This window comes from Lates calcarifer, linkage group LG15, assembly GCF_001640805.2.
Source record: "Lates calcarifer isolate ASB-BC8 linkage group LG15, TLL_Latcal_v3, whole genome shotgun sequence".
NCBI classification, from domain to species: domain Eukaryota; kingdom Metazoa; phylum Chordata; class Actinopteri; family Centropomidae; genus Lates; species Lates calcarifer.
Genome location: NC_066847.1, coordinates 13,186,622 through 13,257,559, shown reverse-complemented (window position 1 = coordinate 13,257,559; position 70,938 = coordinate 13,186,622). Strand labels below are relative to the sequence as shown.

General features: G+C 41.7%; 4 protein-coding genes across 29 annotated transcripts in view; 3 read left to right on the top strand and 1 right to left on the bottom strand.

Moving 5' to 3' along the window:
• gpd1l (glycerol-3-phosphate dehydrogenase 1 like) overlaps nt 1–9,539 on the top strand; it is a 17,536-nt gene extending 7,997 nt beyond the window's left edge. Inside the window, exons 5-8 of the mRNA XM_018680769.2 lie at nt 1,212–1,324; nt 2,777–3,013; nt 3,173–3,279; nt 5,098–9,539. Of these exons, the coding sequence (XP_018536285.1) occupies nt 1,212–1,324; nt 2,777–3,013; nt 3,173–3,279; nt 5,098–5,194 (554 nt within the window). The 3' untranslated portion in view covers nt 5,195–9,539. The remainder of the gene's footprint in view (nt 1–1,211; nt 1,325–2,776; nt 3,014–3,172; nt 3,280–5,097) is intronic.
• A 1,091-nt stretch (nt 9,540–10,630) lies between these two features.
• On the top strand, nt 10,631–18,595 carry tcaim (T cell activation inhibitor, mitochondrial). 3 transcript variants are annotated; one of them, XM_018680774.2, is made up of 11 exons: nt 10,631–10,719; nt 11,249–11,348; nt 12,755–12,887; nt 13,150–13,300; nt 13,379–13,634; nt 13,810–13,932; nt 14,108–14,205; nt 14,603–14,694; nt 14,781–15,013; nt 15,104–15,235; nt 16,411–18,595. In XM_018680774.2, the coding sequence occupies exons 2-11, from the start codon at nt 11,314–11,316 to the stop codon at nt 16,634–16,636; spliced, it is 1,479 nt and encodes a 492-aa protein (XP_018536290.1). In that variant the 5' UTR covers nt 10,631–10,719; nt 11,249–11,313; the 3' UTR covers nt 16,637–18,595. The 3 variants fall into 3 exon arrangements, with proteins under 3 accessions (XP_018536290.1, XP_018536286.1, XP_018536291.1); XM_018680770.2 differs by having other exon boundaries at nt 10,646–10,948; XM_018680775.2 differs by lacking the exons at nt 10,631–10,719; nt 13,150–13,300 and having other exon boundaries at nt 11,253–11,348; nt 13,350–13,634.
• Nucleotides 18,596–21,169: 2,574 nt separating this feature from the next.
• cnot10 (CCR4-NOT transcription complex, subunit 10) lies at nt 21,170–35,123 on the bottom strand. 3 transcript variants are annotated; one of them, XM_018680777.2, is made up of 19 exons: nt 34,910–35,123; nt 33,105–33,196; nt 32,426–32,587; nt 32,131–32,281; nt 31,082–31,221; nt 30,453–30,536; nt 30,284–30,367; nt 30,066–30,183; nt 29,285–29,434; nt 28,198–28,400; nt 27,753–27,874; nt 26,749–26,928; nt 24,911–24,991; nt 24,667–24,780; nt 24,387–24,517; nt 24,274–24,306; nt 22,522–22,649; nt 22,142–22,217; nt 21,170–21,572 (listed from the first exon to the last, which is right to left on the bottom strand). In XM_018680777.2, the coding sequence occupies exons 1-19, from the start codon at nt 34,923–34,925 to the stop codon at nt 21,430–21,432; spliced, it is 2,208 nt and encodes a 735-aa protein (XP_018536293.1). In that variant the 5' UTR covers nt 34,926–35,123; the 3' UTR covers nt 21,170–21,429. The 3 variants fall into 3 exon arrangements, with proteins under 3 accessions (XP_018536293.1, XP_018536294.1, XP_050932245.1); XM_018680778.2 differs by having other exon boundaries at nt 31,082–31,218; nt 34,910–35,122; XM_051076288.1 differs by lacking the exons at nt 33,105–33,196; nt 34,910–35,123 and having other exon boundaries at nt 32,412–32,550.
• Nucleotides 35,124–35,916: 793 nt separating this feature from the next.
• LOC108886116 (uncharacterized) lies at nt 35,917–45,162 on the top strand. 22 transcript variants are annotated; one of them, XM_051076291.1, is made up of 7 exons: nt 35,934–36,151; nt 37,045–37,100; nt 37,271–37,292; nt 37,916–37,968; nt 38,696–38,799; nt 40,082–41,634; nt 41,838–41,979. In XM_051076291.1, the coding sequence occupies exons 1-6, from the start codon at nt 36,109–36,111 to the stop codon at nt 40,176–40,178; spliced, it is 375 nt and encodes a 124-aa protein (XP_050932248.1). In that variant the 5' UTR covers nt 35,934–36,108; the 3' UTR covers nt 40,179–41,634; nt 41,838–41,979. The 22 variants fall into 22 exon arrangements, 1 of the variants encoding a protein (XP_050932248.1); XR_001961374.2 differs by adding an exon at nt 44,250–45,145 and having other exon boundaries at nt 35,945–36,151; nt 37,045–37,094; nt 38,696–41,634; nt 41,838–43,987; XR_001961375.2 differs by adding an exon at nt 44,250–45,145 and having other exon boundaries at nt 35,945–36,151; nt 37,045–37,097; nt 38,696–41,634; nt 41,838–43,987.
• Nucleotides 45,163–70,938: the final 25,776 nt, after the last annotated feature.

Here is a 70,938-nt window from a genome sequence, read left to right as displayed (position 1 = left end):
TAAGAAAGATATATGAATGTGTACAGTTAAAATGAAATGGTTGAATATTAGGTTTAAATAATAAAATAGCCTATAATGTAAATTTGATCCTTGCTGAGGCTGATAGAAATTTTTGAGTTCTCAAACAAATCTGATAATTTTCTATATAGAATATTAATGTTAATACATAATAGAAACAAACATTTTTAATAAAAAGCCAGTAAATATGGTCATTATATAATTCTGACTGACACCTAACACTACGGTCCCTTAATACCAATCAGTCATGGTCTGAATGCCACAGCCTATCTGAGTATTGTGGCTGACCATGTTCATCCCTTTATGGCCACAGTTCACCATCTTCTAATGGATACTTCCAGCAGGATAAGGCTCCATGTCACAAAGCAAAAATTTCATGACCATGAGTGAGTTCAGTGAACTTCAGTGACCTCCCCAGTCACCAGATCCGAATCCAGTAGAACTCCTTTGGGATGTAGTAGAACAGGAGATTGGCAAAATGAATGTGCAGCTGACACATCTGCAGAAGTGATGCGATACAGACACGTCAACATGGAGCAGAATCTCAGAGGAAAGAGGAACTACCCAGTGTTAGTGTGGGGTTCCTAATAAAGTGCTCAGTGAGTTTATGTTGTTAATATTATTGCAACAAGATGGAATCAGCTGATATCAGTCTGACTCTAAAGTACATAAAATAGAATATGTAATAACAGCAAACATTAAAATAACCAACCATAATGATTTTAAATTGTAACTTTACCTTCTTAAGTAAAGCAAGTTAAGTAAAACACATGCAAATCATATTTTGCCTGTAGTAGAGTAGTTTCACATTGAGGTTTCTGTATTTGTTCTTCAGTAAAAGATCTCAGAGCTTCTTTCACCACATCTTTCAGAGGTATTCTAATAGTAGATGTGTTGAAGTTGTGTCTGGATATTAGTTTTCAACCTGAACTGCAAGAAGCCGAGTTTCTATTTGAGGACAAGAGATTAAAAATAAAAAGCAGCTGTGTAATATTTTGTCTTTGTTGTTTATTTTTAAATAAGCAGTGTCTGTTTGAAGCAGCGTTTCCAACTATTTCTATGTTTATCAGCTGCCAAGATCTCAAGACTCTGGACACGACCTTATGTGTGTTTTATGAAATCAGAGTGAGATAATCAAAGGTCAATGTGATGATGGTCTGGTGCCTTGATATATCTGGTGTGTGTGTGTTCAGGCAGTAGGATTTTGGAGAACGGCCTGCTGTTCAAAGAGCTGCTGCAGACTCCAAACTTCAGGATCACAGTTGTGGATGATGCTGATACAGTGGAGCTGTGTGGAGCTCTGAAGGTACACACACTCACATACATCCTGCCTACTGCGTATTTTACTCTTTAATACACTCATGACCCAGAGGAAAATCCTAGTGTTTTTGGACAAAAGTGAATAATGTGCCATGAAATTCACTGAGCTCTCACTCACTCTGTCAGTAACACAAATCTAATGTGAGCACATTCATGCTTCACAGAGCTGCGTAGTGTCTAGTGCTGGCTTTACACAGTATGACAAACTTTTTTGTCCAACTGAAGGTTTTAAGACTAGTAACATCATCAGCATGATTTTTCTGCTGTATGTGTGCTGTTTCTCAATGCTGTACTATATACTATTTTTTAAACAGAATCTTTTTTGTATTTAGTGATGAAATTGCAGATGTGTGTTTTTGAGTGTGCTCCAGATTAACATTATTGTCCCACAATGCAATGCAGCACAGAAATAGAGGAGCTTCTCACCATTGCAAAAAAAACTAAATCAGAAAAAAACACATGCTTGTTGAATCAGCGGTTTTGTTTATGAGTTGAGGTTTCATCAACATCCATGTAGAGCATCATGTATCTTTCCCTGCCCCTGCTACTGTCCTGTTTACTAACTGCAGAGACAATATGCCATGGAGACCAGTAAATATTTTATACAACCATTTGTGTTTCTGAACTGGTCCTGCTGTCATGTTTGTCAGTAACACACTGTAAAATCAAGTGAGTCAGTGTGTGTCTGAGACCATAATTCCAAACTGAAAATGACAGTTGCATCTGGGATTATAATCATCATGCAGCCCACTTTGATGGACATCCACCAGACATGTGCATTCCTAAACAAATACTGTGACGTGTATTGATTTTGTAACATCAGAATACAAAAGTCTTATCGCTCATATGAAATGTATTATTTAAATTAGTGTTCAGTTGTTTCAGTTTATTTAAATAATGGAATTAATGATGAGATTAATTTTCTCATTTAGTTTATTTATCTCTGGTTAGCATGAAGTACATTTTTCATATCGCCCCTACCCTCAGTTTACTGCAAAGATTCAGTAAAGCATTTCATTCACCTTCATGTGAGTGCTTATAAAATGTTGTTTCTGTACACTTGCCTCAATAAATAATCTTACAGTTTTGCTACCAATCGTATTTGTGCATGTGTATCAGCAGAACACACAGTGTTATCATGTGTGTGTTAGATGTTGAGAAACATACAGTAAATATCTGATACAGTGAAGGCAGTGGTGTGAATATCATGTGTCAAGTTTTCAAATCATTTTTTATATTACTGAAGCTTGTTGTTTTGCTCTCTGACCTACACACACACTAAACTATGTGACCTTAAACTGGGTTTATAGTCAGCACAGGATTAACAGTCCTGACCCATGGTATAGATCTGATTACAGCTATGCATCAGATTTTCTGCCTCGTAGCGAGGTGAGTGTAATTAATGTGAATGTGTTCTTTGTCTTAACGTTGGGAGCAGAACATTGTGGCGGTGGGTGCAGGCTTCTGCGATGGGCTACGATGCGGTGACAACACCAAGGCAGCTGTGATCCGACTGGGGCTGATGGAGATGATAGCCTTCGCTAAACTCTTCTCTAAGAATGACTCTGTTTCCACGGCAACCTTTCTAGAGAGCTGCGGTGTGGCCGACCTCATAACTACGTGCTATGGCGGCCGCAACCGACGGGTGGCAGAGGCCTTCGCTAAAACAGGAAAGGTAGGAGCACCATCACAGATAACATACCAGTGGATCTACTGGACCTCCTCTCTGCTGTGACTGTCAGACAATGTCTACAATGACACTACTTTGTTATAAATAGCACAGAAACATGTGTTTGATGAATTTGTATTATGTGCTTGTTCCACCCACTGTCAGAGCATTGAGGAACTGGAGAAGGAAATGTTGAATGGTCAGAAGCTCCAGGGTCCTGCCACCTCAGCTGAGGTTTACCACATCCTCAAACAGAAGAGCCTGGTGGACAAGTCCGTATTCAACAGTCTCTGCCTTTGTCTGTCTGCTTGTCTTTTTTGGTTCTGGTGCTGTGTGTGCACTGTTGCTGCAGCAATGTTTACCCGTGTGTAGACTTAAAGGAATAGTTTGACACTTTGGGAAACACATTTGTTTGCTTTCTTGCTGAGAATGAGATGGATATCAGTCTCATGTCTATGTGTTCAGTACAAAGCTGGCGTCAGGATGTGGTTAGCCTAGCTTGGCATGAAGACTGGGAGCAGGACGTTAACAACTAAAAAGCAGGGTTTTAGGGGAATTATGCCAGAATTATTTCTTAACAGCAACAGTTTAACCATCCACTGTCCACTGGTTTCCAGGCTGCTTCACAAGGACGACAAATCTCTGAGACATTACTAAGAAATAGTTCCAGCACATTTTTAGGGGAGCTGAAAATGCATTCAGTTTCTGTTTGTGTCCAGATTAAACAAACCAGGTGTAGCATTTTAATCAGTGAGCTTTAGTTGTATTAATGATCTCTGGACAGTCCAAGGCTAGCTGTTTATGCTAAGCTAATAACCTCCTGGCCCTAGCTTCAGAGATAACACAGAGACATAAGATTAATGTCAATCTTCTCATTTTAGCAGGAAAGTAGATAAGCATATTTCCCAAAACATCAAAATGTCCTTCAAGTTCACTGATCAGCCACAACATTAAAACCACTTACATAATATTGTGTAGGTCCCCCTTGTGCTGCTAAAACAGCTCTGGAAACGGGACCTCTGACAGTGTCCTCTGGTGTCTGGCACTGGGATATTGGCAGCAGATCCTTTTGGTCTTGTGAGTTGCAGGGTTGGGCCTCCAACATCTGGTTCTGATGCATCCCACAGATGTTCAATCAGATTTGGATCTGGGGGATTTGGAGGCCATGGGGTGGCTGTTGCTCAGGAGGTGGAGCAGTCACCCACCAATTGCAAGGTCAGTGGTTCGATCCCCAGCCCCTCCAGTCCGCATGCCGAAGTTTGTATGGACAGAACAAGTGCTGTATGAATGTGTGTGTGAATGGGTTTATGTGACCTGTAGTGTGAAGCGCTTTGAGTTGTCGATATGACTAGAAAAGTGCTATAGAAGCAGTCCATTTACCTTTGTCGTGTTCCTTGAGCCATTTCTGAGCAGTTTCTGTGGTGTGGTGGGAGCACCGTTCTGCTGAGGGAGGCCCCCGCTGTCGGGGAGTGCATTTGTCATGGGGCGGGGGGTGTGTGTGCTTGGTCTACAACAGTGGTAAATTGGGTGGCATGTATCAAAGTAACATCCAGATGAATATCAGGCCCCAAGGTTTCCCAGCAGAACATTGTATTGTAAAGAGATGATTAATGTCAGTGGTTTGATGTTGTGGCTGATCTGTGTTTATCACTGGAAATACAGAGGAGTATCACCAACAGGGCTGTAGGCTGGGATCTATGTCTGTACATTTCTATATAAGAAAAACTAACCCTAAACCTTACCTTACCTTAAACATTAACTTGATTATGATAATGATAAATGAATTAGTCAACAATTTTGATTATTGACAAATCGTTAAAGACATTTATTAATCAAAAATGCCAAACACTTGTTTGTTCGTTTGTGTAAGGTTCTTCTTTCTGTCATTATTAACTGAACTGGAAAAAAACCCGACAGATTAATCAATAATCAAAGTATTGATTAGTTGCAGCCCTAGTGTGGATGACTTGTAGTATGACGAGTTGATAATGATGGTGGTGAGGTGCTCTGCCATGCCTCATCCTGCTTCTGATGTCTGCTGCCCCCCTGCCCTTCAGTGTCTAGTCTGACTCAATACATCCTCTCTCCAGGTTCCCTCTCTTCACAGCCGTCTATCAGATTTGTTTTGAGGGGAAGCCAGTCCAAGAGATGATCTCCTGCTTGCAGAGCCACCCAGAGCACATGTGATCAGCTGGTGGGTCCCACAGCAGGCTACTGAGAGGATTCAGTCTGCATGTCCGCACCAAGATCAGTTTGTCCTTTATCAATTCAAACTAGTATGGATAAAAAGAAACCAAAAACCTCAGTTGCCAGATTTCCAACAGTATGTTATGTTCTCACAGTAAAGGGAAACTGATCTCAGGCTGACTTTTCACTCAGATGAGGACAAATCTAGAGCATTCACAGACTGAGGTGTAGTGTAACAAAGCAGATATGACGTTTTGTGCTGCAGAGCCAATATTTGACAGATCCACTAATTAGCTCGATCTGTCAAAGCCAGTCTCTGGATGGAAGTAAGTCTGCTCAGCAGCTCAGAAAAATCCTTAAGCTCCATCTGTTTTGATAACAAAGCATAATCCCAACACTGAGAACTGATACTATGATTTACACCTGATTTTCATCCAGTACTAGAGCCAGATAACTCGAGGTGTTTATATCATTTTGAATTTGAATTCCACAGGTGAACAGGGCTGTTTTTAAGACATCTCTGGGATCAGACCTGTGTTGTTGTGTGTTCCTCTATCTGATGTGCTGTAGTGTTACAACTGTTTTGACCAATACACCTGATGCTGCCTTTTTCTGGCCAACATTGTCACAGAGTTGCCACAGTTTTAACATGGTGCCCCTCAGACATAAAACCATACCACACAGGACGCTCTGTCCTCTTCCTCTGTATTTAAACCAACCAGCACCATCTTGTGGTTAACTGACACAAATCAGGCTGTCATCATACAATGCATGCAGAAAGTATTCAGACCCCTTCACTTTTTTCACATTTTGTGATGTTGCAACCTTTTGCTAAAATTGTTTAAAATAATTTTACCCTCTTCAGTCTATACTCAGTACCCCATAATGATGAAGTGAAAAGAGAATTTTAGACATTTTTGCAAATTTATTAAAAAGGAGAAACTGAAATATCACAGTGACATAAGTATTCAGACCCTTTGCTATGACACTTGATATTTAGCTCAGGTTCCTCCCATTTCTCTGAATCATCTTTGAGGTGATTCTACACCTTGGCTGAAGTCCACCTGTGGTAAACTCAACTGATTGGACATGATTGATTGACTGCAACATTACAAAATGTGAACTAAGTGAGGGGGTCTGAATAAATGCACTGAATCCATTTAAAGGATTTCCTCTGGTTTATTGCAACTATTTCTTGTAGTCTTGATTTTAGTAGTATTACTGCACTCACCATGTTAAAGAAATGTTAAAGAAATGTTTTGTGTTTTTCAACTTGGACTCACAATTGTGACTAGTCTGACTATTTGTCATGTCAACATTCAATTCAATTCAATTCAGTTTTACTTACATAGCGCCGAATCACAACAAAAGTCATCTCAAGGCACTTTCCATATAGAGCAGGTCTAGACCGTACTCTTTAGATTAGTATAATTACAGAATGAGACCCAACAGTTCTCACCATGAGCAACAGTGGAAAGAAAAAACTTCCTTTTAAGAGGCAGAAACCTCGAGCAGAACCAGACTCAGAGTGGGCGGCCATTTGCCTCGACCGGTTGGGTTAAGAAAGCGAGAGAGAAAGGGGAAGGGGGAGAGAGAGGGGTAGAAAATAGCAACAGGAGAACATAGCACATTGATTCACCTCCACCACCTATATTGGGGTAAGTAGTGCAAGCTTCTGTTTATATCCACATCAGGTTTGTGCAGTTTTCTGCAGGTCAGCTTCAGCTCAGATCCATGTTTTTGGCTTGGTTGCTGAACAGATGTGTGGAGAAACAACAGCAGTCAGATGATCAGATGGGTTGGAAGCAAACCAGACTTAACTGAAAGAGAAACATAAGGCGAAATGATTACTCAAACTGTTGTAAACCTCCATGACAACTTACAGGCTCACTTCCTGCTCCTGCTGTACTCTCTGTGTAGTGGTGCGAGTACAATATTATTATGACTGATAGAGACTGTGGCCCCAACTACAACATTTAGACCCATTCAATAATAAACCAGAGCCATCCTTTACATGTTACATCAACTGGTCAGTTTTATTTAAAAGCACCGTTTTGCTCACGTCTTTCCTCTCAGACTCAGAACTGAGTCTATTGATGTTCTAAGATGCACTGTGATGACAGTGCTGGTGTTACACATACTTTGGACATTTTTACTGCTCCACTGTAAATCTAGTTGTTTTCTCTATGTTTTCTTATTTTTAAAAGATGGCACACTTCCCCTGACCCTTTGCAGATAATGTATATTTCCAGGTTTGTGACCAAATGTTTGAGACAGAACCCATGTGTTCTTAGTGTGACAGTACAGTGGTAATCTGCAGTGAGTGCCCCGTCAGTTTCTCACATATCAGCAGCCAAGAGCTGTTGATTACTTGAGATGACTAAGAATACCAGCCATTACAAGCCTGCCCATGGACACCAGCGTAATACTGCAGCTGCACTTTAGTCATGTCCTGCTCAAGACCAACACCAGTGGACAATGCATTGTGACTTAAGAGAAGATAAAGATCTTTATAACTTCACAGGGTTTGTACTCATGTTTTCACTGCCACTCAGGTAAACATGCAGTAGTATTTTTATTTTTATTTTTGTTGAAGAAGTATCCTGTAAAAATCCCCTTACAATATTCTGCTCCAGACATGTAGTTTTAGAAGGAATTAACCTCTTGAATGGATGACTCAAGAAACCAACAGTATGTTAATACCTTTGGGAAAACCAGCATGAGCTCCACATAAAATATATCAGACATATGTCTGTATCGTTTCTCTTTAAGCTGCCTGAGTGTTGCCAAGTAAAGCTGTCTAATTCTGTCTAGTTGTATACAGCTCATTTGTATGTAAATCTTTTTTTGGAAGGAGGTTGGCTGGCTCCAGTAAAAAAGTTGACCCAGGCTCAGTTTTAGCTGCAACGCAATACATCTTCTGGCAATGTGCTGCCTTGACCAATCAAATACATGCAAGCACACAATTCGTGATGATTACTTTGTAACGTGAATGCAGGATTACTACTGTTTGCCACTCTGTAGTGACAGAAGATAAAATAATTGCCTCTGATAACTGTTCACAGTTGTGGAATCCAGTCTGTGAGTATTACAAATCGTTTAGCAGAGTTTGGTGACTGATTGCCTCTAAACATATTAATTGTTGTTGTTTCTAACACTGGACTTCCTGGATCATATTCAGCATCACACTATTACCTTAACAACACGCCCCCACCAACAGTCCCCTGCACTGTTAACGTAGGCCTGCTTTTGGTCAGAGGCCCCACGTAGTTCTCATGCTTGAAGCCTTTTATCCTGTAAAAGTGTTAAATAGTTTCAGTTAAAGCATAAATCTTGCTTTTGCTTCAGTTCACAACAGGCCTGTCCTAGACATTTTAACATAACAGCTTTTTAAGCCTTTGGAAAAAATGTGCAAATGTTAGACCTTCATGGTTTACCAGTCTTCAGTATAAAAAATAATATCTGATGTTGTTGCCAGTTGGACACGTCTTTTATAAGAGCACAGTTAAAGTACAGTTGAAATGCTGTGGGTGCTTTCAAAACCGTGGGAAACAATAAGCCTGTTCTGACTGGTGATGACACACTCCAAAAACACTCAAGAACTAACAAACTAAGGTGAAATGAATGCTTTCATGGACATGTGTTCAAACAGCATCTTTCTCTTGTATAAGAGAAAAGGCTTTAGGGATGAGTGCTACATTGGTGGTTGTATGTCTGGTTAACTAACCCCACCAACAATAAATGGCTGTTTATTTTCTAAACTTTTCAGTAGGATTGCTCATTGCACAGTGGAGTGTCTCAGATAGGACTAACTTCCAGTAACTGAATAAGTTACCCAAGAAGCTCACCAACACCATCTCAAGTGGATGGATCTTCTTCAGACTGGCAGCTTTCCATTCTCTTACAAGTGTTTTGTGTATTATTGTTTCATATAGGTAAAAGTCCATCCTCACAAAAGAAACTATCAGGTTCTGTCCTGGTTTTAAAGACACTAAGTGTAGGGATTTTAAATGAGAACATTTATGGGAACTCCTAGTGGTAGTATCACACATGACATGTTGGTAGACAGCATGTCAATACCTGCCCCCATCCCCACATTAAACACAAACACACAGATCTGACCTGGTAAAACTGAATTATACATTACATGTACGTTACATTACATAAAAACTCTGCACATTGTGACTTTAAAAGTCAAAGGACTTCACTATTTGACAGAGAACTAATGTTACCAGAGTCTGATTTTGCCTTTTATTTTTGGGATGTAACATTAGTCAATTGGATCATTGTGTTTTATTTATGTGAATCTGCTTTTCTGTTGAAATAAACTGTATATTTCCCTGCATATTGAGTTGTGGTCATGTGTGAAAATATCTAAATATCTACAGAATAAATGGCTATCCACACAGTAATCATAATCTCTGTAGACTACTTCAGCACAGTGGATTTAAACATCATAATGAGTATGAAGTGAACGTGGTTAAGTAGCAAGAAAAGTACGTCATAGTAATATGAAAAATGTTCAAACATGGCAAAGATATCATTAACAGAAGAAAAGTCTTGTTATAACAAGAAACTGATGTCCACTGCTTTGTATGAGGCCTCAGCCATCATCCAAGTCACTGCACATACCTCTCCTTGACTATTTTCCAAATGATCACAGTTCACTGAGCTAAAGCAAAGATGACAAAAACACAGAAGTAAACCAAATTTGGTTGATACATTATTGCAATGCATCCTTATCAGTAAAGGAAAAATCTAATAACAACAGAAAATGAGATTATACTTACATTCAGTTAGTACCATTTAAAAACTAAAGCAGACATATCAAATCAATCATAGTAACATCAATCATGTCCATGCTGCCTGGTGTATATGAACCTGGTTCTCACAATAATGTGACTGAATGAATGATATGTACACATTCAAGTGATCAAATTAACCATGTCAGAGAGACTGTGCAGGGCAAATAAACTCTGAGTGAGTTAAAGGATGGAAAATTAAGATGGAATCACTATAGTATCAAAACAGAGATATAGCTGAAGATGAGTTCTTATTTCTGCATTGTTGTCACATATTTAAATCATTGTGCATCTTATAAGATGTTTAAAAAAAAAATCTTGAAAACATGTTTTGTCTGTGATTAGCACTGGCTCCAGTTAGGTTTTTCCTTTACAGATTCAGTTCAATTACCTGTAAGATCATTTGTTTTCTGTAACATTTATTTTCTCAAGTTTTGCTTTTAACTGTTTTTCGTTCCACGGGTTGAAGCAATATGTGGTAAGGTTACATTACACCATGTTCCATGAAATTTCGTGAAATTTAAGTGGTGCTTTGAAATATCAAAATCACATCCTCAAAAGATCCAACCCTCCAACTTCCTTGAATCTCCATGAGTGTACCAATGACTGTATGTAGAGGTCTTGTCCAGCAGGTGGCGGTGTCTGCGGCTGGTTCGTCGGAAAGAGGAACAGAGGAAGAGGGAGGGAGGTTAACGGTGAACCGGCTAGCCTAGCGGTTCCACGGTGAGGCAGAGAGTAACCCCAACAAACACCTGTAACACCTGAGGCGGGGCTACTGGGTGAACAGCTGTAGACAGTATAGCGGACAGCTAAAGTAACCACATCGCTGCTATATGTTAAGCTAACTACAGGAGCCGAGTGGAGCCATGCTTCTGTGAGAGGAGGTCACGTAGAAAACAATGCTGAAGCACTAACTGACCTCTGTAGGCAGGTTACGTCTCATCTTTGAATGGTTAGTCAATGGCTGTGGTTACTGTGTTTAGATTAGCTGATGGTGTGTTATCCAAAGGGCTAAATGCTACACGTTTGCTAGCTAACGTAGCAGCTAAAAACACAGTAGCCTAAGCCGCTTAATCAGTGGATATTTAGTTTTCACGGTGTATCAACAGACTTTGCTAACATTCAAGACCAGAGATGTATTTGTCTTTGTGAGAAAACTTTCTTTCTGGTTGGCTGACATCGGTCTGAATTAATGGTTGAGATTAAAGGTGTACAGACTTTGCTGAACTCTTGTAACTCACTTTGACACCAGGACTCTGACGGCCTGTCTGCTGAGGCCATGATTTAAAGCTCATCTGTTGACAAGCAGCACCAGCAATGTCTGTCCACTCCCTCCTGCGGTACACGATCAGGTAACACTGCTCTAACATGTTGTGTGTGTGTACGTGGTGGTATCTGTAGCTGTGTCGGGGCGATCCATCCAGTACTTGGTACAGTGCTGGACAGACACACTTACTGATCCCCACTGTCCATTCTTATAACCAGTCAGATGACTCAAGAAGCTCCTTTCACACATGCACTGCAAACCTGCCATTTTCCAGACATTATGCAGCAGAGCTGCATGTGTAGGTGTGACTCAATCTGACCTGACATTAAGTGGACTTTACCCTGTCAGCTCCCCTGTACAAACTCAGTGTCACCATGTGTGTAACAGATGCACAATAAAGATGATTAATTCTAAAAGCTAGAAAACTACTGTCCATCACTGGACTCCAACAGACCTCATAGTTACAATTAGTAACTATGAGTACATTCACACCTGGTGCATCCATAATCTTTTTTTTTTAAATTAAAATCTTCAGGGAATTTAGTAGCAGCAAACCAGATTCCACAGGACAGATCTGGAAAGATGACATCTGGAGCACGTGGTAATAGTAAGAAGTTTTGCTGATGCCCCCGATCTCATGTCTCTCCATATCCTGTCGCAGTTGTCCTGTCTGTAGAGGCACTGGTTTGAGCTTTAGCTGATCCACAGAGACTCTCTCATCTGGACTCCAACAGACCTCAGTGTCCTCAGCCAGAGTTAACATCAGTCCGGTCCTGTTTGTTGCTGAGGGGAACACACTGGTCTTTGTATGACTGAACAAGCTCTTTGTCCTCTCCCTGGATGTTCGCTGGTGTGATCGAGTATATTTTGTCCTAAGGAAATTCAGAAATTCCTCTGTCTTGTTTGCAGTGAGCTAGCACCACTGAACAAAGCCTCTATCTGACTCTTGTATCCACCTGCATCACTAATAATAAAATACAGTTGATGGATTTTACATTAAATGTAAGTGCTGAAATGATTAGTTTACCAGAAGCAAAGTAACTTACAACAATTTTGGTAGCACATTCTGTATTTGTAGTATTTTACCAAATAAAAATGACAAACATTTTTAGTTTACAGCCTCTCCACCGGGAAGATTTCCTGCTCTCTGATCTCTAACTATTATAAACTGAAACCCTTCAGGTTTTAACCTGGTAGACAATCACATGTTGGGCTCACAGTTTGTAATAAACATTTTCAGGTTTCGTAGAGTAAACACTCAGCAGTAGATTGATTAGCAATCAACATAATCATTAAGTGTGACAATCCCCCCAAACCCCCTGACTGTAGCTCAAGTAGAAGAGAAAAATTTACCAAGGTGGTAAAAGAGAGATTCATTTATTTATTTATGACGATTGATGTGAGGAATCTTTGTGAGTGGAGGGTTATGATGGAGGGAAAACAGAAGTGATGGAGAGAACTAGATCAACCTCCATATGTTTTTCTGTGCAGGCTGGAGAGGAAACATGTGGCCACACATCTAGTCCAGTGGAGAACTCTGTCAGGGGCAGATGCTGTCAATGCACTCAGACCTTTTTATTTTGCAGTCCATCCTGATTTCTTTGGTCAATATCCCAGAGAACGGGTAGGTCTCTGATCTATTATGATTGTTTAGAAATTCATAAATGCAAAAATGTATTATGTTGTAAATCAGACATCTGCAGTGATTGAACTGTTGCTATGAATGTCTCAGTAGACTGACATGAGGCGTTCTGAGGTGGTGTGTATGTAGCAGGCCCACACCTACACAGACACAGGCAGTGTTTTGCTGGAGGACTACTGCAGAGTGTAATTATCATTAGGAGAGAGTTACCCCACTGTGTGACATTTAATGCTGTGTGTTACAGGAAGTGAATGAGAATTCATTAAAGAGACTAAATGGCTATCTGGAAAACCTGCAGAAGCCTGGCTCACGTTTACTCCAGCCAATGAAACTCACCTTTTATGTCAGGGACACAAAAGACAGCAGTGATACGCAGCCCGAACTCCTCACCTCAGGTACAGTGTACTTTGATCTGGCTCATAATATTTTTTGTTCTGTTTTTAGAAATCTAAAATCTCCTGCCTGGTTCTCAGGGTTCCGGTCAGTGAGTTTCACCCTGCACACAAACGATGTCTTGAGCACAGTGATGAATGTCTTAAAGTCCTGCAGCCTGCCTGTGGAGCACATGAAGGGACTGGAAGCAAGAGCAGAGACACCTAAAGGTCCAGCTGAGGCAGGTGTGCCTTTCTACAGACCTATAAAATGGGACAAGAGCTACTACACCTTCACTGGCTTCAGAGACCCTGAGCAGGAGCTGCAGCAGGCTAGGAGAGTGGAGCCTACACTCAGGTTAGAAAGACTGGACCGCAGCTCTCTGCTTCCACTCACACTTAGAGCTGACGTATGTACAGGACCTAATGTAGAGCTTTGTACCAAACAATATCATGAATTAGTTATTATGAAATTAATTTGTGTGTGTATTCATTATGTCAGAGTGGTTTTAATATTTCCTTTTCTTTGTCAGCTTGTGGCTGAGAAACAATGAGCCTGAGGCGACAAAGAAGCACAATGCTAGTCTTCCTCGCAGAGAAGAGCTGAGCAGACTGAAGAAAGAACTGTGCCAACAGTTTGATCTGGCTGATATCAGGTACTCTACTGTTGAGATATGGTGAACCTTATTCTTGGCAAAATAATCAGCAGCTTACCAGGTCCAATGTCCTGGCTCTTTGGTTTTCAGTGGAGAGAACAACTGCTTTAATTCAAGGCTGTGCATGAACTACTAAGAAGCTGTGTACATATTACCATGATGATGTGTGGTGCAGGTGGCAGCGCAGCTGGGGAGTGGCCCACAGGTGTTGTCAGCTCCAGAGTCTGAGTCGACTGTCTCAGCAGAACCCCGAGGCCCTGATCAACCTGCAAGGTACAGAGTCTGTACTAGGTTGGCCTGTCTGTGTAACCATAGCATAATTCTCTTACTCCTACTACTTGTAATCGCTCTGTTTCATATTTAGTAATTAGGCATGTTGGACCTGTGACATAACACATCTTGTCATTGCTGAGTGTTGATCACTTTGTTTGACTGGGCTCATGTGACTGTACCTTTAGACAGACTTTCTGATTTGAACTTGTGTTCTCCAGCACCAACAAAATGAGTAACCAGTCCCAGATTTTGTGCAGCTTCCCTCTAAACCATGGTCCACTTTCTACAAATGTTTTCTATTAGTGAGCTCTACTGCCTTAGACCAGCAAAACAGACTTTGGTAGATGAGTAAAACTGGTGAACCTCCCTTTTAATCTGCTCCTCCACCTCCCTGCAGGACACACTGTTGTGTTTGCTGACCAGTCTGGGATGAACGCCTCTGGCCACGTAATACTGGGAACCATGGATGTTCATCATCAGTGGACTAAAGTAATGCAGATACAGATTTCCTGCTGTCACATGTTCCCTCTGTGTTCCTTGTTGTTTTCTGACCCCTCCTCTGCTTGTGTGTCCAGCTGTTTCAGCAGCTGCCCAGCTACCGCAGCCTGCAGCAGCAGACTGAGTGGCTGAAGGAGAGGATCAGTCTCCTCCTGGGTGGCACTCAGGTGGTCCACATGGAGAGGCTGGGACCAGTTCAGCCCATTGCTGAGCACTACAGCACCCTCAGCACCTTCCATAAGAACCTCATGTCCCGACGTCTCCGCTTGCACCCCAGGAGCCTGCAGGGCCTCACCATGTTGCTGGAGAAGTAAGCTGTCACATTAACAATGCCTCAAACACATGACTCATTGCTGTGTACTTTGTGTAAGACCTAACTTGTCATTTGTATCAATTGCAGTGACCGCTCTAACCCCTGTCTTCATGAGATGGGCCACTTCATTATCCCCACCAACTGTAACCCCCCCAAGCTTCAGGTCTTCCTCCAGAGCCACGCACACGAGGCCAGACAGCGCACCAAACGCAAAAACCAGTGAGTCCAACATTAGAAATATCCTGTGACCCTGTCTGCATGTCAGGTCTAATTCCTGTTCTCAGTGGATGTGTGTTAGCCACAGGGATAAAATAATACATTATTGCAGGAAATATTCTGTTATTTTGTTCAGTACTCACACTGTACAAAGTTACCCTGCCCTGCGAGCTGCCATCATCATTACCTGCTGACTCCTCCTCACTGTATCATAAACATGGGCCTACTTCTTTCTCCCTGCTTGAACCTGCTCTGAGCTGAAGGTTCTGTTGGCATTTAGGACAAGTTCAGCTCAGTTCAATTTTATTTATATAGCGTGGAATCACAACAGAAATTATATCAAGGCACTTTCGTATAGAGCAGGTCTAGATTGTACTCTTTAGGTTATTGTATTTACAGAGAGAGACCCAACAAATCCCACCATGAGCAAGTGGATATGTATCAGGGATGAGAGGCCTGGCAGGGGGGACCTGTACTTGATTTTTAGCATAATAAGATGTGAACATCCTCTTTCACATGCAGCATTGCTCAGGGGCAGTTTAAGGAGCAACATGAGAAGCTTGTGAATGTTGGAGTAAATATCTGTATTGTCCTACACAGAAATGAGGTCTCATATTTCTGAAGGATGCTTCTGAGGCTATGTTGACACACCTGTTGAGGATCTGCATTTCCTCAGACCAAGTTAATGGATCAGTCCAGTTAATTAGTGTGTAAATTCTTAAGTTATGGTGTGTTTTGTGAGGTCACAGCAACTCTGACCTTTGACCACCAAAATCCAATCAGTTCATCCTTAAGTCAAAGTGGTTTGTGCCAAATTTGATGAAATTCCCTCAAGACCTTACTGAGATACCTTGTTCATGAGAATGAGACAGACAACCTGGAAATATAATGTACACAACACTAAAGTTCACTCAGCTATCAACACATCACTGATTAACACGTTTACATGGAGAAAGTCCTTGTTTCAGCAGATAACTGTTCCAAAAATGCAAAAAAAAGTTTTAAAGCTCGACACAGCTGTGACTATACAAGTGTTTCATGATAGAATAAAAAATGAACATGTGTCCCCACTAAGATACAGTCTGGATCACCTCAAGTTTGTTCTGTAACACACCACATCTCATACTGGTACATCAGCTTTGTTACTGACTCCAACCTCTGTATGTGTGTGTGTCCAGGCTGCAGGTGGAGGAGGAGGCTGTGATGAAGCAGTGTCTCCAGAGTCTGTCTCTGAGGAGTCTGTCCAAGGAGCCCAGTGTGAGCTCCAGTCAAATGATCCTGTGCTGTAAAAGGCTGGTGGAGCAGCGCTCCCCTCTCATGCAGGGCCTCCACATCTGTGTCTCTCACTTCTACTCAGTCATGCAGGATGGGGACCTGTGTCTCCCCTGGGACTGGAAGAGCTGAGCTAGACACACAGTAGAGATGCAGTCTCCGGATTTCACTCAGTCCAGTCTTGGAAAGAAGTATTTTAGCAGTTTAATGTTGTTCAGACGGCCAATAGACATCTTTAACAGAATGGTTTGTTAGAGGTCAGGAGGTCACAACAGATGTCATATCTGTTAGTTCTCAAGGGAAATCTTTACCTGGTTCATTACAGCTGAGCAGTGTTGGCTCATCCAATAAGAAGCACTTTATCCCTGTGATGGAAAAGCCAAATAGAGGAAGAATTGGATGGTCAGCAGAGGTCAGTGGTTCAGCCTCTTGTCACAGAATCATTCAAAAGAAAGGGAGGAAGACAAAAGAATTTCTGCTACATAGAATCCTTGTCTCCGTTTTTCTGACTTTTCTCATGTTTACTTTTCTTCTGAAACACTAGAGAGTTTGAACTTTCCAGGAATTAAAAACAGAATCTGAGAACCAGATGATCTTTGGTTGAACTGTGATAAGGGATATGTGTAGGCAGTGCAGGCCAAAAAGGTAGGGAACCAGAGGCAGAGGTGCAATATGACTAAAGCTTTCTTCAGACAAGGGTTGGAACCTTGTTATATGCATGGTTTGACAAGGTAAGTATTTATTGTTACTGTGTGAAGTGCACTGAATTAAATAATGGTTCTGCTGAAGGTACAATCTGAGTCAAATAGTTACTAACCAATAGATTGAAAAGCCCAGGTTAAACCTGTTATCACTCTGAGGGAAACAGGTTCAGTTAGTTTGAAATGAACTCATTTGTAAGAAGAGAAATCTGTCACATCTGAAGGTGCCTGTGATACAAAGGGTGACAGACACCATTGTCTGAAGAATGAAAGACAAGGACACCCCCCACACACCTTATAAAGTGGGCATGATTGTTTCACAGCCCCCAGGTCTGACACTGGAATGGTGTAGAGGGAGGGAGGCGGTCTCGCACCCTGTCCAAGCAACACTTATGTGAAGTATACCCATGCCCCTACATTGTAAGTATTACTACTGTAGTTGTACCAAATGCTGATTTTTCAGCTAGAAGTCAGACTATTACATGCACATGTGAATACGACTATAATTTATCAGAAACTCATCACTTCACCAGACAATCCAATAACAAAGACTTTCTACAGTGTCACTGAAAGCTCTGTGTGGCTCGTATTAATACTGGAGAGAAGATGAACCAGGACTGTGTGACCCAGTATGTGGACTAAGATGTGCCATGATGGGTTGCTTCACTGGGTGGAGCTGTTTTGGACATATTGGGACATTTCAGAGTTGACAGGGCTTTGATTATGGATCCATTCTTCTGAAACACTGTTACTCACATGGGGAGGCTGAGTACTCTTGTGATCCCAGCTGTGTCCAAAATCACTCCATCATTCACTCTCTCTCTCTCCCTGTGTAACAGATGCTCAGCAGTGAGCAGTAAATTCAACTTTCAGACCCACATCATCATCAGTTTGCACAGCTGTAATTTTTGCATTTTAAAAATATGGTGTATTGCATTGAGTACATGACATGGACTCTTTTTCATGTCAAGCCCATAATGGAATTTTTGAGGACTCTGTATAGTGGATACATTTACACACAAAAGATGGTGGCGGGTAGAGTGCAGTGTGTAGTAAATAGAGTGACGTTAGACACAGTACCATAGCTGTGAAACATGATTCCTCCCAAACACAAATGGTCACTTCACTGATTAATGTGAGAACACACTGGACAGTGAATTGATAGTTAATCAAATACACACCCTGATTCTGACACAACTCTGAGTAACACCTTGTAGGAGAGTAATAATCTGTTCATAATGTAATAACATAGACCAAATAATGTAATTACTTTTTTAATGCAAAGGAGCGATTACATTTCATGCAAGATGTTACATTATGACTGAAGTACAACCTTCAAAATGTAATAACTTGACATATGTTGTAATAAATATAACTCTTAGAGGTTCAATTTGTTTTTTGGTTTCCATTCTAACCTTCGTCTCATGGTCTGAGCCACATTCCAACTGTGCCCCATGTAAACCATATACAATGACTGCAATGAATGTTCCTCAGCCTCCCACAAAACCTGCCCAAAATTCTGTTCAAAAAGTTTTCACACCCCTTTACCTTTACTCACTTTTATTCGCATTTGTTATGTTAGTAAGTCTAATGATAAAGTAGTTTGAATTCATTTTTCCCCTCCCCATCAGTATGCACTCAATATTCCATAATGACAAAGCCAAAACTTTTAAAGTAGGCTAATCTACCCATACTGAGCAACAAATCCATTTATTTTTGGAATATTCAGAGCTCTATGCACGCCTCCCCTCTGAGCTCACACACCTCAAGCTGCTGCGGGACATCACTGGCCGCAAGATCGTGAATTTGATAAACAACTCTGCGCTGCACGGGGCTCTAGATACTAAACATGTGAGACACAGAGAAGCCTGTGCATAAACCAGTGTCTGCAAACTATATGACATCACCACTAGCAGCTGCAGACACAAGTAAATTAGAGGATTAAAGCATCTAGCTCTGCTCATTTCGAACATTCTAGTCTCATTTGGCCTCACCACTTTATAGCTATTAGGGGTGTAAATCACAGGTTTCACAACGATACAATGTTATATCGATTCAATGGACAACGACTCGATGTTTGCGATATCACAAAGTCTGCTACGATACGATTTTGATTTGATTTGATTCAGGAGCCAGCGATCAAAATGAGACGATATCAACCTACAATTACAATAGGGCCTTCGCATGCTAGTGCTCAGGCCCTAATTATTCAACCCCACTGCAAAGGTTTATTGGCAAAATGTACAAACTAGCATCTGTTTGCAATAAACAAATCAAACAATAATTTAAAAAGCTCATCACAACTAATAGAAATGGTTTCTCCAAATTCAACACAAAATGCCACTTGTAATGACCACTGCAGTCTCAAAATGATTCAGCCCCTTTATGACAAGCATCTTAGTACTTAGTAGAGCACCCTTTTGCTGTTATAACCTGCTGCAAACATGATGCATAGCCAGACACCAGCTTCTGGCAGCGTTCCTGGGGAATCTTAGCCCATTCCTCATGGGCAAAGGCCTCCATTGTTCCTTTAACTTTAAACTTGTGAACTATGCTTCCAACTGTATCTCTAGGAACATTCAGTGCCTTTGCTATCTTTTTGTATCCTTTTCCATGTTTGTGCAAGGCAATGATCTCTTCGCTGAACGTTTTGGACAATTCTCTTGACTTAGCCATATTTCTAACATGCAATCAAATGTCACTGTCAACAGTCAGGTGTTGTGCTTGTGCCACACCTGATTTGCAAATGTGTGCTCTTATGAATAATTCTATTCTGGGGGTTGAATAATTTTGAGACTGCAGGTCATTGAAAGTAGGATTATTGAATTTGGAAAAAATCCTTGTAATCTTAGTTTTATTTAACAATTTAAGCTGTTCTTGTGTAATTTGTTTATTGCCAACACCTGAAATTTCTTTAAAATTTTGCCAATGGAACTAAAATGCAATGGGGGTTGAATAATTTTGATTGCACCTGTAGGTGTGTTTAGGGTCACTGTCCTGTGGGAAGGCGAACTTTCAGCCCCATCTGAGGTCCTGAGCCCTCTGGACAGATATACCATAATTTCCGGACTATAAGCCGCTACTTTTTTCACATGCTTTGAAACTTAAACAATGATGCGGCTAATTTATAGATTTTTACAGGCTAATGAGCTTCATGCCGCAAAAACATTTAGACACCTGCGGCTTATAGACAAGTGCGGCCTGTAATATGTACTTTTTTTTTCTTTTTAAATTTAGTGGGTGTGGCTTATAGTCAGGTGCGCTCAATAGTCTGGAAATTATAGTACAGATATATGACCCACACCCCACCCCCAGTTCTTTTATATAGGATCAAGTCCCCCAACCTGACTGAAACACAAACTAAACAACTACAAGGGATGTGGCTGCTGCTCATGTTTTTATTTCAAAAGGGCCCCATTATTAAAGATAACTTTGTCCAGCATGAATAAATAAATCATCTAACTGCATCAGGATCATTTGAACAGCATCTTTGCTACTTTAGTGTGTATTAAGCCACACTTAAAGAGCAGGACTGTGGTCACTGTGAATAGGTTTCCTGGATATTCACACTCATACACCCTCTGATAAAATAATTACAAATGGGAAAGAGCAAAAATAGACTATAAACTATTTCTTTAAGAAAAGCAGCAACAGTAAAAGTTACAATTATATTTTTAGAGTCATGTATCCTTCCTGACTGCACTGTTGCTTTGTCTTTGTAAGGTTTTTCAAACTTTCCAACTGTTGGATCATCCAGATAGAAATCAATTGTTAACCCCTGATTACAGATGATCTGCAGCCAGCTCATGATATAAACACAGCTGAGGTTTGTCAGAGGAGAGACAGTCAGTGCTCACTTGCTTTAAGATCATCTGTCAAAATGTCCTTATTACATCAACTCTGACTGCGTCCTCTGTGGTCTCCTCCACCTGCCTGGCAAAAATATAGGTAATCACACATGACATACAGTAAATAAAATTTATTTTCATTGTTCAGACAACACACAGATTCCTCAGTCAAATGGAAATAAAAAGTCAGCTGGTTTCAGTCCATGGACACAGCTGAAACTGAAGTTCTTCACTCATCATCAGAGAGCAGCCACATCAGCATTTCATACAGCTCCTGATGCTGATGGGAGGCTGCTTTATAAATATCAAGGCTCCTCAAGGGTGGGTGGTGTGTTTATATGTGTATGTGTGTGGAGTGCCGGGTGCCTCTGGAGGCTCATTTGCGCTGAACTTGTGTGAAGGATGAGGGCAGCTGGAAGGGCTGGACGGGTTTCTTCCGGGAGTCTGGCGAGACCCTCTGGACTGCTGTGGGCAGTAACTGGTTCCTTTTGATGATCTGCAGGGCCAGCTGGGTGTTTCCTGAGGACAAATGACACACATCGGGATTATCTCCTGATTTTAACCCCAAAGTGACATACTAAACTAAGGAAAAGGTTAAAACTACAACCACCATTCAGATCAGTTAGAGGATGAGGCTAAATAACCAGACAAAGATGAGACCACTGTCAGTCCCAAAAAGAGAAAAAAACACTGACTGGTTTTAATGTGGCTTATCAGTGTATACTGTGTTAACCAACAAGGTGATTTTCCACTAAAACTTCCACTGTCTCAAGTGTCATTAAGAAATGCCAGTGAAGGGGAACTGTGAAAGATAAAACTGGTCTGCTGGGCAGAAAGGCAAAGTCAAATAGCTTCCTGTTCAAAGAGCATTTAGACAGCGTACACACAGACAACAGTGCTCCAGCAGCAGCAGCATTCATCCATGCTGTTAACATGACAGAGGGACAGCTCGTCTGACGATTACTGTGGTTGAACAAAGTGTTTTTTTCCTTGTTTTTATATCTTCTGTGCCACTACTGAGGGGAACTTGGCTCACAGGGGTTACACAGACAGAGTGTGTGTCAGTGAGCGTCTGATGGAGCGGTTACCGTTCTGTAGCTCTAAGTAGACTCCCAGCAGGATAGCTTCAGGTGGAATCTCCTTGGTGTTCACCATAGATGCAGCCTGATGAAGACAACACAAATCACAAGTGGATGAGCTCTGAATGATTACTTCACTGTAAAATGATGCTGATCATGCTGCTGCAGCTGCTGTGTTGATGAGCAGCCAAACTGCAATAATGAACTCTCTTTCAGCTCAGATTTTCTGTCTTTTGTCTGCCGATCCCCCCCCTCCCCATTCTCTCAGTTTGATAAACCTGTAAGGTATTCTACCTGCATGTTCAATGTGAGATTGAACACATGCTTTAAAATACTTCATCTAAGGAAAACTTTTCCAGGACCTGCTGAAGTCTCGTTCCTGTGGTTACCTGATGCAGGCACTTGCGGGCTTTGTCATACTCGCTCCTCAAGCAGTAGGCGCTGCCCAGGTTGAAGAGCATCATGGCCCGAGCTGATGTCACACTGCTGGGGTAACACAGGGGAGTCTGCTTCCCTGCTGCATACACAGAGCACACATGAGAACTATCAGTCATATCTGGTATACTTTTACTACTTCTTTAGCCTTGGTTTTCTACTCTGATATCATTTATGAAACAACTGTACAGCAGAATTTGATTCTTACTATTACAGTCATGTGAACAAGAAATGGTTTTACGTATCAGGACATCATAAAAAATGATCTGGTCCTTAGCAGGTTCTGAAATTATTTAAATCTAACCTAACCTAAATCTAACAACACACAAGATTCCACTGTGTCATTTATTTATTTAACAAAAATGAAGCCAAAATGCAGCAGCAGTGTGTGAAAAACTAAGTACATGCCATGATCCAGTAGCTTGTAGAAGCACCTTTAGCAGCAATAACTTGAAGTCATGGTTTTCTGTATAACTTTATCAGTCTCCCACATTGTTGTAGAAGAACTTTGGCCCAGTCTTCTTTACAAAGTTGGTTCAGTTCATTGAGGTTTGTGGTCATTGGTTTATGCACAGCTCTCTCAAGGTCCCGCCATAGCATATTAATCGGGTCTGGACTCTGACTGGTCCACTGATTGATTCTTTTCTGTTGTAGATTTGCTGATGTGCTCAGGATCATTGTCCTGTTGCATGACCCAGTTTCAGCCAACCTTTAGCTGTCGAACAGCTTACCTCACACTTGACTTTAGAATACTGTGGTATACATAAGAGTTCATGGTCGACTCAATGACTGCAAGGTACCCAGGTCCCGTGGCTGCAAAAAAAGCCCAAATCATCAGCCCTCCTCCACCGTGCTCGACAGTTAGTATGAGGTGTGGATATGCTGTGTTTGGTTTTCGCCAAACGTTTGCTGTGTATTATGGCCTGTGTAACATCTCCACTTTGGTCTCATCTGTCTAAAGGACCTGTGGTCTGTTCAGATGTAACTTTGCAAACCTAAGCTGTGCTGCCAACTGTACTGTGATGAACTTTAACATTTAACATGCTAACTGAGGCCTGTAGAATCTGAGATGTAGCTCTTGGGTTTTGAATGGTCTGACCTTGGGGTGAATTTGCTGGGCTGTCCACTGCTGGGAAGTCCTGTCTTGAATGCTTTCCATAATCTTTCTCACTGGAGAATGATGGACTTCACATTGTTTGGCAATGGCCATATAACCCTTCCCAGATTGATGGGTAGCAACAGTCGCTTCTCTGAGATCATTGCTGATGTCTTTCCTCCTTAACATTGTGTTAACACACACCTGAATGCTCTGGACCAGCAAACTGCCAAAACTTTTTTTATAGAGGTGATCACACTGATGATGATCAATTAATTAAGGGCATTAGATCAGCAGCAGCTGGCTGCTACATACGCTCTTAATTCCTATGGAAGCAGTAAGGGTGTACTTAATTTTTCAAACACTGCTCCTGCATTTTGGCCTAGCTTTTGTTAAATAAATAATGACACAGTGTAAAATGTGTTGTTGTTCATCTGAGGTTGTATTTACCTCATTTTTTACTTTCTTTTTCACATGACTGTATGTTCTGTTTAGACTCAGACTGAATATTTACTTTTAATGCCCATTATTCCTGCTCAAACATTCTATAGAAAAGACTTTGGATTGTTTCAAGTACAAATCATGTATGATTTAAACAAAGAGGACTCACAGGTCTCGACAGGCTCATCTCCTTTGTCAGACCCTGTTGAGAAAAATAAACTAAGTATTAAGGAAACAAGACTACATCATCTGTTTGTGGAGTAAAGTGTAAAACCCACAGACCTTGGTCTTGTTCACTGCTCAGCACCCCCATTGACACATCACTGACATTCTCTGGGTTGAGATGAGTGATAGCATCAGAGATCCTGTCCAATGAGATGAGAGCTTCAGCAGCATAGAGATGACCGAGGAACCTGAACACAACACAGCCGCAGGAGAACAAACCAGACCACTTAGTAATTCAGAGCAGATGAAGACGCTGCTGCTGATGACAACTGATCAGTGTGGACACTGGTGGCTGCAGTAGAGTCAGACCAGGTGAATCAAGAGGCCCAGCACTTACTTGAGGGATCCAGACACCTTGGTTTGATGGAGTAGTTTCTCAGCATGATTTAGAGCCATCAGATTGTCACCCAGTGCTAATGCCACATAAGCACTACAGGCCAGGATGGAGCACCTACACATTAAATAGTTGACATTTATAATTACTGAGTAGCCCTTTGGGATCAACAGATTATATCATGTCCCTGAATAATCAATTGTGTGTCAGTTGATCTGTGGTCAAAAGAGATGAGAAACCTCATTACCTGAGATTTTCTACCTCCTGTTTTCTGAGAGGAGATGATGGCGCTGCAGACAAGAACTTATCAGCCTCCTGACCTTTCCCACTGCAAAACACATCAACAGCATTAATCAGAACACAACTTGGCCACAGTCAGAAACAGACAGGAATGCCTGCCAGTTTATGAGTCAACATGGAAGTAATGAGCGGAACATGTTCATTATCCCAAAAAGAAAAACCTGTTATGTCAGACTGCAGAGGTAAATATTGCCAGGTCCAGTGATCTGCTCAGAGCTCTGTGTTTTATGACGGTAGTGGATGGTTTAAGGCAGGGGTGTCAAACTCAAACTTTCATTCCTGGCCAAGTCAGCATTGTGGTAGACCTCAAAGGGCCAGTTGTAACTGTAAGACTACATAAATGCATCTTCTCTCTCATATTACTTAACTGCCTCGGCATTAATTTTATTATTAGTTTTAATAATAACTTAATTAATAACTAGCTTTGAAAGGTAAGTTATCAGGGGTGTGTGGTAGTTGTTTTTTTTTTTCTTTCACCATCTTCTTCCAGGGTCATTTCATTTTACTTACAGACTATTCCACCTCACTGAAGATGTCCCTTTCCCTTGTCATCCCGTGCATGGTGGCCACATCCAAGAGCTCCTCACTGAGGAGTCTGCCTTCAGGCCTCTTAAAAATGGCTAGAAGTGCTCTATTAGTATTGTCACTGCTTTTGTCAACAGCCAATTAAAAACCAGAGAACTGCGTGCTTCTTCAGCCGCCTGTGTTGTCAGATTTTCCGCTAGTTCCCAGACTCTGTCTGCGATAGTGATTCTTGACAAGCTAACATTGTGAAAAACCTTTCACTGGTCAAGGCACACCAGCTCACATACCCTCAGCATACACTGCTTCAAAAATGCACCTTCTGAAAACCATGTTAAAGCTCAGATGATTTCTTTAGCCACAATAAAGTTGGCTTTCACCACTGCATCACACACTTAACTATTTTCCCCCAACACCATCACTGACTTAAAAAAAAAACGCTGTAGGAAATGGTTAATATCACCATCCAGTGGATAGAAGCTTTCACTGCACAGATAGCAAAATCAGATTGTAGGAAGGAAGGACTGTATTTTATGATATTGTCTGAAAGCTCTTGAGGACCACATAAAATGAAGTGGCGGGCCGAATTTGGCCCACGGGCCTTGACTTTGACACCCCTGGTTTAAGACTAAGGTCAGACAGCTCACACTGTTACTGTGTGTTTAACTGTTTCATGAAGACTATCAACATTTTTTAAGGTCTGTGATCAATTCCTTACTGATCAGTCTGACGTGTTTAGAATTTCAGTGTGGGACTCATGGCTTTGGAAAATGTATGCTATGCTTATATACAGGGCTTAACAAATTTATTAGACCACCACCCAATGTAAGGTTTATGCCCTAAATTAACAGCATTGGTAATTACCAAAATCATTTTTTATGTTTCTGTAATGGTTAATACACCAGGAAGTAGAAGCTCTTAAACCAAAATGATAATTTTTAATGCTAAAATAGAACTATTATTGTTATCCATGAAGTTTCAAATTTACTGTTTTACAAAAAACTGAAATAAGTAAAGCACATTATTATTTCTTGATTAAGATGTCAAATTATAGTTATTTACTTGCATTCCTGAACAGAAACATTTGTTTTAGTGGTTGAATGTTCATTTCTGACTTCTCAGAGAAGCCCACTTGATAGTGAAGAGCTGTTGAGTTCTGAGCTGTTCTGATAAAATGTATGTGAGATGTTCAGCCAGATGGGCATACAAACATGAAGCATCTATAACTTGCGTTCACTTAAATGTACAGTCAGGGCATCTGACCTGCAGGCGTCACTGTTCTCGCTGCCACTCTCTGTGCTTCCTGACTGACTGAAGCTCTTAGAGCCGTTCTCCGTCTTGGTGTCCTGCTGCTGGTGTTCAGGTAGCAGCAGCAGAGCGTTCCTCAGGCAGATGGCTGCAAACTCCATACTGGCTACTGGGATAGCTGCTGACTGGCCCTCACTGTGCAAATACACACACACATACACAGAGGCTTTTAGGCTGATTCTAATAAAAAAAAGCACATCAGGCAGATATAAGCAAAATGATGTTACTCAATGTGTTCTGATACAGTTAGACAGGGGAAATGTATAGAAAATGATGTACAAAACATGTCAAATATTTGAATGATAAAATGGTGCAAACATTAAAAAAAGTGTTGGGTTTGAATATTTTCCTCAGTGGGAACATCATGTAACATCAATGGAGAGATAACATGCTGACACAAAATATATCATACAGTATATGAGATACTGACATTCAATATGAAAATTTCCTAATTTTAAACAAACAAACAAAAAAGCTGTACCAACAGGACCATACCAGTGATTTTAGCACTGCAACTACAAACTGTCTTTTTATGTCTGTCAGTCATTTTTAAATACATTCTGTGCAGTTTTAGAATTTTAGTTTGTTATCATTTCAGACAGCCATTGGTTTACACTGAGTGAGTGAATGTCATACACTCACAAGCACTTCAGTAGGAACACCATACTGAGTAGATCCTCCCTTTGCTCACAAACACCAGGTGTTGTACAGGTGTTCCTAATAAAGTGATTGGTGACTGTGAGTGTATAGTTAAAGTGTCAGGTTAGCTGTTTGCCCCAACTACCAGTCTTTATGCTCAGATTGGCTAACTGGCCCAACCATGCACAGATAGGACACTGATATTATTCTTCTCACTCTTGGCAAGAAGAAGGTCTGCTGTCACCTGCTGAAAAGTAAAGGCAAAAATCTAAATCAGCAGTTTGACATGTGGGGTTCAGGGCTGGAGGGCTGACACTGACCTGTAGATGGTGTTCTGTGTGGACTGGGAGGCCAGAACAATCTTGCGATGGTAGCCCTGCCCAACAATAGATTGAACTATACCTTTTTTACAAGGTAAACCTTTGCTCTCCTGCTCTGAGCCCTGGAAACACATAGAGACATGAAATAACTTTTTGTGATTTTCTGTTCACCTTTAAACAATCTGTAACTGTACTGGACTGTATCATGAATTAAAAGTAATTTGCAAGTTGTTACCGAAGCAAAACCATTTATCATTATCAGAAAATATTCCACTATAAATGGTGAAAGGACATATGTTTAAGTGTCCCTTGATCGGTAACGTAACCAGATTTTTGTCTCCTAACACTAAACAAAATATAATATATAAACTGACACGTTATCTTTAAAAATAAGCCATAAAATAACCAACTATGAAACAAAGCTAGGGTTTTAATTAAGTCGTACCCCTTTGTTGGCAGAGATACAGCACTCTGCGAGCCGTAGCCACAGTCGAGGGTTGGAGTGGTAAACCTGCACTGCCTCCATCAGACACTCAAACGCTGCCAGAGGTCTGCCGATGTGCAGCAGCTGAATACCACAGTTATACAGCAGCTCATAGCGCTTGTTGGCTAGTAGAGCACACATAGGGATACCTGTGAACTTCTTAGCTGGAGAACAAAGTAACAACAGAAGAAATTTATTATTGGAAACCCACGTTAACAATACATTTTCCTGATGGGCTTAGTCCAAACTGAGCCATACATTTTACACAAAAAGACAGCATGGGTGTGAACCTGTTTGAATTATTCAAATTTTTGTGTAAAAACATGTAAAAATATCCAAGAAAATGATAATTAATAACATAAAAGTACACCAAGAATGCATACATACATTTATATTTCTTGTATTTATGAAGATATTTAGAAGAAAATCAACAGTAACATGCTTTCCCTGTCCCTGCTAATCTGGATAATCCAGACCTCACTGTCAACATTTCATTTGGTGACTATTTACTAGAAAGAAGCTCCAGTAAAAATGCTGACAGTGAGTAACAGACACATTGGGTCTGTTGAATCTTGAAAATGTCACAAACTAAATTCTTTGGAGACAGTATCTGAACGTCTAAAAACCTGGACAAATAAAACCAAAACAGAAATCAGCCTGGAGAGAGAAATGAGAGGGAAATTAAATAACTTATGTGTTTTTTTGTGTGTGTGTAGAATCATGGTTGCCGTATAAAGCAGCTTATTTTGGATTCAGTGATTTCAGTGAATCACAGTTTTTTAACCATATTTTGAAGAACATTTCCATGGCAAATCAATTACTGTTTACAAGATAGCAAAGAGTTATGAGGACTATTGCGCAGTGATACTTTGATGTGAAACTGGGTCCAGCTGGGGTCCACTGTAATGACAGTTAATTCAACACAAACAGAGCTGCTGTCCTCTGTAAAGGAGCAAGCTTTTAAGTTTTTACATCCACTTTTCAAACCTACAGGAGATGAGTGCTTGATAACATGAATTAGATGAAGACATTGCTTGCTGTGACCCACATTGCCCGTTGTTGCCGTCTCCCAGCTGTGCACAGGTGTGGTCGTTCTCTTGCAGTGCCTTCTTGAAGTAGAAAATGCCTAGGTTATGTTTGCCCATTGCAAAGTGAATGCAGCCCAGATTGTTCCAGAACATACATCGAACACATTCACCTGCAAGAGACAAGTCAGGACATGTGCACAATCCATCAACTAGCACACAGAAAGAGGGCTGAACGATTTATCCAAACTGAACCGAAAACGGGATTTGAGCTAATGAGATTTGAAAACCACAAAGACTGCCATTATTATTACAGCAGAGAGTCAGTGGACGAGTCGTTACACTTTTTTAGCTGCCTCACAGCGCTGCAGGAGCAACAGAGCAACATGCTGTAAACCCTACAACCAGATCTGGTCTTAAAATGACCAAACCACAAAACTAAACTACACAAGAGTTTGTGTTAGTGAGTTAATGCTCCATCACATGTTTTACATGTATATAGTGAATCCTGGAGAGAAGCTTGACTTTCAAAATTATATCATAAAGCAAATCACAATGTCTGTCGGAAAAAAACGCAATTAGATTTTTTCCCCCCAAAATCGTTAAGCCCTACATAGAAACATATCAAATGTCACTGTTAAAGCTAGTTACACCTCCAGTGAAGACAAGGTTTGGCAGCAGCATTTAGCCAATAATGATGCATGCATTCAGAACTGGGGTAAAGTCAAAACACCACGAGCTGTAAAGCTTTTTGACAACAGGCTTATCAGAGGAAAACATCAATCCTAAGAGTGTAGCTGTCACCTGTCTTGATGGGCCCAGGATGCTCTGCGATGTTGGAGCTGTTCAACAGCTTCACTGCTTTCCTGTAGTTTCCTCTCAGGTACTCAAAATTACTCTTGAGGAAGAGTGACGGTGCAGACTGATGGAGGAGACAGTAAACAGGAGTCAGATGGAGAACCAGGAGAGAATATGTCCCTTATATCACCAAGATGATTACCACACACAATGTGATGACTCACGTTCCCTGCTGTGTTCATCACTGATTTGATCTCCCTTTTACAGGCCTTGGAGGATTTCATCTGAATGTAGGCTCTCACTTTGTACTGTTAAGGAAACAACAGTCACAGTCAACAGGATGGAGACTGAAACACTGACAGTGGATGGTAAAACCTATGAGACAGCTCTTGCCTGGTGCATCTTTGATTTGGCTGCCTCAATCATGGCTGTGAACTCTGCTCTCTGGTTTGCTCCATCTTTGTTTGAACTGTTGTTCTGCAATCAAACACAGCACTCAATAAACAGTAAACTGTATGCTTTCAAATCCTGATACAAAACATCTTCAATCAGCTACCTGTAATCAATAAAATCCAATGCAGATATTAATTTAATCAATTAGAAAATTGAATAAAACTGCTTACCCTTGATAATTAATAATTCTGTGTGTGGTCTGAAGACTTCACTGAGAACAATTTCATATAACAAATTTCTGTAGATTATTCAGTGTAACAGGGACGCTGAATTTTTTAACTGTAATCTTTCAGTGCTGAAATTCCATTCACCTCTATTACATTGGGTGGGGGCAGAAACCTTAAACAAATAGGTTAGATAATTGTTAAACTGAAGGTGTGTGTCCTCATCCTGTGTTATCCACTGATCACTTCTGTTTCGCTTTCTTTTGGAGTTCATTAGTGATTTACTGTAACCACACATCTCAGCAACAAGGCTGGGAATTAAAATGTACCATAGACCATTTGAAAATAAGAGCAGGTTGTCTAAAACTGTAAGTCTTTAAATAATAGTGTAGTGCTGTGGAGTACCTCTCCTTTGCCGTTCTTGTTGTTTCCTTGTACAGAGAGTTTATCTAGCACAGCCAGCAGGTGGAGGGCCTTCTCTGGCTGGAAGGTGAGCAGGTACAGATCCACCAGCAGGAAGCACACCGCCTGAGCAAACTTCTCTTCTAGGACAAATAACAGAATGACTGCATGCCAAATTCAAGGCTCAAACATGGACCCTTATCATGTCTCAATATTAACTACAATACTGCATCTAACCTCTGAACAAAAGGGATTGTAGTCAAGATAAGTGGCAGGCTTGATCTCTCACAGTGGTAATGTTAATGCTTAATCTTTCTCAAAATCATGACCACAGTTCCCACAAACCCTGTTACTTTAAACACTTTAAATTCAGCTTAAATTTAAACTGGATTCTTTAGGTTATGAAAACTTTGCCTAGCACATCCATGTTCCCATATCCATTATAGCAAAACTACACAGCACAGCATTTTCCAATATTTATGGCTCAACAAGTCAAGTCTCCTCAGCATCCTGCCTCCAAATTCTAGTCTCTAGACTACAGTGCCAGTATTCAGACACCTTTACTTTTTTACATTTTGTTATGTTGCAGTCTTATGCTAAAATCATTTAAATAAATTTATCCCCTTAGTAATCCACAATCAATACCTCATAATGACAAAGCAAAGACAGAATTTTAGAATTTTTTGCAAATGTTCTGATAACTCAGGAAATGAGATATGAAAAGAGCTTAAAACATGTTGCCAGTAACAACAGAAGTCCATTAAATGCTCTGAGGGCCCAAAGTCATGTCTTCAAAACACTAAATCTGTCTGAGCTACAGGTGTTTACTTACAACAGTAAGTTGCTTTTTAAAAGCAACAAATTACATTTAAGAGTGTGTGATCACTAAATATCTGGTTATGTTGTGTTTGTCCTTGATAAATGTTTTAAAATGAAAATCAAAATTGCCATAAATGAAGCAGCTGTTGATTAATTAGTTGATCAACTAAATGATTATCTAATCAATCAAACCAACAGTGGACTTAAGTTAATCCATGTAAAGTACAACATACCAAATGGTTCCAGGAACTGGTAGAGCTTCTCTCCTATGGAGATGGCTTCAGAGTACTGTCGCATATGATAGTGGATGATGGCTTGATTATAGTACAGCAAACTGTTTTCAACATCGTCCAACCCATCAACATCCTCTGCTGATGTGTGAACCTGAAAGATAAAGACAGGATGTTTAATGAAATCCAAGATATTAAGAGGATGCAAAGTCCTGTGTTTGCCTTGAGCTTTCACTGAAAACAAGGTCAACATGAACTGAATGCATGAGAAAAACATGACCCACATTTCAGCAGTTACCTGGTTCTTCATTGCCATCAGGGTCTGCTTCAGAGTCCCTGTGGTAGTCTGACCACTTTTATAAAACTCTACGACAGCTTTATTCATGGAGATCTTGTAGTCTTCTTTGTTGAGCTCCTGCAGGGCTTCAAGGTGTTTGAGAGACTCGTCGTACTTCCCAGCCTGTGAGGAATACACCACATTTACAAACTTCAGGCTGTCATTTGCAACATTTTTCCTTACGCTAATATTGACACGTTTCACAAAAATCAACAAGATCTACACTTGTGACCCATGCATCAGCATGTGAGAGCCCTGTCGTATAAGCAATGTATCCACCATTTGAAAATTGAACAATATCTTAAGAGCAATTAACAAATAGTAATAGTAAACAAACTTGCAGGAGAGGTGCTAGTGCTCTGGTCAGGACTACCTTCCCTGACATCAGCGGGGCTGCTAGCATCCTCACCACTGTCACCAGATTTCAAAAAACTGGAGGTTGTGTAGAGGTTTTCCATCCATTTAACATAACAAATTTTCATTCTGTCTCCTCTGGTCCTCTACTACTTTATCTTTAAGATAAATCTACTCTTATTGTTCAGTTCTTGCTTTTACAGCAGCTGAGCCAAGCTAAAGCTTAGACACAGGGCCTAGCAGTTGATGGGTGTCAAGGTGTCAGGAAGTAAAGGAGATTATTTACCGAAAATGCTTCATATGCACTGGCTGCCATTTCTTTCTCTTGGTCTGTCATTCCAGGGGATGAGGGGTTGTCATGTTTTGCCTCATTTTGTTCTGATCAAAATGAGAAAGAGAGAAAAGGTCAAACTTACATATTACTGCTCTCCAACCAAGGTTAAACATGCATTGAGGAGGAGCACTGTTAACTGATGGTGGTGAGCATTTAATTAGGAACCCCACACTAACACTGGGTAGTTCCTCTTTCCTCTGAGATTCTGCTCCATGTTGACGTGTCTGTATCGCATCACTTCTGCAGATGTGTCAGCTGCACATTCATTTTGCCAATCTCCTGTTCTACTACATCCCAAAGGAGTTCTACTGGATTCGGATCTGGTGACTGGGGAGGTCACTGAAGTTCACTGAACTTACTCATGGTCATGAAATTTTTGCTTTGTGACATGGAGCCTTATCCTGCTGGAAGTATCCATTCGAAGATGGTGAACTGTGGCCATAAAGGGATGAACATGGTCAGCCACAATACTCAGATAGGCTGTGGCATTCAGACCATGACTGATTATTAAGGGACCTAATGAGTCAAGAAAACATTCCCCACACCATTACACTACTCCCCCCAGTCTGCAGTGTTAACACAAGATTGGGTCCATGGATTCAGATTCTGACCATCTGCTGCCTCAGCATAAATCCAGATCCATCAGACCAGGCTATGTGTTTACAGTCTTCAACAGTCCAAAGCTGAAAGGAGTGGAACATGACATGGTCTTCTTTGAGGTTTTACATGCTGTGTGTTCAGAGATGCCTCTCTGCTCACTCCTGATGTTACATGGTAATGTGTGTTACTGCCTCCTTCCTGTCAGCTTAAACCAATCTGGGCATTCTCCTCGGAACTTGCTCAATAACAAGGTGCCACTCACTTGATGTGTTTTGTTTTTCACACCATTCTCTGTAAATTCAGAAAACGTTGTGGTGAAAATCCCAGATACTGTCAACATCCTTCTGGGACAAACATCTTGCCACACTTACTGAGATCACACTTTATCCCCATTCTGATGTTTGGTCTCAACGACTGAACCTCTTTACTATGTCTGCAAGCTTTAATACCTTGCCTTGCTACCACGCGATTGGCTAATGGGATATTTACATTAACGGGCAGCTATACAGGTGACCTGAGGTTAAGTGGCCACTGAGTGAACATGATGTGACAGTTGGGTGATAGTCTAAGGGCCTCATTGAAAAACGTGACATTATGTGGCCCCATCATAAAATGTTCATTGAGTTGTAACATCAATTTTGCAAAATCTTTGAGATTCATCTTCAATTGCGGTTGCATGTATTCAGCTTGAAGCTGTTTATTGTCAGCGGCAAAGCGGGTTCACTCTGCTAACGCTACCTGTCGGAAAATGCCTGAGGGATTACCGGTAAATATCCTTACTGCTCGGTGATTTGTTCAAAGGGCTGTGTTAAGGCTGGGGTGCATGTTTGGGTCGTTTATATTCTGCGGACAGGGAAGACACTGCGACGTTTCTTACGTTTCGTCTGAACGTGTTTTCAGGCAACACGCATCTCGGCTAAGCTAACGTTAACAGGGACAGGCGTTGTGAGGGAGCGGAGCGGGGTCACGCGGGTGGTTTGGCTACACAGCATAGCATAACCCAGTGACCCACTGAGCGTTGCGTGACTAATGCTCTGTAAAGTACATTGCCACTTATTAATCTGACAAACTGCATTAAACAGCGCGTCTGTTCACGGAGGTATAACTAGCTCCAACTGACCACAGCTAGCTACCAGCTAGCATTAGCTGACACTCACCTGCATTTTCGGCCATTTCCGGAGCCTTTTGATGAACAGTTAGAAACCCTGTATCTTTTGTTAGGATTAAATTAGAGTAAATTCCGTTAGCCAGTAGAGGAAACGTTAAAATGATAGACGAATACTTAATTTCCAGTGTTTCACACAGGTCATCTAGCAGAAATCCGTCTGGTCCGCTCTATACGGATTCTTCTTCGCTGGTTGGTGTTAGTTTCCAGCCAACGCGTTACAATGCAACACCGCCCCCACCAGCGGTGCGGCCATGAACAGAACAGCAAAATACAAGGTTTGATATGAATGTGAATGTCGCTTTATGAGTCCCGCGTCTGAAAGTCCTCCTGTTTCGGTTTCTGCTCACTCATTAAGCTCAGAATTAAGAATTAAGCAGTCTCCAGTGAACGAGGAGGAAATTACATTTCAGCCACTTTAACATGAATGTTTGTATAGTGTTCATTAACAATCGGAGGTATGGAAACAGTCAGCGGCTGAGGAGGAACTTGTCGCCTTCTGTGTGCACTCGAACTAAGGCCAGTCAGTCGAAATCTGCGCGTCGCTGATTTTTAGCGCTGAGAAAGCTCAGAATGAAAAACGGCTGTCTAGTAAAAGGAGAGAATAAAATAAAATCTCAGCCACTTCAGTATGAATGTTGGTCAAATTCTAATGTTCATGAACTGTCAGGATGTATGGAAACAGTCCATGGCCGAGGGGAAACATTTTCCCTTCTGTGGGATCACAGTGAGTCCCGCGTCTGAAAGTCCTCCTACCTCGGCTTCTGCCCGCTCATTAAGCTCAGAATTAACAAATGCTGTCTCCAGTGAAAGGAGAGGAGACATTGAAATCTCAGCCATTAAAAAAAATTTTTTTTAAATTGTTTGTCAAATTCTAATGTTCAATAACAGTCGGGATGTATGGAAACGGTCAGCGGCCGAAGGGGACCTTTTTTCCGTCTGTGGACTCACACTCTGACAAATGAAACACTGATGTTGTTTGTATTACATACTTTTTATGGTGAAATTACTATTAGTTTTGAGTTTTCACAGTCAAAATAAGCAGGTTTTATTGCATCAAAATAATAATATGAGATATCAGGGCTACAAAATACCACAGATTCAAACCAACATAACCATCTCACCTCCAACATACAGTCTCGCACATGCGCAGTACTTGCGAGCCCAGGGAACACGGACGCCATTTTCCACATGCTCTGTGCCCTCATGAAAAATCAACGTCGTCAAAGATTTGGTAAGTATATTGTTTTATTCATTAATATGGAATGAAACTGTACATTTCTGACAAACAACCGTAAGTATTTATCAGTCTATGCAGTCGGTAGTGTATTTTGATTTTTTATTTAAAAACTGTTTATTGCTAGCTTAATTTGCAAACTGTTTCGTGATATTTTTCCACTCGCGTTTGTGTTGAAAGTTGCAGTAACGACATGTTGAGCCTTCTGTGTGAGTTTTGTTAAGTTTGTGTTTTAACATGTTTGTCGTGTTGGGGATTTGATTTTTATGGCTAACATTAGCCTGATATATCACGCATAGCCACAGGTAAGCGCGACCATTAAACATCAACAAAATACGCCAGGCTGCAGTATTATAAGCCAAGTCTTGAAATAATATAATTACGCGCGGGACACACGCCTGTGTTGCGTGTGCAACACTGGCAGCCGATGTTGTTTTCATATAGATGCCAGTGTGAACAGGGAAGAGCCGCTGCAGAGCTTCCCGGCTGGTGCGAGCCATGTAGAGATATTTCACGGGTGGTGCGCGCTTTTCCCAAGGATAGTCATAATGATAGCATAATAAAATAATATTACATAACCAGACACCAGCCACTTGTTTCCGGTTCGCGCGCTCTCTGTCGAGTCTCCTAAAGAAGCACTCGCAAAGCAGGCAGCATGTCCCGGGTGTAATTTGACAAAAAATATTTTTTTGTTCAAGTAACTAACAGAAAATGTGATTTAAAAACGATCAAATGATATTCATAGAATTGTGACTACATTTATGTACTTGCATAATACCAGACAGCCGGAGGAGCCCCTGTGGGCTTCAGCCCCTTTGAATTTGTATTGTAAATAAATATCCTTAAATACTTTTCTTATAAAGGCTAAAAATAAATTTTCTGTATTTCAGATTTGTCAGCAAGTGTCTCACCTGATGGATGCAAAGCCAGAGGCTCAGATGTAGTCGTAAAAATTCTTTACTCATTAAATCTATTACTTAATGATGATTATTTAATGATACAGATTTGTAAGGGACTCACATTGTGTAACAATATCTACTGTTTAGAAATAATATATTTTTAGAGTTTATGTAATTGCTGATCATTGACACTACCATCTCTCTTGCCCTTTTTTAGGCTCTGAAAGTGTGTCTACAAGGTACCAATTATTAAAACACTATAGGTTGAAGCATGGCCATTATGGTCAGAGACACTCATATCCATGCACATACTATGAATGCCCATGCTCATTCAAAACATGGAATGCTCTTAAAACTCATTTGAGTAGATGTCATGTTGATGTTTTACATAAAAGAAGTGTAGAACTAGTAATATTTACATGCCTTTTGTGTCCTGGAAGTGAAATATCATCTAGTAAAGAATACTGTTCTCATATCAACAACCATTTGAGACGTTATGAAACAGTAACTTGTATATATCAGAACTATTCATTTCAAACTATATGCTACTCAAATCCCATAAAAGTAGGAAGCATGCAAATTGCACCATAAAAGACTTTAAGTTAAAGTTGAAGTAGTGAAAAGTGGTGATGTAAATAGTGAGCATCAGCTATCTGAAGAACATTCAACTGATTTTGGAGAAATTACTTCTGACTTAGATTGTCATAATTTGATTGAAGCTGATGCACCAAATGAGAACCTGCAAGACACAATAACTCAAAAATTGGCATCTGTCATTTTGAAACTAGAGATCTTGTCACATGTACCAAGCCATTGATGAGTTACTTGAGGAGTTACATTTCCTTTTTTACCTCTGCTGCAGTGCCTGTATTACACAGTACAGCCTTTGACATTCTAAAAAAGCATAAACCTCAGGTAAATCAGTCCATAATTAATTAACTCACCCTTGGCATTTCTACTAATAATCCTTTGGTAAAAGTTATAGCTAAGGGAGGTCCTCTAGCATCGGTCTTCAAACGTAAACAGTTCTACAAGGAAAATTTTAAGGTTGTGAAACCTGTTGAGTATGTACTAGAGGCAAGGTCCAACAAAACCTTTCAGTATGTTCCCATACTGAAGTCTCTACAGCAATTACTTGAACGTAAAGATATTGTTGATAAGCTTGTTGATAATCATACAGCCTGTTCTGCAAATCCTCACCAATATGCATGTTTTCAGGATGGAAAGTATCACAAAGACAATCCTTTCTTTTCATGTGAGGATTTAAGGATTTCCCTATGTTTGTACATCAATGACTGTGAGGTTTGCAATCCAATGGGAACGTCATGCAAGAAACACAAACTTTGTGCAGTTTATTGGATTTTAGGTCACTTGCCTCCTGGTTGCAGCTTGGCCTTGTCCTCAATCTACTTAGCACTGTTGTGTAAAAGTGATCATGTCAAAGCTTATGGCTATAAGAAAATATTTGAGCCTCTGTTGCTTGATATTGTAACTTTAGAGCAGCAAGGGCTGTTTATTCCACAGCTTGGGTCATTCATCAAGGACACAGTACAGTGTGTCGTGGCTGATAATCTGGGGGCTCATGGGCTAGCTGGATTTGTCGAGAGTTTCTCAGGAAAATATTTCTGTCGATTTTGTACAGCACAGCTTTGTGACATTCAGGAGCAAGAAGTTAAATCAGGAGTATTTCAGAGCAGAAGCAAGGAAGTTCATCAGCTTCACATCAGAACAGCTCAAGAAAAAGGGGTAAGCTGCTTTGGTGTAACAAAAGCTTGCATTTTAACAGACAGCCTCTCTCACTTTAATGTGATAAGTGGTTACACTCCAGATATTGTCCACGATCTCTTTGAGGGCATAGTTCCTGTAGAACTAGCACGGTGTATTGAAGTACTTCTATCTAAAAAGTTCTTTACTCTTGAACTTCTTAATAATTTTATCTATTCTTTTCCATATAGAGGGGAATAAAACTAACCGTCCTCATTTGTTACCCAAAACTTTACAAAGGAAACATACAATAGGTGGCAATGCCCACGAAAACTGGTGTCTTCTTTGATTACTTCCTTTAATTGTTGGAAACCTTGTTCCCAATGATGAACCTGCCTGGCAGGTGATTTTGGTATTAAAGGATATTACAGAATTGGTTGTTGCCCTTGTTCTGAACTGAATTGAAATGCTGGTTATTGGCCCGGAGTGATATAGACACCAGTTCGATCAAGTAACTATATCCCTTGACAACTGTGTTATCTCTCAAAGTACAACAGTCAAAAATCTTGGCGTCACATTTGATCCTGCTCTTTCCTTCGATCAGCACATTAAAGACATTACAAGGACCGCCTTTTTTCACCTACGTAATATAGCTAGGATTTGGTCTTTTCCTTCCATGGCAGACGCTGAAATTCTAGTCCATGCCTTTGTTTCTTCTAGACTGGATTATTGTAATGTTTTGCTTTCAGGACTACCGCGTGCTAGCACTAAAAGTCTGCAAATGGTTCAGAACGCTGCAGCTAGAATGCTAACCAAATCGCGAAGGTTTGACCATATCACCCCAGTTTTAGCCTCCCTTCATTGGCTCCCTATATATATGTTAGATCAGACTTTAAAGTTCTCTTAATGACTTATAAAATTCTAAATGGGTTAGCCCCCTCATACCTGTCCAAGCTTCTTAACCCTTATATTCCCTTTCGTGCTCTGCATTCTCAGAGTGCAGGGCTGCTATCTGTCCCCAGAGTTAAAAAGAAGTCAGCAGGCTGCAGGGCCTTCTCCTATCAGGCCCCCTTCCTCTGGAACAACCTCCCTATTAATATTAGACAGGCTGACTCAGTTGAGGCCTTTAAATCCAAACTAAAAACTCATCTTTATGCCTTAACTTTCGACTAGCATATTATCCTGGTTCCTATTTCAGGTTACCATTTTCCCTCGGTGGGTTGGGTCAGTCTCAATGCATCAGTTAAGCTTAATAGTTAGTAAATGTTGTCTATGATGTCTTAATATCACTGCATCACATTAACTGTGTGTTTCTTCCCTCAAGCACATTACTGCCCAGGCTGTGCTTCTCTCTCTCTTCTCTAGTCTCTCACTGCAGGGTTCTGCCTCCGGAGCTGGAGAGTTTCCTGCTGCTCCCATGATCCAGCTCAACCAATAATACGACAATAATTAAACATTTATTAGTGTTAATGATAGTGTTAGTGCTATTAATGTTTCACTGTTTGTCATTATTATTCCTTTAGCTGTAATAATAATTATTACTATTATTATTATTATTATTATTATTACTACTACTATTTACATTTTGACTTAGTCTGTGTATCTGCAATGTTGTCTTTCTCTTAGCCCCCCCCCTCTCTGTCTAAACCCAATCGGTCGAGGCAGATGGCCGCCCACCTTGAGTCCGGTTCTGCTTGAGGTTTCTGCCTCTTAAAAGGAAGTTTTTCCTTGCCACAGTCGCCTAGTGCTTGCTCATGGTGGGATCTGTTGGGTTTTTCTCTGTAAATTTTATAAGATAAAGAGTTCGGTCTAGACCGGCTCTATATGTACAGTGCCTCGAGATAACTTCTGTTGTGAATTGGCGCTATATAAATAAAATTTGACTTGACTTGTTGATAGTCTAGAATCAATTGCATACTTGGAGTGCAAAATCTCAGAGCATCGAAAATGTTATCAGGAACTCTTTCCTGGTCAAAAGTTGTTGCCCAAACATAATTTTCTGGAACACTATCCAGAAATGATTAAATGTTTTGGTCCCCTTGTATCATTATGGACTATGCGATTTGAGGCCAAACACAGCTTTTTTAAGCAGGTGGTTATGCATATAAATAACTTCAAGAATGTAACTTTGTCATTAGCAACAAAGCATCAGTTAATGGTTGTCTATAATATGCTTTGTCCTGAAAATGAAAAGTCTTCCTTGGATGTTGTCCAAGTCTCAAAAGTCCCCATTGATGTCCTTAATGGGGATGTTGTGAACACAATTACCCAGACGTACCCTGACATCACTACTGTAAACCTTGCCCAAAGTATCACAGTTAATGGCATAAAATACAAAAAAGGTATGATAGTTGTGCATGGATCATGTGGGAGTCTGCCAGAATTCTCAGTGTTATGATGGCCCTTTAGCGGCTGGATTTGCAGTAGTGGATGATGAACAAGCCAAGGATTCAAAGGACTTCGACGTGCAGTTTATTTACAACCACCACAGTGACACAACTAGAACAATTGAAATAGTCAGCCACCAGCAACACAGTTAGATGGAAAATGGCTCCTTTTATACTGTGTCCCTGGTGGACTACATTGCATCATACCATTGACAGGTATGCTCCATTTCTGCTTCCCAGTGAAATTATTCCATTAGGACGTAATTTCTAATTTTAGCAAAATATTTACAATGGTGTTTTCCTGTCATTCACCTCCCAACAAACATAAACCCCAAAAACACAATTACACCCAATATATTTAACATACAAATTCACCCAGATCCCCTCTACCTAATCAGCCACTTGGTCCCTCCCGGAACGTTCTTTTACCCTGTTCGTACCCCGGGGACTTCTTTCGGCCGAACACGGGAGCAGACACAAGATCGGACCGGTAAGTGTTTCCCTAACAATTTCCTTGTATTGACCACCTTTTCTCACTATAATAGACATTTAATTCATATTTAGGACACTTTTACTCTCAGCAGCTTCATGTACAAAATACCACAAAGAACTTAATTGAATGTTCGTTCGTCAATTATGAACAACGCATCTTATCGTGCCATCGGACCCTAACCGAACTCCCCTCTCTTCCAGGTAGAGCCCAGCGCCGGTCACCCAATACCTGTATTGTGACATGTTCAATACATATGCCATGTAACCAATCTACACTTACTACTCAAGATGCAAATATCCTGTACAACGCTCTGTGAATAATAAAGTGCAAAATGTCGCTGTTCATGTTTGTAGTCATTTGGTACAAGTAAAATCGTCATACTCTTCCCCCCACTATACAATATTTACAAGCCAAGGCTGACAGTCACTGGTAACGAAGCGCCCTTCGTTACACTCAGAAATAATTCAGCTGTGCATTATAAAAAACTATTTAAGTCTCATTAAAAACTGAGCTCATGGTACAGAGAGCACTATCGAGCATTTGAGCTGCATCCAACAAGAGAGCTTGCAGTGGTTGATCTGAAGGACCTTACTGACCAGTATACAGTATATACTTTGGCTGACTACAGAGTCAGATCCCTATGAATGGTGACTTTAAAAAGATTTGTACATGTGACAAGTAAAAAGTGTGTAAATTAAAAACTTGAATTTTCAGATTTCAGTCACTAATAGTTACTAGTGGGTACCTTATGAAGGTGTAGCAATGCAGAAATTCATAATATAAAAGCTGATGAAATTGAAATTTAAAAAGATTTCTTTAATTACTGCTGAAACAATTTCATAGGGATATTATACAAATTTGGTTTTAAAACTTCTAGAGAAAAAAGCAGCTGTGAAAAATGAGGCAGAAAGGAAAAAGTGAAAAGAGGTGTAAAATAGGCAGAGGATACGAAGAGAAAAAAAAGGCAGAAAATAAAAGGCGTAAAAGAATGCGATAAAAGAGGAAAAAATCAAAGACTCCAATCTTCTTGACATATTAAAATGTAGATTTTATGAATTGTAGAATGTAATGCGTTTCTCATTTCTGAATTTGACAATGAGTTTGTAAACTTGACAGTTACTTCAGAAATCAAAGACAAGAGCACAGTTAAAGTTATTTACTTAACAAATGAGTCAGATACAACCACTAACCACCTGCTCTGCAGGGGTTAGATGACAGCTCATTGTCCACCGCATCAGACACGGACATACATCTTCAGGTTCTTCCCTTAGATCACAGCCATGGCCCTCAAACTTCGAGATACCTCAGTTCAGTTATGAGGTACAGATTCAGTTGGAAAGGGCCAACCAAGCCTTCTGTAACAGTGGCACTCTTCTCAGTCCAAGTACCAAACTCAAGTCAGATATACTAGATGGTTTGGCAAAAGAAATTGTCAAGTACAAAGTTTACCCCTCAAGTGCAGAGTCTGCATGTGGCTCAGGCTCTGATAACAAAGTATCCCTGTTTATAGGAGCAAGGATCAATCACTGGCTTCTATGGATGGAAAATAAGTCTTAAGTACAAAATGGCAAACTACCGCACTAGACTAAGGAACACTGGCTGCCCAGAGTTGAGCATCAATGCTGTAAAAGAAAAGCGAGGTGCCATGAGTCAAAGCCCTAATCAAGTGAAGAAACCAAGGAAAACCGAGGTCAACATCTGTCCTGATTACCCGGCAGGTGAAATTAAGGAAACCCTCAAGGAGGAAAGGCAAGTACTTACATTAGAGGAAAAGAAGAAGAACAATCAACAGCTCATCAGTAAAATCGAAAGAACCTTTGCATACAGAAGACAGGAAGTAATCGAGGATATGCCCTTCATAGCAGAGTTCAAAAACAGATGGCCAGCTCTGTTTCTGGAGAGTCAGGTAATGTATTACTCAGGCTGTGTATTTTATTGTCCATTTGTCCATGTATCTTAAATTTAAAAAAAGACTTGACTGTGTAAGTGTAGATCCAAATCTTGTGATTAAGGTGAATGGACAAAGTCAGCTAATTTGAAATTGACAAAAGTTTAGAGGAAAAGTGAAAATATTCCATGCATGTGGCTTGACAGCACCTAAAGACATTCAGCCAAAAGCAAGCTGATTATGTGGTAATGTGAGGTCATTTTTTGTTAAATGTGATATTCACAGCAGATTATGTTTCAATATGTTTCAGGTAAATGCTGAGTTCACCCGCATCACTACAGTCCCCCTGCTCTCAACCTTTATGGCCCAACTGGATCATTACTCCGGCCAGTTCAAAAAAAAGGGGGGAAGTGGGGGACAGCAGGACACACTATCAGCCTGATCATGGCAGTCATGGACAAGGTATGAGTTTTTTATGAGTTTGTATAATTTGGGCTCTGACTCGCAGGGATTTAAGATTTTATTTTATTTTTTAAAATATTACTCTTTCACAACTTTGCTTCTTTCCTATAAGGTCTTTCATTAACAAAGTATTTTTAATGCTATCTCACTACCCTATATCTGTTGCTCCCTTGCTTTGTATGTAATGCGTGTTGAAAATGAACCCAAATCTGGAACCTTTTGTGCATTTAGACAGACCTGTTCTGAATCTGTTTTCCCACAGAATCCCATTGTTGAAGTATGATGGGAATGCATAGTAAAAGCATTAAGAGCCTGTTGGCCTTGTTAAGGAGTACTTGGTAAGTTACAACAGTATTTATCAACCATTGCATAATTGAAAAATCTAGATGTCCCTATGTTCTGGGTCTTTTGCCATCTCCTGACCGCTCGGGTGGTGACTGACCTTTTTCTTGCAAGGAAAATAAAACTTTGTCGGCCAGCAGAAGTCTCTATTTCATTCTTCACCAGCAGCTGAGAAAATTTCCACAACAAATACACCTTCAAATTTCTTCAGAAAGTGGTGATGGGATTGGATGGGAACAAGCTCTCCACAAAAGTACAAATCCTCAAAAACAAACTGCATGAATGAAATCACCTACAGCAGACAAGATTAGACCTGGAATTGGACCTCACTGAAAACCTTCAATTTGGACTAATGTTGGAGAAAACAATGAGCAATCTAAAGCCCAAATTTAGTTTGATGGTAATGATTGTGCTGTTTAAAGTTTTCACCAGTGATACACATTCAGATTTCTTCACAAAGTGATGGAGTTGGGTTCCATCATGATAAATGTCCTCATAAAAACAATGCACAAGTGAAATCACCTGCAGTAGACAAGACTGGACCTGTGACTCTTAACTCCCTTTTTGTTTGTTTTGAAAGTGACTGGAACAGAGTGGGAAGTGTAAATGACGTTTTAGGTAATTGCTGCGCTGTTAATTTCTTTGGGCAGGCAACCGTTTCAGTTATTTGAGACACATTGTGCTTGTGTTGGAGGTTCTTGACAGATTGATTAAGTGTAATTTCAAATGATTCAGTTGGGGGACTTATATACATTTTAATTTATATGTTTATATGGTATGTGTTAAGTACCAGAAACAATTTTGTTTACATTGTGATAGTCCCAGTCAATGGAATGTACCTTAACCTTTTCACAAAATGTCATATTTGACAGTTTAATAAAGGTAGGTGAATTAAAGTGACTTAAGTTGTATTTATTTGACCTGCAGAATTAAACTAGGGTTCAGGTATTAAGTTAAATAAACACAAACCTAGAACATTAGTAAAGCTCATTTGTGTTTAGTAAATTCAGCTTAATCATGTCAAGTTAATAAAATATTCCATCCTGTTATTGTTACTGGCCAGTTACAATGCAGGTGTCCTCCTACATATATGTGTGTGTATATATATATATATATATATATATATATATGTGTGTGTGTGTGTGTGTGTGTGTGTGTGTGTGTGTGTGTGTGTGTGTGTGTCACAGAGGACCTATTGAAGAAGGACATGGCCCACAGTTTCTTCAGAGGAGGACAAGAGGATAGGAGGTAAAAACTCTGATGACACAAACCTTTCTGTTACCTTGTCTACAGAGAACACCGAAAGACAACAGACACTATTAAAATTACCTCTGACTGGCGGCTTTCTCACCATAGCAGAGCACCTCAGGCTGATATGGAGCTCCATCACAAATTAAAGCCATAACAAAGGCTCCCAAACCACAAACTGGAGGACAAATGTTGTCTTTTCTGGGGATGGCGGGGTTCATTCGGCCTTGGATCTGTGATTATGCACTTAAGATAGCCCCACTGCACGGTCTAATTCGACCAGTAGGACAAACAAATGGCTCTGCTGAGCTACAATGGACAGCTGAAGCTGAGGGGGCTTTCCAAGCTCTGAAAACAGATATGCAAACAGCCCTAGCACTGGGTAACCCAGACTGTACTAAATTGTTTCACTTATATGTTGCAGAAAAAGCAAGTTACGCTTGTGCAGGCCTGATGCAAGACACTCCCACTGGTAAGCAAGTAGCAATAGCAACTTGTGTGCAGCAACTTGTGTGGGACCTCCTTAGTAGCTGAAGATTGTGAACCCCTCACAAACCTAGCATCATTAATAGCAGCACAACACCATGCAGGTCCATATGAACAGTCCGTATGGCTCAAGAGAGGAACCATCAGACTCACTCAAGACTTTCCACAAAATGGTCTATAGCATAGCGCACATGGACATTTTGTTCTCTCACATGCATTTTTAAAAATTGCTATATTAAGGAAACTTCAGACTGTTTGGTGGACACTATTTATGGCATCAACAGTAGATAGAACGCTACAAGAATGTGATGTGTGTGCACATCACAATGTAAGAAGGTCCATTTCGACATCTAATGATGGATTTCATAGATACTGTATGACAGAACGTATAAAAGGATTTAGATACATTTTAGTGGTAATTGATAGATTCAGTAGATGGATAGAGGCCATCCCAACGAAAGGCCCTGATTGCAGATCAACAGCCAAATTCCTGTGTAAAGAAGTTTTTCCACGATTTGGATTACCAGACACGATCAGTTCAGACAATGGCCCAGCCTTTGTAGCTGACACAATAAAAATAGCTTTAAAAATGTTAGGGATCAAACAGAAGTTTTGATGTGTGTATTATCCAAAATCACAGGGAGCAGTGGAACGAGCAAATGGTACATTGAAAGCAAAGCTTGCAAAAATAAGAGCAGATAGTCAATATAAGATCAGTTGGGTAGATGCATTACCGTTGGCTTTGATGTCTATGCGATCAAAAGCTGCCCGACTAAAACACCTAACACCTCCCGAAATGCTTACAGGGAGACCAATGCTGGTTCCCTATCCTAGAGGGCCATATGAGGGACCACTGCTTGAGCAGTGTGAAAAGGAACTAACTTGCTACCTGCGACACTTGCAAATACAAATACTGCAATAATACTGCAAATACAAAAAGCTGTGTTTCAACAGGTGAAAGCTGTATCAGAGGACAAAGACGCAGATATCCCAGAACAGCTGAGGAGAATTGAATAAGGCGAGTGGGTCTACGTAAAGGTGTTCAAACGAAAGTGGGACCAGCCCCGATGAGAAGGGCCCTTTAAGGTGATCCTAGCGACACCAACTGCACTGAAAGTAGAGGGTAAGAAAGTTTGGTTCTGTTTAAATCACTGCTGCAGAGCAAGAGAACCAGGAGAGGGAGAAAGGGCGCAGCACGAACCAGAAAGGGATGGTGACGCCTCCCAACTGGAAGATAGACAACACCCAAGGGACGGCGACGCCTCCCCACGGGAAGATAGACAGTTCCAAGGACCACAAGGAGAGAGATGATCACAAAGACTGGCTGAAAGGCAGAGATGTGAAAGTAGAGGATCAACTAGTAGTGGCTCATTACCATCCAGACAAAGTCAGGAGAGTATCACAGAAACCAGTGATGAAGGTGTCATGCCAAGTCCAGAACCAGATCCAGGAGAAGGGACATCAGCAGGGACAATTCCACCAGAATGCGATCCGTACAATTGGGAGAAAAACTTATGGAAAAGAATGGAAGATTAATAAGTGGAAAACCATAATCCTTTTAGCATTAATAGAATAATATTAGTACTTGTTAATCTGGATGCACTAAACACAGACCATAAGGTAGTGCAGAAACAGTTGATGGTGTGTGCGGTAGCCACAGGTGTAATGGCAGCAATGGAAGGAAAAATGCCACTTAACAAAACAATCAAACTCATGTATGCAAGGTCAACCCAATACAATCAAACCCTGACTATAGGACCAGAGGACCAGAAAATAGATACTCGTGGTTCATGTGCAGTGCCTGAGGGAAGGGGCCGTGACGGTAGCGGTGTTGTGCTCACAAAAGCAGTGCACTGATACTGAATTAAGTATAATCATGACCATAGAGAAAGCAACTGAGTTGGTGACACCTTATGCAAAACAGCGCAAAACTAGGAGCTTGCAGGAAGTAGTAAAAGAGGCAAAGGAGATCAAAGTATTGGGATGGGAAAGCAATCTGTTCTATCAGTGGATGAAATTCTCATCCAGGCAGGTTAGTGACAAAGCTTGTATTACCTGTCATAATCCCAAAAGAATACCTAAAATTATGCCAATTCCAGGAGTAAAATGGTGTAAAGATCGAACTACATGCTTTGCTTATTATGCAGCAGTAATGGCAAGCTGGGAGAGCAAGTTTCATGGTAATTGGACAAAAAAACACAACAGTTTCAAGGATTCAAGGATTCAAGGAGCTTTATTGTCATTCCAACACATGTGAACATGAGGTGAAACAAAATAGGATACTCTGGTCCCGGTGCAAGCCAATTACAGAATAAATAACTAACTAAGTATAAAATAGAATATGCAACATAAGCTAAGAAGTAATATAGAAAAACGAAATGAAATGACATGACAACAATATCCAAAGTCCTTTACCATTGAGGTAGTGTGCAAAAAGTTAAAGTGACAAAACAGTATGTGCAGGTATGTTTGTCTGTGGGTGTGGGTGTCGGGGGGGGGGGGTTGCAGGGGCTACAGGGGTCCTCCAGAATTCAGCAGTCTTACAGCTTCCGGGAAGAAGCTGTTCCTCAGTCTGGTGGTCCTGCTCTTAATGCCTGAGGGGAGAGGGGAAAACAGAGCGTGTGCAGGGTGAATGGGGTCCTTCAGGATGCAGGCGGACCGTTTCCTGCATCTGGCGGTGTAGATATCCGTGGTGGTGGATAGGCTGCGTCCCATAGTCCTCTGTGCAGCTTTCACCACCCTCTGCAGAGATTTCTTCTCTGCTGCCGAGCAGCTGCCGTGCCACACGATGATGCAGGAGGACAGGACGCTCTCCACCACACATCTGTAGAACGAGGTCAGGACTGAGCTCCCCAGTCTGGCGCGCCTCAGCCTCCTAAGGAAGTAGAGGCGCCGATGTGCCTTCCTAATCAGGCAGGCAGTGTTGGTGCTCCAGATGAGGTCGTCAGAGATGTGTATGCCCAGGTACCTGAAGCAGTCCCTCCAATGTGCAGGGGAGGAGGGAGGTGTCTGCCCCTCCTGAAGTCCACTCGCTGAGCAGTCGTGTGTGAGCAGGGTGAACAGGAGGGGGCTCAACACACAGTCCTGGGGGGAGCCGGTGCTGAGGGTGATGGTGGAGGAGGAGACGTCGTGGATCCTCACAGACTGCAGCCTGTCTATTAGGAAGTCTAAGACCCAAAAGACTTAGTAGTTCAATTCAATTCAATTCAATTCAATTTTATTTATATAGTGCCATATCACAACAACAGTCATCTCAAGGCACTTTTCATATAGAGCAGATCTAGACTGTACTCTTTAAAATAGGTATTTACAGAGAGAGACCCAACAAATCCCACCATGAGGAAGCACTAGGCGACAGTGGCAAGGAAAAACTTCCTTTTAAGAGGCAGAAATCTCGAGCAGAACCGGACTCAGGGTGGGCGGCCTTCTGCCTCGACCGGTTGGGTTAACAAGGAAAGGGGGGGGTAAAGAATAGCGAAAGAAGAACATAGCATAACACAGGTTCCATATCAGATGTAAGATGAGGCCAGTAATACAGCAGTAGTAATGATAGTAGTGATAATTAAAGTATTAACTGCTAACACAGCAATACAACTAATAGCAGTGTAAGTAATTTCTAATTCTAGCAGCAGGTGTTGAGTGGAGTTGTAAGAGCAGCAGGAGACTTGTCATCACAGATCAGACCCTATAGCTCCAGAGGCAGAAATACCTGCAGAAAGAGACAGAAGAGGAGACAGAGACGGAAGAGCACAATACTACAGGAAAGGGGAGATATTGAGTTAGTAACATGTAACATGGGATATGAATCCATATTGAGTGGAGAGAGAAGGAGAGAGAGAGAGAGGGAGAGAAAGAGAGAGAAAGGAGCTCAGTGCATCATGGGAGATCTCCCGGCAGTCTAGGCCTATAGCAGCAACTAGGTATCTAGTGAACTAGAGTCCTGGATACCTCCACTTGCTACAGTGTCAGATGATGTAGTGCATCCCCTTTGTATAGCAAAGGGAGATAAATCAGCGAATAAGCTAAAAAGTCTCGTTTACCAGTTGAAGGAACAACTCCCTAATTTACAATTGTCAGATCATGGATTGGTGAAAGCTAACGCTAGCAGATTTGGAGTAACTATAAATGAGACATCCAGGTATGGTTTGCAGCTTTACTACAGATGGTTACGATTAACAAGGAAATTTAGGACAGCAACAAATACGACCAAGAGGGGAAAGAATTAGGGGAAAAGGGCCAAGGCATATTTGATGTATAGTGCATGGGGTAAAACCATACGATGCGAACACCTGTTATGGGAAGAGGGAGAAAATACTTTGTACATAAAATAAAATGATACATTGCGCGCTAAGTTCCTGTTTCTCTCATTCGGCAGTGGTACAATACCAGTAGCTGATGTGTTTTGGCTATGTAATGACAATCAACAGGTGAACGTTACATTACCACAAAACTGGACAGGGATATGTGCACCTGTCATGACAACTCACAGTAATTAGTGGTCAAGCCGGAGGATGGAAACAACCTGCTGCAAGCCTTAACCAAACAAATAAGAGAGCCAAAACTGGTTGAAAGAGAATAACCCGGAGCGTTACCAAACCTGAGCGTATATTAAAACCAGACATATTAGATGATAATATATACATAGCATGGAATCAGGAACCAATCGGTGTGCCCACCAAACATCTGGCAATAGGAGAAGAGTGGATTAAATCAGGATTGGGAACAGGATGGATACCTATAATTGGGCCTGTAATAAATGCACAATATATAGCTCGCAATAGCAGATGGATAAACCTTTTGTGGTATAACCAACAACAATTCCTTAATTGGACCCTTTCAGCTTTGGAGGGAATTAGCTCACAACTGCATGCAACCACTCAGATGGCTTTGCAAAATAGGTTTGTCCTAGATAGAATAATGGCTGAAGAACACGGTGTCTGTACATATTTTGGTAATGAGTGCTGCACAGTTGTACCAATGGTAACCGGAGAGGATGGTAACCTTACTGAGCTATTAGCTAATTTAAAAACTCTGAGAGATGAGCATGTGGCCAGTTCAAACTGGAACACCAAAACTCAAGCTCTTGCCCAAGTATGGGAATGGCTTAGTAACTTGTCCTGGTGTAAAATCTTATCATGCGTTGTGTCCTCCCGATAGTCTCAGTAATGCTAAAAAAAAAAAAAGGCATCAGAATTGGTTTTGAGTTCCCTCTCCACATTCAAAGCACTGTAAATTTGGAACTGCCAAAACACAGAGATGAAATAGAATGTCCCTACCTGAATGATATGGCCCTGGTTTAACAACTAAAATAATATCAATGGACACTCCAGTACAAGCAAGACGTAAACGATGACGAGGCAAATATAAACCACAAGCGTTTAAAGAATACCATGAAGACCTAGACGATATTGAATGGTTTCCCATTTGGCCCGATCCCAATTGCAGAATCAAAAACACGTGCAAATCGTGTTTCACTCAGTGCATTCCAAAAGCTTTCCACTGCCGCCATTGCCCCTGGAAGTCAGAATACAATCCATTGAAAATACAGCATGCTCAACACAGAGTTATAAGATAGGGTCCAATTTTACCTTGCACACTTCCAGATTCACTCTGAAAAATTGGTATGACCTAGTGACTTCAGGCACATTTTCACGTCTGCCCCTATGCACAAAACATGTGATAAATGTAATCTCACTATATTATGCATCATATTTGATATTTAGTACACATGTACCCTTGCATAAGTTTGGCATAGAATGGATAGAATATCAGTCCAAGTGTTAAACAACAGTACATGTGTGTTAATGAGGCAGGGTTCAGGGTTGGTAGAACACTAGTATATTCAGTCAGACATAGATAAAGGCCATAGATAAAGGCCACTTCAGACACTAACACAGATCAGGTTGCTGTGGTAATCCCACTGTTTTATGTAACTTCTACCTAGATAGGCATGGCTGAATGTCAAGGGACTAGCTGGCAGAACAACCTGCATGTGTTGATGGGGCCCGTGTACCGTGCGGAGCTGGGCTGTGGGCACACATCAACTGCCAGTCCAACCAGCTCCTTCCAATCCTTGGCACCTGGGGAACTGGATGCGCCCCCCAAGATACCCTCCACCGCCGCCTCCACCCTATGTGCCTAGGCCACGACCAGGACCAAGCAGTTATCAGCAGCCTCCACCTGCACCCAACTGGGTGAAGGTGGAGACACAGCCACAGCAGCCTGCACCACCACGTTCTTCTAACACACCAGCCCAACTGCAGCAACCACTGCCTCCAGAAGTGAAGCGCAATGTCTGTTCAATGACTGTGACCGCTTACGCTGTGCACATGTAGCTCCCATGGGAAGAGAGTCTGCACCAGCTCAGCCCAGTGCCCCTATCCAATCAGATGAAGATCCAGATTCCGTGGCATTCATGTCTGCATAATGCTTCAAAGCCCTCTTAACCACCAGAACTCCAGAGGAGGCTGTGCTCCTTCGTGTCCGCTGCAGGCTGGTAATACAGCATTACAAGGTACGAGAAACCCGTGTCACTGCTCGCTTGTACACCCAAGACCTACAGCAGTGTTTAGCTGAGAAACACCACTTCACGCAGGCCAAGGATGATCTCCAGCGGGAGCTCAACATTCTCTGCGAGAATTGTGACCAGATCGTGCAAGAAAGGAATGTCCTTGTGTGGGAGAAATTCCGACTCCTCACTCAACTTAATGAGTTGAGGACCCCAGCGTCTCCACCATTAAGGCTGCGGTCACCCCTCTTAGCTGATGGCAACATCTCACCTACAAGTCCTACCACAGGCCCATAAAAAGAACATACCACTGCTTACTGACATCCTGCCACCCATGACCACTGGACACTATGAACACTGGACACTACACACTGGACATATACTGGACACTATGGACACTGGACACTGTTACACTGACCACTGATCACAATATTATACAAGTTCACAAATGTTTGCGAAGTGTCTTCATGTCATCTCACGAAGTATCACCATTTTTTCTCTTTATATTGCTCACTCATTTAAGAAAATCTATGTAATCAAATCTTAAGTCTCACCTATGATTAATCCTGTGTGACAATGTTTGCCATAGAGCAGGGGTGTCAAACTCAATTGCACAGGGGGCCAAAATTCAAAACACAGTTTAGGTCGCAGGCCAAACAGGATAAACATTTATTAAACACACTAAAACTAAATGTTTTTTGAACATAAATATGAATAAAAACAGACAGGAATATTATTCTGGAATAATTAAACTTTAAATAACTTAAAATATTTTGCTCTCCATAAAAATATATCCTGTCAAAATTATACAAGTTAGAAATATGAACATGCTGCAAAAAACACCTGAAAAAAATAAATAAAAATTGTGACAGTGCTTGTGCTTTAAGTAAACGTTAAAATAACAAATCAAAACATTCGAATTTCTTTGCTTTTATGTCATTTTATCAGAGCTGGATGCTTGGCATCTTTTTTTGGCAACAAGTTCTTTTATGTCTGGTGTGAGGTCCTGTGTTGTGGAGATTCTCAGGATGGACTGCAGGTGCGATCAGTGAGACGACTCCTGTGTGCTGTTTTGTTAGTCTTCATCACTGAGAAGAGCTCACATAGATATGTGCTACCAAACATGCACAAGGTCAAGCCGCATGTAGACGGAGCTGGGGCTGCATTCTTGTCTTTCAAGTTATCCTGATGTTTTGTCTCATAGTGCCGTCTTAGATTAAATTCTTTAATTACAGCCACATTAGCGCCACAAATGAGACACACGGGTTTAACGGCAATGTCAGTAAACATATACTCAGCCTCCCATCAGTTTTGAAAGGTTCTGTTTTCAGAATCAACTTTTCTCTTCGGCATTGTGAGGGGCTAGCTTCTCAACAACTTGCAGCAACAGAAGCTAGATTTGATTGACGCGGGAAGCGTTTGGCAAGGCAACTGAAGCGCTGCATCATGGGATCTGTAGTTTATTGTGTTATCAATGCTTCATATCGCCGGGCCATTAATGACAACACAAAATGATCTTGCGGGCCGGATATAATTGCATGCCGGACCAGATGTGGCCCGTGGGCCTTGAGTTTGACACATATGCCTTAGAGTAACCAAATGACAGAGCTTATCCTCACATTCCCTTGACCTATTGTAGTACATGACCCTCCTGACATACGGCGATTGTAGATTCTGGAAGAACAGAGTCAGTAATTAGACAAAAGATATTAATCCCATCCCAAAAATGAGCACAGATGCTCTAATTAGTAGCAGCATCAGGTACTGCTGTACACAGTTCCACTCTCATGCTATAATGACATTGAGGGAAAGCTTAAAAAAAAAAAAAAAACAAAAAAAAAACACATTCATTTTTGCTGTCCAAACACAGGCCTGTAAATCTGCTAGGGAAAGATCTTATGTGTTGCCTGGGTATTGTGTTGGTTTTCACTCCACATGGCTTGTTGTGACTAGAGTTTCTAAAACAGGTTCTTTCAGCAAAAGACCTGATACATGCTTATCATTGAAGAATTCCAGGCACTGCACTCAACTCTGTCAACAACACACTGGTACAGGAGGCCAAGACACTCACTACAGACACACACACACACAGACATCATAACAACACAGAGCATACACTGTACATCTCATATCTCTCATGGGACTGGGAATAATTTTGAGGAGAAATGGTACAGGCAGGGCCAGGATAAACAGCAATTTCAACTTTGACTGGTTATACTGGTTTGTTGATCACTCTACTGTATTAGTTACTCTGTCTAACCCATCATGTCAAATTTTATTCAAGGTGCCACGCTCCGATCCCGATATTTCATTGGTCAAACCCAAAAACAAGAGGTGGGAGGATTTAGGACCTTGGACAAAACAACAAAGCCTCGGGGTGGAACGCAACATCAGACCCTGGAATTGACTTCCATTCGCATTTAAAAAGGTGCACCGGAAAAGGTTTTCTACTGTAGTGACTGCGGTAAGAACTGTTGAGCTCATTCAAAAAAAAAAAAAAAGGATCCATTTGATTTGTATCACAAATGTTACAATTTTGTAAACAACATTTCTGAAACCTCTGAGTTAAATCAGGTGCCATCTTGTTTGTGGGTGAAACACAAATATGATGTAGGATTGATCAAAGGCGCCAAACCAGTTGTGATCACACCAAAATTCTTGTACAGGCCATGCAAAAATCAGTATTGATGGAAAAGAACGAAGCAGTTGATAGCATTAAACCAGTGTTTGAATCTCTCCTTAAAGCTGAAGTGATCATCTCATGTGGAAAATCTCCTGTTCGAACACCAAATTTTCCTGTGGAAAAAAAAAATCAAGGCATTCTGGACAGCCTGATGAATGGAGATTTGTTCAGGTTCTGCAAGCAGTAAATGCAGCAGTCCACACGCACACTCCAAATGTTCCAAATTCACACTTGCCTTGCTAAATCATTTAGCTGATAATGGTCACAAAGCCAGTCTGTCTAAATTACAATTTGTTTTGGGGAAAGAAATGTGATCACAGCAGAGGGCAAACCCTCTCACCCAAACATAGTGAAGCCATCCAAAACATTCCACAACCAGAGACAAAGAAACAGGTTATGAGTTTTTAGGCAATGACGTCATATTGCAGACAGTGGATCCCTAACTACGCTGAAATCGAGGCACCATTGGCTGCAATTGCTCATGGGAAAGGCCTCACAGCCAGAGATAAGGTAACATGGACACTGGAAACAGAGAAGGCTTTCGATAACTTGAAATTGGCTTTGCAATCTCCTGGATTTTGAATGATTGCACAACTTCATCCACACAGACTGTTGACAAGTGGAGGGAGGAATACATGACTTACACAAGAACATGGGGGACGACAGAGACCTGTAGCTTACTGTTCAACTCTTTAACTGCCTCAGAGAGAGACAGCAGTAATAGCATCACATGACATTGTGGGGTATGCTGACCTCACCTTGCTGGTTCCTCATGAAGGTTTAAATGATTTTGCTCAAACAGAAAACCTCTCATCTGTTAACAGTAAGGCTGCTCAGATACAACACAGTTTTGCTTGGAATGTGTAACATCACTGTCAAAAGATGTAATGTTTTAACAGTGCTGCTCTTCTCCCAACACCAGATGATGGCCAACCACGACTGTGTGGCAGTGATAGCAGAAACCTGCTGTCCCAGACCTGACCTGCGGGACACACCTTTGCAGAACGCTGACCTGGAACTGTTTGTGGATGGTTCAGCCTCAAGAGACCCAACAACTGGTAAAAACCAAGCGGGCTATGCTGTACCAACACAACATTGACACTATTTTGAAAAATAAAAAAAATCCCTCTAAATTGGCAAGTTGACGAAACGGTCAACATCTACACAGACAGTAGACAGACAGTAGATATGTATGGAGAGTGGTACATGATTTTGGCTGCCTTTGGGCCAATAGCAATTTCTTAACATCCATTGGGTAAAACCATTGCCCACCATACTTTGGTTGCTGATCTCATTGATGCTGTCTTCCTTCCCACACAGGTTGCTATCTACAAATGTGAAGTATACACTAACCATCATGATTTTGTTTCACAGGTGAATGCCAGAACGGATCCTGTGGCAAAAGCAGTGCAAACAAAAACTACTAATACTCACAGCTGATTTGCAGGAATTGCAGGCCAGAAACACCCAGGAAGAGAGACTCACTTGGAAGAAGGCAGGCTGCTCTTTCACCGACAAAGTCAAAGGAAACCTTGTTTACCCAAATACCTGTTCCATCATTATGTGAAGTTGACACATGGCAAGAACCATGTGTCAAAAGGGGGTATGATGACTGAAAGTCAAAAGAATTCTCTAACTTCTCTAAAAATTTCATTTAAAATTAACCAGAAACCAATAGAAGAGAAAACAGGAACAGCCTTAGTCCTTTTAAGATCCTCTTTGCACGGAGACAATAATAAACTGTGGCAAGCCACTGGTTCATCTGGCTGCACTTGTACATGCTCTTCCCCCTATAAGGACAGAGAGAGCCAGAAACATTTGACCCCAAACTTTACATCGATTAATGGGATTTGGAATGATTTGTTTTTAGTTTTAGAAGATATATCCAAAGGTAGATGACAGAAATTTGAGATTAAAAGTTAATTCCATTCAGTCCTTACAGGTTAAAAAAAAAAAAAAAAAAAAAAAAAAAAAAAATGAACATCTGCAATTTCAAGATAACTGGGCTCTAGTCGAGGAAGATCATGTGGTAAGCCTCAGAACAACTTCTTAGGACTAACACAGGAACATACTCTATGCACATTATGTGCATGAATTAAAGCATTACAAATATAAACAAGAAATACCATAAATTCACCAAACATACACGCATTAGAATATATATAATGAACAGCATGTGCAAAGATACTCTGAGTGCTGTCTCAGTTTTTTTACACAGTGTTAAGCACGGTTTTTGGCAATGTTAACCAGTATTCACATTTAGTATTACTTTTCCTGCTTCCTCCAGCCAGTGCCTCCACTCCTGGAGGGCCAGCACCACTGCCAGCAACTCGCGGTTCCCCACATTGTAGTTCCTCTCTGCAGGTGTTAGACGGCGGGAGAAGAATGCACAAGGGTGGAGTTTCTGGTCAGAGGTGGATCGTTGGGACAGGACTGCCCCCACTCCAGAGTCCGAGGCATCGACCTCTACAACAAACTGGACAGAGGGATCAGGGTGACACAACACAGGTACAGAAGAAAAACTCTTTAACTTAACAAAAGCGGCCTCAGCCACAGGGGACCAAACAAAGGGCAACTTAACAGAGGTTAGCTGAGTGAGAGGAGCAGCAACTCTACTATAGTCGCGAATAAATCTGCGATAGAAGTTCGCGAACCCAAGAAATCTCTGCAGCTGCTTCCTATCGGTGGGAGTGGGCCATTCAACCACCGCCTTAATCTTGGCTGGGTCCGACCTGATCTGCCCCTTCTCCACCACGAAGCCCAGAAAGCAGACAGAGGACACATGAAACTCGCATTTCTCAGCTTTGACAAAGAGTTTGTTCTCTGAGTCTCTGCAGAACTAACCGGACATGTTGCACATGTTCCTGAAAGGAGTGAGAGAAAATCAAAATGTCGTCTAGGTAGACAAAAACGAACCGATTGAGCATGTCACGGACGACATCATTGATGAGACACTGGAAAACGGCTGGGGTGTTGGTTAACCCAAAGGGCATTACTAGATATTCAAAATGTCAAGGGGGGTGTTAAAACCGGTCTTCCATTCGTCCCCCTCCTTAATCCTCACCAAGTGGTACGCATTGCGTAGGTCCAACTTGGTAAAGATGGTGGCCTGGTGGAGGGAAGCGAAGGCAGAGTCGATCAGGGGAAGAGGGTATTTATTCTTGATCGTGATCTCGTTCAGACCCCTGTAGTCAACGCAAGGTCGAAGAGTCTTGTCCTTCTTCTCGACGAAAAAGAATCCTGCTCCCAAGGGCGAGGAGGAAGGGCGGATAAGGCCAGCCGCCAGAAAGTCAGAAATATAAGTCTCCATAGCCTCCCTTTCAGGCTTGGAAAGGTTGTAAAGTTTGCTGGAGGGATAGGGGGCACCAGGGAGCAGATCAATACTGCAGTCATACGGCCGGTGAGGTGGCAGGGAAAGGGCCTGGTCCTTGTTGAAGACCTCCTGGAGGTCATGATACTGCTGGGGAAAAGAAAAAAGATCTACTGGTTTAGGGGGTTCCGGAGCGGAGATGGTGTTGGGGATGGCCGAGTGCAGACAGTGGGAGTGACAAACTCCAATTAATGATGGATAAAGAGGACCAGTCAATGTGTGGGTTGTGGAGCTTGAGCCAGGGGAGACCTAATACCAGGGAGGAAGATGGAGAGGGAATGATGAATAAGGAAATAATTTCCCAATGATTACCAGAAAGAAGCAGGGACACTGGGACAGTTCAGAGAGTGACATGGGCAAGGAGACGACCATCTAGGGCAAAAACATCCTTAGGTTCAGGAAGGGGTTCCGAGGGGATGTCAAAATGGGAAACAATACCAGAGTCTATGAAATTGTCGTCCGAGCCAAAGTCCACGAGGACAGGGAGAGGAATGCTCTCTTTAGACCAGGAAACAGTCCCTTTAAGTGAAAGACGTTTGGAGGATGGGGGGCAAGCTGAAGTTCGGCTCACCAACGCCCCCTTAGTGGTTGGTGAGCCAAATTTTTTGGCCGTAAGGGACAGTGATCGAGGACGTGACCATCACCACCACAGTAGAGGCACAGTCTCTGGAGGAAGCGGCGTTGGCGTTCACTGGGGGTGAGTCTCATCCTCCCCAACTGCATGGGCTCCTCTCTGCAGGGGGAGGAGGAGGCAGCCGGGGAAGATGCACAGGTAGATGGGGGCAAGGTTCCATAGGACCAGAGGGCCGAGGGGACTTAGAAGGGAAGGGGCCCTAAATCTGGCTACTCTTTCCCTGCGTCTCTCGCTGTCAGTCCCTTTACTGTGTAGTTTGTTTTGATTTCCTGTTTTATTCTTTTGGTTTTCCTTACTTCCTGTTTGTGTTCATTTTAGGTGTCTTGTCTTCCCCTGTGTGTGATTGCCCCATTGATTTCACCTGTGTCTCATTATCTCCTCCCCTCCTGTGTATATAAGCCTGTTTCCCCAGTGTGTCTGTCAGATTGTCTGCGTCCTAGTGTGTAGCTTTCCGGCGTTTTCCCTGTGATTAGTTCTTCGTGATTTTGACCAAGTTTGTTTCTTGAGACCCAGTTTTTGCCTTGCGATTTTGTACTTCTGCCTGCCTTCACTTATTCTTGTGAATAAACCGCCCCACCTCATCCTACTGTCTCGGGTCTGCTCTGTGGGTCCAGTTTTGTCTGTCTGACTCTGACACTCGCTAAGGCGATTGTCCAGACGGATGGCCAAAGAAATTAATTCCTCCAGAGAAGAGGTCTCATCCGGAGAAGCAAGTTCGTCTTTGAGTTCCTCAAGGAGCCCACGCAGAAAACCCCCCTGTAAAGCCCTTTCATTCCACCCACACTCAGCAGCGAGAATGCGGAAATCTACTGAATACGCAGCTACAGTAAGAGATCCCTGATGTAGGGAGAGAAGCCGGTTACTGGCTTCCTTGCCCTGGAGTGTGTGGTCAAAAACTCTATGGAACTCACAGCAAAAAGAATGGTAGGATTGCCAAGCAGGTGAGTTGGCATTAGCTGTGGCTACGACCCATGCTGACGCCTTCCCAGATAGTAAACTGCTAACAAATGCAATCTTGGACTTATCGGTAGAGTAGGTTAAAGGCTGCTGGTCAAAAACTAAAAAACACTGGTGGAGAAACTGACTGCATGACCCTACCTCTCCTGAATACCTGACCGGAGTGGGGATAAAGGGCTCATGAGGATGGCTGGGCAGGGTTGGAGAGGTAGCAGGAGCTGGAGGAAGGACTGGTGGAGCCAGAGAGGGGACTAGAAACGCCAGAGAGGAAAGCTGCGTGGAAACCTGGTCCAGACGGGCGTCATGCTGGAGGCCAGGTGGAGCAGCTTGTCCGTAATATCCCTCAGAGCGTCCTCATGTTGACCCATCCATGCTCCTTGAGAGGTGAGTGCGAGCTTCACCCTCTCAATCTCTGCGGGGTCCATGCTTGGCCAGAGTATTCTGTTAAGGATACTCTAGGAATTGGACCCCAATGCAGAGAACACACACAGGTAAGTTCAAACAGAAGACTCTTTAATAATGCACCGATAACTCAGGAAACAATAGGCAGACAGGCTTGGCTGGAAACTGGCTGACTCGAAGAAGTAGGAAGCCACAAGGAACGAGTAGCTTGCCACAGGAGAACACAGGTAACCACTGAGAACAGGTGAAGCTTGCCGTAGGAAGCCACAGAGAAACAGGAGAATCCAACACAGGAAACACAGGGAAGCAGCAAGGAATACTCTAGCAAAGGGCTGGAGTGAAGGCCGGGCTTAAGAAGGAGGGGAAATGAGCTGACTGGAAACAGGTGTGCGTAATAAGCCAGCAGGAGGAGAGCCACACCCCCTGCAACACACCAGCTCTGCAGACAAACAGAAAAAAGGGAAGGGGAAACAAAGAGAAAACACAACACAGAAACAAACTAACCCAAACCGTAACACTGGGCCTGTTAAAAGACCATTGCCCTAGGCCAGGATGAAATGTGTTATTGTGCAAACCTGTCCACTGTGTTTTCTGATATTTACAAATAAGTAAAAGATGCTCTCCCAAAGGCCACAAAACAGACGCTGCACGACTTGGAGCCAGGTGACTGGATCGTGGTGAAAGACCTGAGGAGGAAGAATTGGAAAGCGCACCAGTGGAAACAGGTCCTACCAGATTCTCCTCACCACGGAAATGGCTGTAAAGATCGCGGGAAGTGAGACCTGGATCCACACCACTGGAAATGAGTCTCTGAGCCCAGAGAGAGAGAACACCTCATCAAGCGTGCTTTAGCATCAGTAAGTGAGCCAACACCTTCCCCCGCCTTGTGTTTGCGGGAGAGAGAGGGGTGTGGATTGTCAATAGGGCCACACGTTTCTCAAACTCACGAAGAGGCAGCACAGTGATTACAGGGGTCGGTTTAGGTCACACTGCTGATGCAATGACGCCAATGACTATCCAGTGGCGCTGGAGGGGTGGCAGATGCAGAGGAATGAAGAGCACATTCCTGCTCGCTGTCATCATCGTCCTGCCACTGCTCCTGTCTGAAGTTACACCTCAGTCAGCCCAAGAACACGGTCACAGCGATTCCAACAGCAGCCACACTGAGAAACCATCATGCAGACTGGAGAGGGAACTGTTACCTGAGTTCACTCAGAATCCAATAAAACCTGAAGAAAACTCATGGCTGCAGCCAGGAAGATTACCAACAAGAGCTGCTATGTCTCCACACAACTTCCTCGTGGGGTTGGTGCTTCGATACCTGTGACACTCTGGCCACTGAATGTTTCAGAGGTCCTAGGGATAATGATAGCCTTCACCCTGAGTGCTCCCTATGCAGGGAGAGTTGTGGGAGACCTGACTGAGAACTTGAAGAAGTGCAACATCAGCATTGTGAACTATAGAAGGTCAACTGCTAGATTCTGGAGCATGACATATGTTATTTGGGAAAGTTGGTACTCTCTATCACTATACTCTCCACACTCACCCATTTTCATGCTAATAGTGTTCATTATGTTCTCTGCACAGGGAAAATGAGACACTGAAAGAACTCCATGATGTTTCACATCTTAATGATTTGCTGTATGAAGAGAGAAGCCAAGACTCTGACTGCAACCACCGAGGCAGGATGGGAAAGTGACACTAATGAAATTTGATACCTATGTTTGTGTTCTTGGTAGTTATTGCCGTTTTTACTTGTGCTTATCTGTGCATTAAAGCTTTGATTGCTTCTGTAGTTAGAAACTCCGTGGGACAGTTCCTGGACCTGTCTCAAAATGACCTCTCTCACGGGTCTCTGGACTGGGTCTCACCATTTCAGTTTGATGACACTGAAGTTGTTTGAAAGAAACAATGATGCATTTAATGAGAAAAAGAAAATCTACTCTGATTTACTGTATTTTTCATAATGATTTGAGCTAATGATTAGAATAAAAGAGAATGTTATGATTTGATATTCTTCAATAGTAATTTTCATATTAATTTTGAGTAATTTGCATATAAAAATTTCTTCAATGCTATTTTTAATCAACTTGGTAATGTACTTTTGTTTGAATCATCCTAACTAAATCTTAAGGTTAATAAATAATAGTGATTTGAGTAATGGTAATTAGTGAGCATAGAATGTTCAAAGGGGGAAATTGTATTGGAAATTCTCAAATTATTCATGATAATTGTGATTTATTAATGATCTGTATTAATAATCTGTACTTGTACAATTGTGCCTTTATAAAATATCATATGCTCAGTACTTTTCCACATCAATAAGCTCACAGGGCACCTCGCCCAATCAAGGATGGGGCCTGATACAGGGTTGCATAGCTGTGTAATCTCTGACGCCTTTCTCTCAGAGCTGCACTGTTGTGTAGTCTTCAGAAGATGTTTTTCTTTTCGTCTCCGGACATAACCTTGTTTCTTTTCCATTTAACCTGTAATCTATTGTACTCGGTACTCATTGTGCGTCTCGTGCTTGAGGAGTACAGTGGGTCTGTTTGCAAATGTAAGAATTAAACCTACAGAAAGACAACCGTTGACTCTGTGCTTTACTGAAGAGAAGATTCCCATGACATTCCCGTAGTGACAGATGGCGAGCCAACCACTTTGAGGAAGAATCACCACTAAGGAGATACACATGTATACACTCACACACATACACTCACATTACACTCCAAGGACCATTAAAATCAGGTGCGCCTCCAACAACTCTTATTTCATAAGGGCCCCAACGGACACTTTTATTTTATTTAAGTGTGTATTCTTTTATTTTGATAATTTGGGTCATTCATGTATGGTTTTGTACAAATTGAACATTTCTCTTCATTCATTGTGAAAATACAAGAGTGGCTACTCAACAGTTATTCCAGTGCCTGACTCATTATTGCTGCTCAACACTTTGGCTCCTTATGAATTTGGTGTCTTCTGATTCTGGCCAGGGTCTACTTATTAGTCCAAGTTGTTATTATACTGTAATACACTGTATTGGAAATTCTCATATGATCCATGATAATTGTGATTTATTAATAATCTTGACCATTTGTGCTGTACTTGTACAATTGTGCCTTATGAAATATCACATGCTTAGTACTTTTCCACATGTCAATAAGCTGACGGCACCTCACCCCATCAAGGACAGGGGCTGCATAGCTGGGGCTGCTGTGTAATCTCCTGAGGGTGCTGACGCCTTTTCTCTCAGGGCTACACTGTTTAGTCTCCAGAAGATGTTTTCCTTGAAGAAGCTGGTAAATTCGAGGACGTAACCTTGTCTCTATTGTATTTAACCCATCATCTGTTGTACTCAGTACTCATTGTGCGTCTCATGCTTGAGGAGTGCAGTGGGTCCGTTTGCAAACTTAAGAATTAAACCTACAGGAAGACAACCATTGACTCTGTGCTTTACTGAACAGAAGATTCCCATGACAACACTTTTATATCACTAAAATTGGTTACACCAAGGAGTGCATGGGGACCTCGAATGCACTCCCTGGAGTTAGAGGAGGAAAACTGTGCTGTGGGAAAGCTGAGGTGGCTCCGGATGACGAAGTGGGTGCATTTTCCAGAGACTGAAGGTGAGCCTCTATGCCTTGCATTGATCTCACCAGGGATTGAATGGTGACAAGCAAGGCGTCAGATGATGCAGTGGCAGGAGCGGCAGGAGCTACAGGAATAGCTGGAGCAGTGGGGTTCATAGGAGCAGTGAGTGCGGAAGATGCCCAAGCAGGTGGAATGATGGCAGTGATGCGTGCGGGAATAGCAGCTGGCACTGGAGTATTGACAGGTTGAATGCAGGAAATAGAAGGTCTGGACGGATGAGACTGTCTCCATTTGGGAAGTGGAGCCGCTGATTTTTTGGTACGTTTGTGGCCGCACTGGTGCCTGGGAGTATCATCGGCAGGTGGAGAAGCCTTGGGGAATTTCTGACTGTGACGAGGCTTATTAATTCGTGAAGTTGAGACAAAGTGAGCCCCAGTGCCGGAGGGATACCTTATGCTCTCAGGTGGGAATCTAGAGCCTCATATTCCCTCAGGGCCAGGATGGAACTTATAGATGCTAAGCGGACACTTTTGCGCTCAGGTCTGGGGGAAGTTCCCCAGTCGGATTGAAGTCGTCCAGGTTATCGGAGTCAAAGTCCGACATGATCGACTGGCTGAAGAGAATGAAACCAAGTGCTAAGATGTGCCAGAATGCTTTGTCAAATTAGGGTAGCTCGCGCTGTTTTATTGCTGAAAGACAGCTGAATGACAGCAGGGGGAGAGAACATTTTAAACTTTGACAGCTAATCAGTGATTGGTTCAAGAGGTGAGCGTGTTTGGTTGTGACTGGCTGAGAGCAGTAGAGTGCGCTGATCAGTGAGGATATGGAGTGTCATTTTTAAAGAGACAGTAGGGAAAGTAGTCTTTCTGACTGAACTTCTGCTAAACTTCATAATGAAAAACTGCTGTCTTGTGAAAGGAGAGGAGAAAGTGAAATCTCAGCCACTTTAATAAAAATGTTTTTCAAATTCTTATGTTCAGTAACAGTCGGGATGTATGGAAATGGTCAGCGGCCGAGGGGGATCTTTTTCGCTTCTGTGGACTCACAGTGAGTCCCGCGTCTGAAAGTCCTCCTGTCTCGGCTTCTGCTCACTCATTAACCCTTAGAACATGAGCGTAGCGGCACCAATATGCACGCACATATTCTACAAAACATTAAATTGCTCCTCAACCGTTTATGATAGAGACGAACTTTAAATTATGTCTGAAACGCAAGATTTTCCGATTTCCGTTGCAACCTGAATGGTGCCTTTGCAACAGTCAGTGGCACTTTGCGGTGCTTATAATTGCATCTACGTCAACAGATGCTTGCCGGCTCACTGCAGCGGGAATTTCATGCAGTTTGTCACTTGTTTGACAGGAGCGCGCAGCAGTCGCAGGAGAGACAAAACAATAAAATGAAAAGATTTAACGTAAAACAGGTTTTAGACATTTTATTTGACAAAGACGAGGACACTAGACATGACAGCAACTCAGACCCTGACAGCTAGCACATGGACGAGGACTATAAGGAGGGCATTGATCCGTTTGAAGATGAAAAGTAAGTAATGTAATGACGGGCTATGGTGTACCAATTCATTTGTCTCATTGTGCAATGAAAAACACAATTTTGTTCGTCATTCTTGTGTGTGATTACGCTATTTTAATAAAATTTTGTAGAAAAATCAATCAATTCGCGGGCGTGCTCAAAATAGAGAGGGAAAGCTGCAAGACCGTAATGAACTAGCATGCAGTAAAACTAGCAGATGTGCAGGTCTGTCTGTATGTGTCTGTCTATCTATCTTTGTCTGTCCCTCTCCCTCTCTCTCAGTCTGCATGTATCTCTCCCTGTCTGTCTCAGTCCAATTATGTCTAAATAATACTTTGAGCGGTGCGCACAAAAGAGAGGGAAAGTGTTCTGGCTGTAATGAACTAGCATGAGTAGAGCTAGCAGACAAAGAGTGTGTTTTTGTCTTTATACAGGTAAGTAAAAATACTCAATTGAAAATTAATGTAAATGCTGATATAAGTAATGTAGTAGTACACTATTTTTTGCCTTTAGCTTAGATGATGAGACTGCCCCATCTGCCCCACAACTCTCTGCACCCCTCACTGTATCATCTGGCCCACCTTCCACTTCAACAACAGCATCATTAACAGCACCATCATCAACAGGAGCATCAAAATCAACTGCATCATCCTCACGACAATCCACCACATCACCACAGAGACGGGGGGAGGACGTGGAGGAAGGAGTGGGCGTGGAAGAGGGAGAGAGAGCATGGACGCCTTCCATCGCAAGCCCCAGCTGACCGAGAAAGGTGGAATGATGTTGAGGAGCTGGACAAATTGCACAGGCTTCCCAGTTCCCAGACCCTGATTGGTGAGGACAATCCACCAGTCAGACTATTCAGAGAATTTTTTTCTCTCAAAGAGGTGACAACAATCTGCCAGCACACAAACATCAATGCTGCTAAAGAGATTGCAAAAGGGAAAAAATTCAAATGGTTTGAACTGCAGCTCACTGAGTTTTTTCCTTATGAGGGGTTATTGTTTTACATGGCCATCCTCAAACTTCCCAGGCTTGTGGATTACTGGAGGCAGCATTCTGTTTTCAGTGTTTCCTTTCCCCGCACTGTAATGACCAGAGACAGGTTCTTCGCCATTGCAAGAAATGTGCACATGAGTGACCCAGACAAAGATGTCATCAATGACTAGAAAAAGGGGAGTCCTGATTATGATCCACTGCACCATCTCAAGCCACTCTACTGCAACATCAGGGCTACGTGCAAAGCTCTGTGGCAAGCCAGTAAACAAGTTGCGATCGACGAGCACATGGTTGCCACAAAAGCCAACGACTCCAGCAATAGCTGCACAACTGACTTCACAATTTATACAGGCAAGAGTAGGTTCACCTCTGGACAGGGATTCTCTTATGACGTGGTCATGTCACTCATGGACGAGGCACATCTGGGGAGAAGATCACCTCTACTGTGACAATTTCTACATTAGTCCTAAGCTCTTCAGAGACCTTTATGCCGTGACCAAAAAAAGCGCCAAGGGTTCCATCAAATGGATCAGGGAACAGGAGCTGTTGTTGATAAAATGGATGGACACCAGAGAGGTGTCAGTGCCTATTGTGATAAAGTGCGCTCCCTGCTGTCGTAAATGGAGAAGTAACTGAGCTGTAACTCACTGAGAAAAAGATATATTTGCACCAATCTTCATATGGAGCTCCAAAACACCTAATTACAACTTTTCACACTGAAAAAAACTAAACTCATTGGTTGATTGTGGAGTTATTCAACAAAACACAAGTTTTTTTCACTGGGCGTTTTGAATTTATATGTCAAATATGGTATTCTTACGCACAGGTAATGAATGATAGTGACTTAACACTGCACCACAAAAAAAGGGTAGGGTCCACTGAATCATTTGATGTAAAACACTTGATACTGACTGAAAGATTAAGCTCAGAGCTGGCAAAATTATAAATCTATGTCCAGGTGTTTTTTTTTGGTGTTTTTTTTTTTTTGTCTATGTAGGCTTTAAAGGGTTAAGCTCAGAATTAACAAATGCTGTCTCTACTGAACGGAGAGAAGAAAATGACATTTCAGCCACCTTAATATGAATGTTTGTTAAATTATAATGTTGGTTGTTGTTGTGTTGTAATGTTGTTGTGTTGTAATGATTTTTGGCGCTGAAAAAGCTCAGAATGAAAAACTACTGTCTAGTGAAAGGAGAGGAGAAACTGAAGTCTCAGCCAATATAACATTTTTTTTCTTAAATTCTAATGTTCATTAACAATTGGGAGGTATGGAAACGGTCAGCAGCCGAGGGGGAACCGATTTCCCTTTTGTGGGCACTCAAACTAAGACCAGTCAGTAAAAATCTGCGGGTTCGGGTAGGGGCTTAGTCCGAGGGGTGTCCCCAGCCAGAGAAGGTTAGTGTATTTGTAGCTGTTGTATGATTTGAGCGAGTGGGAGCAAAGGAGGCCAATGTCTGATTTTTAATGGTTCTGAGGTAACGTTTTGAGTATCCTCTCTGACGTAGGAATCTGAACAAAATGGAGACTACTTTGTGGAAATCCTGTTTGAGTGAAGAAATTCTATGGAACCTAATGATCTGTGATTTTATTATGCTGCTAAATGTGTGTTTGGGATGATAACTGAATTTATGTAAGAGAGCATGGGTATCTGTAGGTTTGAAAAAGACTTTGGTAAGCATTTTCCTATAGTTATTGTCGACTGGGGTGAAAAAAACTGTGGTGTCCAAGAAGTTTATCTGGGTAGGGTGAATAGTGTACTTAACTTTAATAAGTGGGTGGTGGTTATTGAGTATATTGATAAAGTTTAGGAATTCTTTTGGGCCATGTGACCAAGCTCCTATGATGTCGTCCAGAAATCGGAAGTAGAAGGTGGGTTGTAGTATGCATTTTGGTAAGGCTCCCGCTCCCACTTGCTCTTGTAAATGTTTCCATAGGATGGTGTGTACCTCTGCCCTATTGCTGTTCCGTTGACTGGAAGGTAGTGATTGTTATTGAAGCAAAACGTGTTGTTGGTTTTGAAAAATGTTCTTGATGGAATTTAAACCTGTTTGTGTGTGTATATTAGTGTATAGGCTGTCTATATCTACTGTGAATAGGTGGCTGCTCGTGGGTACCGTCATGGGTCTGATCTTGTCTAAAAAGTCATAGGTATCATTCAGGTAGCTGGGATGTCTGGTGGAAAGGGGTCCTAGGTAATGATCAATGAATTGTGAAATATTGCAAGTAGTGTTGTTGCAGTCTGAGACTATGGGACGGCCAGGAGGAACCTCAAAGGGAATGGTCCATGTCTGGGGTTCCTTATGGATTTTAGGTAGGAGGGTTAGGAGGGTTAGGAAATCTTTTTGTTTGCTAGTGATGTACTTTTTTTCATAGAGGGTCTGTGTGATTATGCAGAGCTTTATTTGTGTTGTCAGCTGTATGGATTCTGGAATGGATTTATAATGATTTATATTTGTCAATTATCTGTGTGTTTCCAGTGAGTATTGTTGTCTATCCATGATAATTACTATCCTTTGTCTGTTGGTTTTATTATTATGTTGGGGTGTTTAATCAGTTGATTTAGAGCCCTGCGCTCATCCCTGGATAGGTTGTCTGGGAGATCCTTAGGTCTATGGGAGTGCAGGGCAGAGTCCAGTTTTATGAGTGTATGTATTTTACAGTCCAGCTGTGAGTCCTTAGGTTCCCAGTTGGACGGGTGTATGAATGGATTTGAAGATGACTGGTTTCGGCAGTGGAAGTGGTCTGCTAATTTTAGTCTTCTGTGAAAGCGGTGTAGGTCCCTTTGAAGTTCCTCCTGGTTGTAAGTCTGGGGTCTGGGAATGAAGGTGAGTCCTTTCTTCAGTAGGGTGATCTGTGCTACTGTTGGGATGAATAGTTTAGATAAATTTAAGACTGTGGGCTCTGGTTTGGGGCACACGCTATCCTGTGGATGTTGTGTAGAGTGTTGCTGGTGTGTATTTGAGTTGTTGAGTTGTGTGCGGGCTGTGTCCTGGTTTGGTTTTAATGTTCTTATAAATCCAACTGTCTGCACCAGCTCTCGAAAATGCATCTGGCTGTATCTTTTTTCCATTTTTTGTATGTCGTCCTTTTCTGTGTTGAATTGATCCAGGGGAATATTTGTCAGGTGTCTAAAGTGTGTAGTGATCATGGTGTTTAAGATGCAAAGATTATCTTGTTGTTCTGGTGTCAAGTTGGGGTAGTAGTTTATCTTGGGGATGTAAATGTCTGCATTCGGGAGGGTGGACGTGGCCTGTTTGTAAAGTGTGCAGAGTTTTATAGATGTTTGTTTGGGGTCCTGGTCTCTATTGTTCAATCCTATGGAAAGGATAAGTATTTTTGTGTGTGGGTGAATAGGTGTTTTTTTTCCAATTATTTTAAGCAGGTGATAGATATGGGCTCCTGGGTAACTGTTGGATATTTGTGTTTGTGTGTGGTGGAATTCTGTTTATGTTGGAGTCCCCCAGGCCAATCTTGTAGTTTTCTATTCGGACGGGCAAGGTGGTAGGTGGGTTTGTAAAGATTTGTCTGTAGAGAGCTAAGATTAGGAAGATCTGAGGTGGATGGGGCCCGGGGGTATGGGTCGGGCAGTAATGCAGCAGCCGGGCTGTTGTGTGGGGAAGATTCAGAAGTGGTTCCTTTTGCTGTCATTGCTGTCTTGGCGTCTGCCGTAGCACACCTCGGTCCAGCCCTCTTGCTGCCAGCTCATGTTGAGCTGTTTTTAAGTTATTTTTGTCTTGTGTGTCTGTGTTGTAGCTTTGTTATTTATTATTAATGAATTGTTTTTATTCTATTTATTAAGTAGCTATTTATTAGAAAAAAAATTAAGAAAAAAAAATCAAATCAAAATTAAATTAAAAACTTTATTTTAATATGATAAAACCAATGAAACAAAAAACAAGCAACTCAAACTCACAACTGTGTGCCTATGTGCAACGTTTCGACCCAAAATGGGTCTTCTTCAGGCCAAGGCACACAAAAAAAAAAAAATCCAAAAAAACCTTCTTGTCTGCAGTATGCCTCAGAGGTGTTGTCCCTTCAGTAGTCAGAGCAAGAGTGACTGTGTGTGTGTGTGTGTGTGTGTGTGTGTGTCCTGTCTGTGTATTTATAACCTCCCCCTTAAGTTTCGTTTTCCTTAAGTTTCACTTTCTTAGGTTTCCTTTTGTCCAAATGAGCTTTGTTTTAAAATGGTCCTTCTGACATGAATTAT

What these genes read in the sequence shown, in the direction of transcription:
- tcaim (XM_018680774.2), top strand. Translation starts at nt 11,314, where the DNA reads ATGTCTGTCCACTCCCTCCTGCGGTACACGATCAG. An exon ending in GTCAATATCCCAGAGAACGG is followed by an intron (nt 12,888 to 13,149) that starts GTAGGTCTCTGA and finishes TGTGTGTTACAG; the next exon opens with GAAGTGAATGAGAATTCATT. An exon ending in GCCCGAACTCCTCACCTCAG is followed by an intron (nt 13,301 to 13,378) that starts GTACAGTGTACT and finishes CCTGGTTCTCAG; the next exon opens with GGTTCCGGTCAGTGAGTTTC.
- cnot10 (XM_018680777.2), bottom strand. An exon ending in CCCGCAAGTGCCTGCATCAG is followed by an intron (nt 22,218 to 22,521) that starts GTAACCACAGGA and finishes TGTCTTCATCAG; the next exon opens with GCTGCATCTATGGTGAACAC. An exon ending in CTACTTAGAGCTACAGAACG is followed by an intron (nt 21,573 to 22,141) that starts GTAACCGCTCCA and finishes ATTTGTCCTCAG; the next exon opens with GAAACACCCAGCTGGCCCTG.
- LOC108886116 (XM_051076291.1), top strand. Translation starts at nt 36,109, where the DNA reads ATGCTCTGTGCCCTCATGAAAAATCAACGTCGTCAAAGATTTG. An exon ending in CCAGAGGCTCAGATGTAGTC is followed by an intron (nt 37,101 to 37,270) that starts GTAAAAATTCTT and finishes GCCCTTTTTTAG; the next exon opens with GCTCTGAAAGTGTGTCTACA. An exon ending in GAACAGCTCAAGAAAAAGGG is followed by an intron (nt 38,800 to 40,081) that starts GTAAGCTGCTTT and finishes TCTTCCCTCAAG; the next exon opens with CACATTACTGCCCAGGCTGT.